Genomic DNA, 69,651 nt, shown 5'->3' on the forward strand with positions numbered 1-69,651 from the left:
CCGCGGGTAAGGTGGTCTCCAGGATCCTTGATGTTCGTGACAGGAACAACAGAACTGTCCTGCTGGGTGCCGGATCTGTCCAAGCTGGAATCCTTCACCATCACCCACACCGACACCGAGTAGATGCAAATGATAAGAGGTGGACTGCTCTTGCAAGTCCAGCTCGTCTCTGTAGACTCTGCCAATCTGCCGTGTGGCTGGTTGACGCGACTCAGTTAAGAGTAGGCATAGCAGGATATTGTCTAGCCTTCTTCTCATCCTGTTACAATTCAGTGACTCGATCTTAATTAGGTCATCAGCTGTGAACGACGAACAACAGGCTATAGCGGAGCTTCTGAATGAATGAGTTGTGATAATTGACTCAGTTAAGAGTAAGCAGTAATAATTTTGTCTTGTGTGGTGAGAAGTATGTTGCACATTAGCATATTTATTACTATTGTCATGTTCGCTTGGCTGATAAACCATGGCTGAAAGTACGGTTGGCTGATTTATTGTGAGAGAAAAATACTATTCGTTGGCTGAAAAAGTATGACTTATAAGCCAAGCGAACAGGGCGTATAAAAAGAGTTTCCTTAAGTTTTGAATTATGATACATTGATACTCTATCTAGGCGCAAGAAAATATCTTTTTTTACTGCCAAACAAAAAAAAATCTAGTTTGGATTGGATGAGGTATCCAGTTCATGTGTTAAGAAGCCTTCGATCTTGCTGGGCTAGGCCGGCAACTTTACGGACAAATAGTTTTCCTGGTCTAGCGGCTGCAAAAGCAAAAGGCCCAGGCAGGTGAAAGTGAAACACTTTCTCCCTCTGTTAATCTCTAGTATCATCTATATGTTTTAGGCTTGTTATCGATATTGTCGGTCCTCCCTATACCAAAATTCTGGCTCTGCCTCCGGGCGAGGCCAAACTTGATGAGCGGCGTGTGGAGCTGGCGCAGGTGTGCCATGGAGGCACGTCGCGTGTGGAGGAGCGTGAGGGCAGGGTCGGAGGCAATGAAGGCGGATATGGAGGTGGAGGAGGGGTGGTCGAGGTGAGCGGGGGGCAACCGTTCAGTGGCACCATTGCCATCCTCGTTCTTGCTTGGCTCTGGTTTTGGAGTTCCCCGACCCTGACCTTCACGATGGTGTGCTCTCTGTCTCTGATGGTGCTGCCGTATCTCCTCGGTGGCCTCCTAGATGGCGTGCTTCCCAACATCCCCGAGGCCCTTACCTCCCCAACGGAAGTTAACGTGGAGTTGACAGAAGTGCTAAGCAGCTAAAAAATTACATCTTTTGATGGTAAATATCTTAAGCTGGTTCTTTTGATGCTATATATCTAAAGATGGGTTCTTTCGATCGTACGGAACCAATTTTCCCATCTTTACAAAGCTTTTTACCTATGTGCCAATATAAAAGATCAAAATTACTTGTGTACCATTGGAAAAAAGAAAAGTTCTTCCGTACCCTTGCACAAAACTTCTTTTTCCTACGTGCCACTTCCGTCTATTTTGTCGGTAACAGCAGCTAATGACCAGCAAAAATGACGTTTTTGGCCTTAGTTGTAGAATGCATCAAAATTTTCATCCGTCTGTGTTGCAAAAAAAACTTCGCTTTTCCCTCCGTACCACTATGACAGCTTGCGTGTGTGCATATGAAAAATTCCAATAAATATAATAAATTTACATTGCATCCAAAAATTTGACAATTGCGACAACCGAAATATATAAGTGTTTAAATTAAATAAAATACATTCAGACATAAATCCAAATTTATCATCCACATGCACAGTCAGCTTGATTACAAAGTCAAGTTTGTTTCTTGGCTGATCGACATCAGAGGCAACTCCAACTCCGTATCTCCCTCGCGAAGGATCAACAGAGGCACAAAGTACCAGAAGACAGGAACCGAATAACGAATCACTTCAGAGGCCATTGATCGTTCACGCGGCGGCATCACCCAATGAAACTACCCCGCATGCATGCTGTCGCTGCCGTTCACGCGGCTGTGGGCGTGGCCATGATGCTCTTGCGGGCCACACTCGCCTCTCTTGGAGAGGTTCCGGAGCACCCCGGCATAGGCCACACGCGCCCATGGTCACGGCCGCGTTCGCGACACCGTCGTCAGTGGGAGCAGCACCGCGCACACGTACTCAGTCGGGGGCCGCGCCATCGGACTCGAGCCCGTGGCACAGGTGGGGGCACTCGACTCCTGTGTCAAGGACGGCCGCGCGACGTCGTAGGATGCAAGGGTGGCCAGCGCGCGCCACGGCCTGTTCGCGGAGGTTCCCACGCGCACAGCCTCCGGTTCCGACGCCCAGCGCCTGCTCCCAACCCGCCTCCTGCTACGCGCCCAACGCCCGGCTAACCGCTCCTCCACCACTGGCCACCGGGAGTTCGGGGGATTTATAAACAATGATGGGCAAAAGAGTAATTTCAGATCCAGCTGGCAGCCACCTTTATTAAAATCAAACGGTAAGGTAAGGGGAGTGCCACGTAGGGAAAAGAAGATTCGTATAAGTGTGTAGGATAACATTTTTTTTGCCAATGGTATACAGTTAATTTTGAGCTTTTATAATCGCCACGCAGATTAAAGGCTTATCTTTAGAGCATCTCCAAGAGTATCCTATTTTTCTTCCTAAAAACATATTGTTTTTCAACTCCTCAAAAAGTATTGGGAGGAATAAACGAAGCCATCTCCAAGTGTTTCTAATAATTCACTCCAAAAACATCAAAATTCTAGTCCCACACACCATTTTGTTGCCAGCAGTTTTTTTTTTCCAGCGCGAGATCGTACAGCCAAACAGGCGTCGCTTCTCCGTCGCCGGCGTGTGGCGCTGCTGGTTCTGCCAATCGTCAGCCCTGCAAGCAGTCCCTTGCAAGCAGAGCAGCCGGCCAAGAGCATTACTTTAATACACATATATACACGGGATCAAATCTAATTTAATTTGATAATGCCAATCTACTCTGCTCGGCCATGCGCCCATGCCCCAGGAGGCGGCTGCCAAACCCCTGCGCCCCGTCGCCGGACGTGAAGGAGAAGAGGTGGTATTTAATTCTGTTCTCCTTGGTGCACATATTGTCCGACCTGGCAACGGCGAGTATCCGCACGACAAGGTCGTCATTGCTTCCGCTGCCAGAGAGATCGTAGCCAGCAAGTAGGATGTACGTGCACAATTTCCCAGTGGTCGCTCTCGATTGTGGTGTTGGGGAAACACCCATGCGCGTGACTACGATGCACGTATTTTTACGCGCGGAGGTGGTCGGTTTGCCAAGTGATAAAAGATTGGGGAAGAAATATAAGGTACTTTTGGATATGAGTTTTTCTTTTTTTTCTCTGAAAACATAGATGGGGAAGAAATACAAGGTACTCTTCAAGATGAGTTTTTCTTTTTTTTCCTGAAAACATAAATGGGGAAGGGATACAGGGCACTCTTAGAGATGCTCTTATTCCCTAATTTTTTCTCCTAAAAACTTATAGTTTGACAACTCCTAAAAAGATATTAGAAGGGGAAAAGATAGTCACCTCTAAGAGTTTTTAATAAATGGCATCTAAAAAATCAAATTTGAGGCCCACATCATCTCCACGCTGGTTCATGGCCGCTATCGGCTCAGAGGTGGGCACGAAGCGGGTCTCCATGCCGGTGTTGGCGAGGAAGCCCGGCATCGGGGGCGGCGAACCCTGCAATCGGTAACGATGACATGAGATGCTCGCTCTGCTCTTCGTCAGTGGCGACGGCAGCCGCTGGGGTCTCATCGTACTCGGCAATCGGGGTGTCGGTGTCCGTGGCGTCGGCGCGGGGGACCATGGGCTTGTTGCTAGCCACATCCCCGCGAGCACCCGCGACGACAGGCTCCACACGACGTTGGCCCGCCGCTACACTCTCGCCCTCGCCTGCGTCGTCGGCGTCGTCGCCCTCTTGCCGGCGCGGGCCGGCCCTTGCGCGAGCATCCACTGCATTGTCGTCAGCTTCTGCCTCTCCGCGCCCTAGCTCGCGCTCCCACCGCCTCCGGACGGTGGACACCTCATCTGCACACCCCCCACGTGCAGGCTCAACACCTTGAACCTCCCGACGCTGTAGCCCACCGTGCCCAACAGCCTCGCCGATTGCACCACAGCGACCATCAGCGCGCCCACCGCCTCGTACCGCCGCCACGGGTCACGCACCTAGATGGCCGCCACCAGCGTGATGCGCTCGTCCGAGCCACCTGCAGCAGACTTGGACCACTCGTCCGACGGCACCAGTGAGTCGAACACGCTCGTCGTGTCCCCCGCGGCCGCCGACACTTCGAACTGTGCGTCCTCGTCGGCCATCTCGGCCTGGACCGCCAGCGCGTCCATGGCCATGGGCTCCAGCTTCTGCAGGGAGAAAGCGAGAACTTCGTCGAGCGTCTCCGGGTCGTCACCCGCGGTCCAGATGCCCGTGGAGATGCGCTCGCTCCGGCCCTCGGATAAGGCCGTGGCGAGCTTCCGAACCGCGCGACGCTCGAGCTCGCGCGGGGGATGGATACACGCGACGGGAGCAGCGCGTAACTTTACGCCGGTTGGGTGATTTTTCCTGAGTCCTAAAAATCTGGAAGGATATATTAGGAGTTGTTGGAGAGAGATTTTGTCTTATCTTACTTAAAAACCAAGGATTATAAGGAGATTTAGGAACTCTTGTAGCCCAGACCCATTCCCATGAGCTATCCAAATGGCACCTTCGCATTATCTCTCGCGCGTGCCTCGCAAGGTAAGCCATGGCGGCTAGACCTCGAGCTCCTCGTCCACCTTGTATGTCCTTCCCCGTCGAGGCACTCGTCGATTTATTTCCCCGTCTCGCTTGCTTTCTTCTCGCCCGTCAGGCGTTCACTCCTTCGGTAGAAGGAATCCATGGCGGCTAGGGTTTGATCTGTCGTTTGCTGCTCCCTGCATCACCAGGTCGCTTTAGATCCGTTCGAAGAAGCGCGAGCCCTCCAAGAAGAGGGAGATCTACAGGGAGAAGTCGATCTACAGCGGCCGCCCCCGTTCTATCTCGCCAAGAACGCCTAGGTACCATCGTCCTAGAGCACGTCGTCACTCTCCAGGGCCGTGTCTTCGCCAATTGTCCTGCCGTCCGTCGTCGTGGTGAGTCTCCATGTCCCTTTCCCCTCTGTCTTTCCCAATCTTGGCTCCGTTGTTTCTTGTTAGATCTGTCGTGGGAGAAGTGGATCTGCAATTGTAAAATATTATTTCTTGTTAGATATGTTGGTCTTCATTTCTCTACACTCCCGTCGAAGAATTGGAGGAGCAGTTGGGGACGACCGACAAGGCGCAGCAGGAGCAACGAGGGAGAAGGGGAAAGGAGAGGTGAGTGCCCGGCTCTGTTCTTGTTCTCGTTCTTGCTTCTTGGACTTGCCTGCTCCTACAGTACTTTGGATTGCACGCTATTCTCTTCTAGACTATTCTGGAATTTCTGATTTCATCGTGGATTACATGCAGTGTAGTATAGGGTGTGCATATTATTTGGTTGAGTTCTGAATCTTATGTTCAGAGTTGTATTTTTGTACTGATAGTGTAACCAAAGTCTGAATGTCACCAGTCACCAGTAGCATCAATGTCTTTGTCGAGTGCCAATAATCACTTGATACATAAGGCTTAGCTAACCCACAAGTGGTCAGGTGTTAATTTCGTGTGCACTTTTACAGAATAAATGTATCAACATATGTCCAATACAAGTGGGATTGCAGGAGAGCGCACTGCTGTTCTTTTTAAAAAAAACACCTTGGTTAGGTGTTAGTAAGCTTTTTCTAGGAGACATTTCCTGAGATAGTGCTATGTGTTCATTAGTAGTAGTGTAGTTCAGTTCTGATTGATGTGTTGTGTTCATTACTAGTAGTGGCTGCTGATTTCTTCCAAAATTAAGTTGTCAAAGCCTAACCCAGCCGAATGATTTCCTAGTGCATGCAATAATTTTGTGTTTGCCGTGCTTGGAACCCTGTGGGCTGCTGGCAATAGACTGTCTCCTCCAGATGTCCATGGAGAAAAGTGTTCTAGACATCTAGCTGATGGATAGGCCAGGCGCGTGAGGCAGCAATGCCGAGAATAGCCCAGATGGTTGCTGGTTTGACCACCGGGCTGAATGTCTCGTTGTAGTTGATGCCGTGGCACTGGGAGAAGCCACGAACCACCCAGCGAGCCTTGTGGCGGGCAAGGGTACCATCGGAGTGGTACTTGTGCTTGAATATCCACTTGCCTATGACCACATTGGCGCCGGGTGGCCATGGCACGAGGCGCCATGTCCCGTTGTCGATGAGCGCCTTGCACTCCTCAGCCATGGCCGCACACTAGTTTGGATCAGCCAAACCGCTACGATAGTTGGCGGGAAGCGGAGACGGAGTGGTTGTCGCAGAGAGACCCACATACCGCATAACCGGTATGGCCCCAGACTGGGTCTGCGTGATGCGTCGTTCCTACTGTACAGGAGGTGCTGGTGGAGCTGCGGGCATCTATGGCTGCTGGACAGGAGAAGGGGCCTGCTGTACAGGGGCAGAAGGCTGCTGGACAGGTATAGGAGCCTGCTGGACAGGTGCAGGAGCCGTTCCCGATGCTGTAGAGGACCCGTCATGCGCCCGAGGACGCCGGCTGTAGACAAGCCGGATGTCCCAAGCTAGTGGAGCGGCGTGAACAGCAGCTGGAGCTGGGGCAGCAGGTGGTGGATCGGGTGTTGGTGGAGCAGCAGGTGGTACGGGGCTATGAAACAAGATCACGGGGTCGTCGATCAGCTCCTCAATGAATCCTTGGTGTGGCTGCCCAACAGCAGTGGGCAAAGATGTAGGACGCATCGATACTGTACTACCTATAAGCAAAAAATCAAGGTCGCTTGGCGAGGACCGAGAGGGGTAAAGCCCGAAGGGAAAACAAGTCTCATCGAAGACCACATGGTGAGAGATGATGACGCGTTGAGTGGCCATGTCGAGGCAGCGGTACCCCTTGTGGGAAGAGGGATAGCCGAGAAAAACACAAGCTGTGGAGCGAGGGGAGAGTTTGTGGCGAGCCGTGGCATTTTAGTTCGGATAACAGAGACACCCAAAGACACGTAAGTGGGAGTACTCGGGAGGTTTGTTGTGGAGGAGGGTATATGGAATGGTGTGGCGAACAGCAGAGCATGGACGCATGCTCAGAAGATATGTGGCTATGGCGAGCGCCTCAGCCCAGTACCGAGCAGGCATGTGTGCATGGAGGAGCATCGTGCGGCTGATGTTGTTCAATGTGCGAAGAAGGCGTTCAGCCTTGCTATTTTGTGGGAGGTATATGGACACGAGAGGCGTAAATGAATACCACGGGAAGCAAAGAGAGTATGGAGGGTATTGTTTACGAACTCAGTGACGTTGTCGGCTTGGACAGCTTTGATGGCAAGGCTGAATTGAGTGTGGACATAATTGCAAAAATTTGTAATGTGTGGGGACTTTAGATTTGCGAGTGAGGGGAAAGGTCCAACAGAAATGAGTGAAATCATCAAGTAAAATGAGATAATATTAATACCCGGATACACTGGCAACCGGGGATGTCCATACATCACAGTGAATAAGTTCAAAAGGCATGGAGCTAAATGAACTAGAATCTAAAAAAGGAAGGCACACGTGTTTGCTAAGCTGACAAGAATGACATAGTTGGTGCTCTACTTTATTACAGCTGATGGACGCATTACGACGAAGAATGTCAATAGTGGCAGAGCTGGGATGACCAAGACGGTGATGCCAGAGGTCGGTAGAGATGGCGATGCTGGCATGTGGAGCGTAAGACGCAGTAGGGAAGGTGTAAAGGTCACCAACACTATTGCAGCGAAGCATCACGCGTCGGGTTGGGATATCCTTGACAGAAAAACCAAGAGCGTCAAATTCTATAGAGCAATTGTTGTCCCTAGTAAATTGATGGACAGATAGCAGATTGTAGACTAGGGATGGGACAACTAAGACATTATTAAGATGAAAATTTGACTGGTGTATGAAGGACAGACTCAACATGACATGAAATAGGAAGAGTTTGACCATTGCCAACGGTAATGGAAGAGTAAGGAGGAGGATGGCGAGAAAGGAGTATACCATCCGAGGAGCTCATGTGGGAGGAGGCGCCGGAGTCCAGGACCCAGGGATGCTGGCCTTGGAGATGCATCTGATTGAGTGCAGCAACAAGACCATCCTGGTTCCACATGGGAGCCTGTTGGGAGACATGGAGCGGCGCAAATGTCGTCGGGGGCTGCGTAGGCGCGAAGGCCGTGTGAGCCTGAGGAGGAGGGGCGCCAAGCACGCCTAGGCACCAGCTGCTCTGCTGAGCCGAAGGAGGGCCCTGTGGCGCCCATGGATTGTAGCAAATCTAGGGCCCCATGGGTCGGTATTGGCCATTCTGGCCAGCCGGCTGGGACGCGCTTGCAACGCCACCGCGCTGTTGTGCAGGGCCGTTGTTCTAGCCACGCCGACCCTTGCCCTTGCTCTTGCCGCCGCTGTTGTTGCCACCGCCGCCGCCCTTGTTGCTGCTGCCGTAGCTGGTCACGTGTGGGTTGTGTGCACCTCTAGAGGTGGCTGTGGCAGCGAGAGCACAACACCCGCCCGGGCCAGTGTAGCTAGACCCGGCGGTGGCGAGGAGGGCGGTGCTGGCGACCGTCTTTTCATCGTTGGCGAGACGGAGCTCCTTTAGTGCCAGCATGTCATGGGCTCTGGCGAATGTGGGAAGTACAACAGAGTTGGCGATGTCGTCGGTGGTGCTGGAGAAGCGAGGATTGAGGCCACGCAGAAGGGCGAGGACGAGCTACGAGTCCTCGACAGGATGGCCAACATCGCGAAGAGCGGCATCCTTGGTCTTCAGCCGCTGGCAGTACGCCGAGATGGTGCTGTCACCTTGCACCATGGAGTGAAATTCGTTGAGGAGGAAGATGGCGCGTGGCTCCCGGTTGGCGCGGAAGATCCCCTCAATGGCCACCCACAGATCACGGGCGGTTGGATCGGCACCGTCCATGGCGAGGTCGAGGACGGAGTCGTCGACGAAGCCGGAGATCCAGCCCCAGACGCAGCACTCCGTGGCATCCCACTGAGGATCATCAGGTCAAGGGGGAGCAGAGCCGTCGATGTGTGAGCGAAGGCCAAACTTGCCTCACAGCGACTTGAAGAAGAACGCCCACTTGGAGTAGTTGGATTGAAGGTCCAGCGTAATCGGGATGTGAGACTTGACATTGACTGTGGCGTAGTGGTGAGCCACGATCGGTGCAGCAGCGCCAGCGCTCATGGCAGGCATGGTGAGAGTGCCTATCGCGGGCAGGGTGCCGGCACAGGTGGCCGGGGAGGAGGCGGAGGCGAGGGAGGCCGACGTGTCCATCGGAGAGGAGAGAGGGAGCAGTCGGTGAGGGTGGACGGGCGCGAGGGAGTCACGCGCGTTGGGGCTGCGGCGCGATCAGGAAGGGGTCGCACGGGGGAAGGGCAGAAAAATAGGATATGATAGTCTGATACCATGTAGAGACACACCTCACACCCAATATGGGAGGGTGACCTTCATATATATAGCCAATATGGCTGGGTATACAAGGAATACAATCAAGTATACATTAAAGGGCGTACCCAGTGCAGAGAGCTCCCGCTCTGTGCGGGGTCTGGGGAAGGGTATTAGTGGCAAGCCTTACCCTCGCCTATGCAATGCGAGGAGACCGCGACTCGAACCCGGGACCTTCCGGTCACAGGCGGTAAGAGTCTACCGCTTGCACCAAGCCCACCCTTCACAATCAAGTATACATTGCAGGTGCTAATTATAGCTAATCACACATAGACCTGCCTAATACCCACGAAGCGAACCCTTACAAGATCATTGACAGGTGACTTATGCTAACACAATTACAATCAGGACTAAGAAACATTTGCTAGCATCAAAACCTTCACACTACCACTAGACCACATGGTTCTTCTGAATGTACAACTACTACCCAATACGATATCTAGACATTTTAGTTAATACAACAAACAAGTTATAGATTTATAGTTATTTTGAAATGAACAGGGGCATAGGGTTCAATTGAAACCCTATTTTTCTTATCTAGAACTTAAACCGCACCCACACCCAAAGCCCTACGGCACCGAGATGGACCTAGCATGTGGTGAAGGGGTTAATCGAGGCCAACAGAACCGCGGATGGATTGACTGCCAGATCAGTACTCCACCAAGCAACACACCCCGAGGTACCGATGGGGAGAAACAAATGTTTGGATTTAATTGCTCGCAGCAACGAATAATCTCGCGGGAGAAAACGGAACTCTGAGAAAAATCGAACTCTGCAAAGTTATGATTTCCTACCACCGAACGCACCTAGTCCCTGAGTGTGGACGAGTTCTCTTCCGCTGCATGCTGGGAGAGGTGGATGGAGACGACGGCGACGATTGCAATGGGCGAATCCCTCCGTTGCGGCTCAGCGGATGGTGTCCAGGAGGGTCGTTCGCTGGGATGAGAAGGGGGCAGCAGTGAGGCGGGGACGTGCCGCTGCATCCTCGCGTACAGGAAACAAAAAGGCTCAATTTGAGGCCCAATCCCGTCCTTGCCATCCGCCTGCCGGTCGCCTCAAGGAAACTTTCTTTTTTTGATTGATGAAAAAATGGGCCTTGGGCCCGGGGAACTTTCTCTGCCGAAGGGAGCCAAAATTAGCTGAAAATAGGTGGCGCAATCTGAAAACTGCAATCCAATTTTGCGTGGGCTGGTCCAACTGCGGCTTGGGCCTCAAATTGTGCCTTTTTGTTTCCTGTGCGTGAGGATGCGTCGGCCCGTCCCCGCCCCATTGCTGCCCCTTGCTCATCTCAACGAACGACCCTCCTGCACGCCATCCATTGAGCTGCCACGGAGGGACTCGCCCATTGCAGTCGTCGTCATCGTCTCCCTCCACCTCCTTTCCCGGCGTGCAGCGGAAGAGAACCTGTCCACTCTTCAGGGACTGGTTGCATTTGGTGGTAGGAAATCCTAACTTTGCAGAGTTCGATTTTTCTCAGAGTTTTGTTTTCTCCCGCGAGATTATTCGCTCCTGTGAGCAATTAAATCTAAATGTTTGTTTCTCTCCATCGGTACCTTGGGGTTTGTTTGTTGCTTGGTGGAGTACTGATTTGGCTGTCAATCCATCCGCGGTTCTGTTGACCTCGATTAACCTCTTTAGCACGCGTTAGGTCCATCTCAGTTGGTGCCGTAGGCTTTGGGTGCCGGTGCGGTTTAAGTTCCAGGCTTTGGGTGCCGGTGCGGTTTAAGTTCCAGATAAGAAAAAATGGGGGTTCAACTGAACCCTATGCCCCTCTGTTCATTTCGAATTACTAGGGATGAAAACGGATCGGATACGGACGGATATCACCGATATTACATTTGTTTTCATATTTTTGTCTGGATTCGGATTCGAATACGGATAGTGTCAACTATGTCGGATAGAATACGATTGGATATCGACATCATAAATATGCGATTTGAGTATTCGGATACGGATACGGTATCGGATGTTGGATATCCGGACTCGGATACGGACAGATCTCAACCCCTCTAAACGGATTCGGTTTCGAATACGGTCGGAAAATATCCGTACCGTTTTCATCCCTATGAATTACTATGAATCTATGGCTTGTTTGTTGCATTGATTGAAATGGTCTAGATATCGTATTGGGTAGTAGCTTTACACATTCAGGAGAATCATGTGACGTCTAGTGGTAGTGTGAAGGTTTTGGTGCTAGCAATTGTTTCTTAGTCTTGGTTGTAATTGTGTTACCATAAGTCTCCTGTCAATGATCCTGGAATGGTGCGCTTCATGGGCCCGCGTTGTATTCCATATTGGAACTTTATCCTTATTAAATATAACCTTTTGGTTTTGGATGCTCGTTGCCGCTAGAAAATGATCTTGATTTTGCTAAAGAATAAGATTGTACTATGGAAAAATAAGTCTTTTTTTTTCCAAAGATTTTTATGAATACGCTTTTTTGACATCGAAGTACGTTTTTTTGGAACTGCCATTCAAAAAGGGAATTACTTTTTTCTAGTTGTATGTGAAAGACATCTATTGCCGCAAATCAATCCTTCTTTCTGTTTTTTCTATCAATCCTTCTTTCTGTTTTTTCTTAGTATTTATACTTAGATACTGAAAGATACTTAAATGATACTGAAAGATACTTAAATTCGAAATTCTTCTTTAGTTCATTTTGTCTAATGGTGCATATTCTAAAAAAAAATGTCCGTGGTCATCGCTTTTAAGTCCCCAATCTCCTTAGAATCGAAGACAACAGAGGTGCATTTGTTTAATGGATGATCTCTAATGACCATAGAGAAATACACCATAGATATGCATTTTTTTTCTTCCAAGTGGTTTTGTCCATTTTCCTTTCTTGTTTACCCGTTCTTGATATAGTATTGTTTTGCTTCGTAGGGAGCACAACTCGAGTCTAAAATATTCAGATATTGCTAAAGATGTTGGGTCATGGTCTAGCTACTGATCCCTCAAGAACCTTACGATACCCAGTTACTTCAATGGTATCAAGTGCACCCTTGGGGCTTGTTTCTTCATTGAGTTTCAACTGGGGATGCAAGGAAAAGAACAAAATCTTCATCGATGTGGATAGGTATGGTTTCTTACACTTCTTGCGTCTCAGCCTCCAAGCTTTCATCTAGTGTCTGCTGTGATTGAGAAATACAATTTCTCATCCAAATCCTTCAATGCAGATACACGAAGTACAGTACTTTTTTCTGTTATGCGCCAAGAAATGCCAGAATCACACCACTGGCAACTGCATCATTTGGGGATATGGCTGATTCTTCAACTTGTGAGTATTTGCTACCCATGTCTATGACAGGAGAATCTTACATAATTAGTTTATATACACTTGAGATTGTTTGGCACTTTTTTCATATTGAATTTCAATAAACCTGATGTATGGTTTTCTAAGGAACATCAAAGTAGTAACTTGTTCTCCAGAGTAATTGACCTTGCATAAACATTGAATGTTTTCATTGCCAAGTGCACCGCATTTGACATTCATGTATGTAGGGAACGAGTAATTTCGGTAATCAGTATCACCTGTTTCTGTCCCAACCTTTTTATAGATTACATGTACCTGTGATTGACCTTTTGCTTTTGTTGTTTGTAACAGTTCTTCTGTATAATAATCCTTGAGCATCCTTTTTGACTGCTTGATTTTATTTCAGCCATCTTTCCCCGAATCCATGTAAAGGATCCATATCAGCATCTTGGAATCAGCAGGGAAGCATCAGAAGAAGAAATTCGAGCTGCTAGGAACTATCTGATAAGCAAGTATGCAGGCCACAAGCCAAGTGTTGATGCAATTGAGTCTGCCCATGACAGGATTATCATGCAGAGTTTCTTTGATAGGAAAAAACCAAAAATGAATCTCAAGAAAAAATTTAGGGAACTTAATCAGTCACGTGCAGTGAAGGCTATTCAAGGCAGATTTCAAACACCACGTAGCAAAGTCATTTGGCAGACAGCTATTGCTTTTGTCTTGCTTGGAGTGCTTACCCTCACTTTCCCTACTGAAGAAGGGCCAACCCTTCAGGTGGCCATCTCTTGTGCAGCAAATATCTATTTCATTTATCAGAGGGTCAAAAGTGGATGGCGAGCATTCTTTTATGGGTATGCTTTCTTCTTATTGTAGGATTTTAGTTTATTAATTATACATCTGCATTGGCCTATGATTAGCTCTTAGTACAATTGCATTTGTTTTGGATTCATTTACTCTGTATATTAGATATGGTGCCACCATTTTTAGTCTCTAGCATTTTCTTCCCATTGAGAAAGGTTTTTTTTTCATCAATAAATCCTATTATGGTACTTGAGCCTGACAACCTACAATTCTAGCACAGTAGACATCCCACCAGAAGAATATTTTTCTAGCTCCTGGCAGCTAAGTACGCCTGTTGTGGTGACAATGGTTTGTCCACCACTGTCTTCAGGCTGTACAAGCCAGATATGTGGTGGGGCATATTTTCTCACCGCATGTGTATGGTACATAAAACTATAAAAGAACCTTTGCATTCTCATATCCTGCAAGCAAGCAAATGCAAAATAGATGATCTCCTTATCTGGTAGTCATGAACTTCTTCCACTGATAGGTCCGTTATTTGAAAATATGCTGGGACATGTATTTATGTTCCTGTGACTGTATTGCAGTGGTCAATGGCAGATCTTGGACTTAACAACTTAGCATTTTAGTTTGGTAGTAAAGATTATTGTAGACATACATTTTAGGCTTCTAGCATTGTAGGTTGGCCTGCAGATATATTGTTGTTATGATATTTAGAAGTTAAGATTTTAGCTGTGCAATAGAAGTTAAGAGGCTACTGAATGGAGTAGAAAATATAATAAAATGCACCCCAGGTCCAACTTTTCATGGATTCTCAGTTGGGTGCTTGAGCTAAAAAAAGTGACTATCTGGGTCCGCAATGTACTGCGAATTCTCAGTTGGGGTCCTCGAACTAAAAAAGTGACCATCTGGGTCCTCAATCTACAGTGGCGCTCAACTAAAGGTCCATCCACCACCAGCTGCCTACGTGGCCGTGTCGATTAAAGTTGCAAAAAAACCCTCCCTCTCCATCTCCCCCCTTGCAATCACCCTCTCCTGCAGTTCACCTCTCTTTGTATGTTACATGGCCACTGAGTGTGCCTCTAGAGTGCAGACGTAGCTGTAAGGTCGGCGGGCGGTGTTGGCGAGTCACACAGGCGCAGCCACGAGGCAGGTGTGGGACCAACGGGAGACAGAGGAGGGAGTGGACATGGAGATGGGGGAGGGAGGGGGTCTGCAAGTTTCACCTGGCCTCATCCACGCTGGTGCATCCACGTAGGCATATAGAGGTGACGTGATGGGATTTGGACCTCTGCTCAGGCGCGACATTAGTTGAAGGATCTAAGTGGTGACTTTTTTAGTTGGAGGACCCAGGTGAGAATCCCTCACCCCTTTAGTTCGAGGACCCAAGTGAGAATCCATTAAAAGTTTAAGGACCCATGATGTATTTTATACTCGTATATAAATTACAGTGGCAGTAGTTGCAAATCCTAAATGGTCACTCCATGGAGTGGGAAATTGGTCTTTTCCCCTAATACAGTACTACAATTTTGCCATGCTAGGAGCAAAGCATAGACTTGACAACTTTTCCGTGTAATCATATTCTTTTATGAAAGTTTTCTTAACCAGAATATTGAAGAGGACCTGTTCTTATCAGCTCCATGTTTCCAAACAATCTCTTTGCTGGTATAACTTATGGTGTCACGAGGGCGGAGCGAGGGCCAATGCTGTGTGTGCTGTAGCATGGGTCCAGCCAAGTTTATCTTTGGTAAACATTTCTTGTTTTAGACCCAAAACGCTAGAGTTTGGTCCAAATTATGGTAATGCAGCACCTGTCCACTAGCACAGGCCTGGTTCGAAGCCATTTCTAGCACCGTTCCTTGGTGTTCACGGATAGATCAACCTCATGCCTAGTTGCTCAAGAATTGTGCGGAGGCCTGTCCACTTGTTGATGCCAATCATGCCAGTCCATATTTGAATTAATAAGTCAGTTTTCGGATGCATAAGCATACGAAAGTTGTGTGCAAATGCTTGTAGATGTAGGTCGTGTGTTCTGGGCCAGACACACCAGATTGGCCCAGAGGGTAGATATTTGTGATTGAGCACTGCAGTAGCTGGCATTTTTTAGAATTTATTTAGTTTGGTTTGGGCCATTAGAGCTTATTATAATCTTTTGTCTTTGATAATAATAAGCAGAGTATAACGGTTTTGGCTGAATAGCGTCGTCTTAGTGGGCCCACCAACATTTCCTGTCAATTCACCGTAACTGCTATTGCTGAGATTAACACACTATTCTCAGTGCTTGCTTTAGTTTTTTTTTTAAAGTAAGCAGTCTTTGGCATCTTAATTTGTGAATATTAACATTTGTGTACATTGCTTTAGGTGATCGTTTGAAAGAAAATTTAGTTGATTTTTTAATATATTGTTTTATGCTTTAGGTGGTTCCTGACACGCTGAGATTTATTTGATTTTTCAGGTTTGGTTCTTTCTTTGCTTCCTGGTTCCTTGGCACCTTCTTGATGGTATCTGTAATTCCTCCTGTACTCCCCGGTCCAAGAAACTTGGAAGTGAGCACCGCGTGTGTTACTTATGTGCTCCTTTTCATATCGTCGACCTTCTTGAAGTAAGAAATCTAGGTGTTTCCATGTTAGCCCAAAGTCTTGCAGAAGTTATAAACATGGTGTCCCGCTCCAAATAACTTGTACAATCCATCGACTTTTTCTTTCTTTGTTTCACGTTCACGGAGTTGGAAGTGCTAGTTCTTTGGTGAGTTGATAGTAGTTTTCTGGTGGCGATGTGAGATGTACAACTTTTTTTGCCTTGGCCCGTGAGATCTTATGCAGAGTCTAACAACACCTCTTGTGGGCATTTTCGGTTGATGTATTAAATACAGTTTGTTTTAGAATGAATAGATCATATAAGATAATATCCATGCGATTGAACTGGTGAAGTAATCGGTCGTCTTTTGGATGGACATCATGTCACCTCGGAACATTACAATCCGTTGTCCCTGAATGCTGCGGCTCAACTGTTCTGATCGCGTTTGCAAGATAGGAACTGGAGAATAATATCTTAAGTTGCTAACGCCTGATCTGATCTTGGTATGGCTCGAGTTGTTGCGCCGGCATTGTCGTCTCATAATGTGGCAGCCTATCAGTGCATTTGTGATTGGTGAATCGTCGTCGTGTGTTTCAGCTATGTAAACCCTAAAATTTGCTCCTTTTGAAATAGAGTTAAATGATTTAATTTTGTATTTTCGTGCTCATGAAACATAGGGTTTAGCAACATTGTTTGAGCATACATGCCTTTGCATTTGGGTTAATGACATGTGTGATTTTGACCAAAATTGAAAATGAATTCAAATTGTTTTTGAAAAGGATTTGAAAATGCCTTTGAAAAAAGATATCAAAAGTTTGAAAAGTTCAGTTTTGAAAGCCTACCAAAAGTGCTCATTTTGATTTGAATTGAAAAGTGTATTTGAAACCATATTCAAACTTGAGTTGGTTCATATTTGAAATTGAATTTGAACAAAAGATTTAGAAAGAAAAAAAAAGAACACCCTCCTCCCTTTCCTTCTGACCCGAGTGGCCCAACTTCCCCTTTCCCCTGGCCTGATCTGCCCTCCTCTCTCGCGGCCCACATCACCAGGCCGGCCTAGTTCCACCCCGTTGGCCACGGCAGCGCGCCCGTGCCCCTTTCTCTCTCTCTCTCTCTCTGCGACTGATAGCCCGGGCCCGCTTGTCATGGGTCGTCCCCTACCTCGCGTCGTCCCCGCCCGGGATTCTAACCCGATGCCAACTCCGCCTCCGCTACGAACCCACCGCTTTGGCGTGCGCCCTACGCAACTTGGCCCCATAAAAGGCAGCCCTGAGCCACAGCGCACCCCTGTCCCAAACCCTAGCACGCCCAGCCGAGAAGAAAGTCGATGTCGTCGTGCTCGTTCCGTCGCTTCGCCGTCATCTAGCGCTGTTTTCAGGCCTTCGGGATCTGGTAAGGAGGCCTCAGGTGCCTGCGTTCGCCCTCTCTTGCTCTCTGTGGGCTTTACGCCGTCGCCAGTGCTTCGTCGGACCTCCTGAGCCGCCAATTTGAGCACCGCGCCGTATCAGTGCCCGCGTGGCTCTCACCGAACCCTAGATAGAGTTCGCTTGCGCCTCTGCTCCCTTCCCGTGTCCTCCTTTTGGTCAATGATGGACGGAATCGCCGTTCCGGTGAGATTCCGGTGAGGCCGAGCTCACCCCGGCCATGGCCACGCCGTTCCTAGCCCCGCTTCGACGACCAACCCGGCGTCAGCTCACCCCAGTCGTCCACTTCAAAACCAACGGCCGAGATTAGATCCCATTAAATCGGTACCCCTTCGGTCCATGCTGTGCTGTGGACTTGGTGCACCAGCCGACCACATTCCACCTCAGCCGATCCACGGTAGGCCACCCCAACCACAAGCCGCCACATGGCGCTACCTCAGCATTGGCACGGTCAGCCTAGCGGATTTTCAAAAGAGCCCCTCTACTTATTTGAAATCAACTCGCCATCCACCTGTGTTCAAAAGTATTTAAAAGAAGGTCCTTTTCTTCTGTTTTCACCCCTGTCCTTTTCAAAAATAGTACCCGCAGTCCCCGACTCAGATTTAAAATCCCGTTTTGTTTATTTTAATTCAAAATTTAAATCCATGTATTTACAACAATGCCACTGCCTTGTTTTAGCTATAAAATCTCTGTTTTAACTTAGATTCGATCCATTCGAGTTGCGCTAGATTTGTAACGAAGTAATCTACATGTTAATGCTACTATTAATCATGTTTTCAACTTTTAAATTTCGTGGTTTAATATCTAGATTTAAACTATTAATTTTCTACATAAAATCTTGTTTAATTCATAACTTTCACGTTTTAGATCTGATTTTTGTGATTCTTGTGTCTGTGTGTTCGTAGCAAGACGTAAATTTGTTTTACAAACTTTTCATCTTGATTTTATGTTTGGTGTACTGTTCTAATTTAGATCTATTGTTTGCTTCGTGTATGATTGCATGGATGCTTTATGATCATGTCCAGTCGGTGAGCTTTGCGTTGATGATATAAAACAAGTTGGTGATTCAGAAAAAGTCCTTTGGAGGTTACAATTTAATAGAAGAAGGATTTGAGTTTAAGGCAAGTATAGCATGGAATCTTTCTTGTTGTCCTATACACCTTTAATCATTTAATTCATGATTGCATGTGTCTACCTTGACTACCACTAAGGATATCCTAGTCTTTTGTACTTGTACCTTGATATCTATGGGGTATTACATTGGGTAGTATGATGCTAGTGCTCAACCAAAGCCATGATCTTCTAACTTGACTAATGGTATATGCAATAAACACTAAAAGATGCTTTTTAGCAACATGGAATCAAGGGGGCTAGAGCATTGAGCTATTTTTATGGTGCTCTAGATTTCTCTTCCTAAGGACTTATCTGTAAGTGATCATCCGGGACTTACAGTACAGCTGTGAGGGCTACATGGCTCTGGCTTTAGCTCAGTATGAGGATCTTTTCTAGCTTGTTAGAGGTTACCTTTATTGACGTAAAAATGGCTTGACGAATCGGGTATAGTGTGGCCTTTGTCCCCTTATGTATAGGCTGCACGTCATTGTGCCATCAGGAAGGGGGCTCTACATCTGTTTGCCGAGTGAATCTAATGGTCCTAACTTGTTAGACAAACCTTTGAAAGGCTTTATAGTGAACCCTACCGACCTTCCTTGAAAGTGGGTCAAGAGATTAGCTACCTCGGGCAAAAGGGTAAATCACGACTCACAGTGAAAGTGTACAACCTCTGCAGAGTGTAAAACTGGTATATCAGCCGTGCTCACGGTCACGAGTGGCCTTGGAACATTTATGGAATAGATGATGAACATTGACGATACTGATGACGAAGATGCTCACTAATGATTATTGTTTATGCTATTCATTATTCATGTTTACCTGATCATGTGTTTATGGGCTTATGATAACTTTGTTGCCACCCTATTGCTAAAATCATGACTCATTAAAAGTTAATTCCAGTTAAACCAGTGTCAACCTTTTGAGCCTCATGAACCTAATGTTATATTTGTTGAGTACGACATGTACTTACTCTTGTTTTACTTTTTAAATCTTTGGAAAAATCCCGGATGGGTACCGGATTGCTAGAGTTTGGAGGAATTAGGCTTGTGATCAACCAGTCAGTTGTCCCTGTGGAAGTGGAGTTTTCACCTGAAGATCAGAGTTGTCTTTCCGCTGTCTATACTCTGAGGTTGTATTCTTTATAAAAATACGCTATGTAATAAGCATTGTCTTACGATATTACCCTTATTTGTAGCTACATGTGAGATTTGACTTTCTAGGCTCACATATGGTGTGTGTCTGGTTTTGTTCTTAAAACTAGGTGCTATAGGCTATCCATTATCTACGGAGAAATTGGCCATTGTGATCGAATGTGTTGTTTGGGCTTCAGTGTTCAACTCTTCTAACTTGTGATGTCCATAGGGGCCTTTTGAGACCTTCTCTGTCGGTACCGATGATTCAGAACCCCATGTTATGAAGTTCAGCAGTGATGGCAGGTGGATTCTGTTGACCACTAGAGCTTGGCGTGTTCATGTGCTAGATTTCATTTGAAGTCAATAGGGTAAGCATGCAACCTACTAGTTTATATCATGCATACTAAGTTCTAGTAAAATGTGGTTCTTATGTCTTTCTTTCTTTCAGATTGCAACGTTTCATGCGAAGCCAATATTAACAAATTCAACACTGGAGGCATCATTCTGTCCTGAGGGAAACCATATCATATATGGTTAGAAACCATTCTTTATCGCCCTCTGCAGTCATTGCCATCTTTTTGGTCTACATAGCAATGCATAATTGCATAATCGTCTTCTCCTGCAGGCTCTGGTGATGGTAGTGTTTATGCTTGGAATGTTGAGAGCGGAAAGGTGCAGGAGAACATGTCTTGGTATTGAAACTACCTATATGTTATATATCTGTTTGATGACTGATGTACGTTCATTCTTTGACATCTGGTTGCATGCTGGGAAAGCATAGATACCAGACTGCCACGGGTAAGGTGGTCTCTAAGGATCCTTAATATTCGTGATAGGAACAACAGAACTGTCCTGTTGGGTACCTGATCTGTCCAAGTTGTAATCCTTTACCCTTACCGACACCGACACTGAGTAGATGCAAATGATAAGAGCTGGACTGAGCTCGTGTCTGTAGACTGCTACCTTGTGTAAACACAGCAAGGGAAGGCGGCGCCAAAAAGGCCCCCTGCTATGATATTATAGCCGCTGCAGGTGTAGGCACCGCACGGCTCACCTACAGCACTGTAGCCACATGTAGAGGCCGGCGCAGAGTTAGCCCTGCTGTGTTATCTAGTTACTGTTACAGCATGTGCGTTGTACTAGGACTAGATGGATAGAGTTGTATAAATAGACTACCACGGCAACTCAGTAAAGAGAGTTCAGATTTGCCATCTCCTAGACAGGGCTTCGACCAACGCTGGTGTCTTGTACTGTGTGTGTATACTCTATTCTCCCTCTTCTTCTAGCTCTAGCCATAGTGCGTGGGACGGACAACGCTTGTTCATGGTCGGTACGGCTAGTGAGTGCTCGGCAACACTAGCGGGTGCTCAGCAAGACTGGTGAGTGGTTCACTCACCTGAGCCGGTGATCCTGTGGGCCAACAAGTGATATCGGAGCCATACAAGCGCCATCGCCAGACTAACCGCTAGCGATGACGGGCGGTTCGGAAATGGGCGACAACAGTGGCACTGCTGTGGCTACCCAGCCACGATCGGAGGTCGTTGTTCGCACGGTGCGGGAGGTCAGCTGCACCAATTGGCCGACGCTTACTCGCACCAACTATGGAGAGTGGTCAGTGACCATGAAGGTCAAGCTCAGAGCCTGACGGCTCTGGAATGTTGTTGACAAGGGCACCGACAATGAAGAAGATGATATGTCAATGTTGGAGGCTATCCTCGCTGCTGTACCGATGGAGTACAGGGAGCCGTTGGGGGCGAAGAGCTTGGCTAAGGAGGCGTGGGAGGCTATTGCGACGATGCGCGTCGGTTCCGACCGTGCAAAGAAGGCGACGGCCTAGCTTCTGAAGCAGGATTATGCCAACCTCAAGTTCAAGGATGGTGAAATGGTGGAGGACTTCTCCCTCCGCCTGCAGACACTCATCAGCAAGCTAAAGAGCCACGGCGTCACCATCGACGAAGAAGAGGCGGTCTCTAAGTACCTCCACTCAGTGCCGACAAAGTATATCCAGATTGCTCTGTCCATAGAGATGATGCTGAACTTATCCACCCTCACCGTTGAGGATGTGACAGGCCATCTGCGGGCAGTGGAAGAGCGCCTGGAGCAGGCGACAGCAACGAAGGACAGCGAGAAACTCTTGCTGATGGAAGAGGAGTGGGCTACTCAGAGGAACTCTGGGAAGACAGCCTCCTCCAGCCGCAGTGGCGATGGCAAGCGCCGCGGCAAGGCTCCTTTAGAGAAGAAGCAGGTCGACCCTAATGCCTGCTGGCATCATGGGAAGATGGGCCATTGGGCACGGGAGTGTCCAAATCGCAAGCAGGAGAAGAAGGTTAAGGCTCATCTGGCGCAAGCTGATGATGAGGATGAGGCCACTATCTAGATGGTGATGTTCTGTGTACTGCACGACATCGAGGCCGAGGAGAGGGAAGAGGCGATGATGGTGGAAGGACCTGGGAAGGCCCTGAATACCGTCAACCTCGATGAACCACGTGCCCAAGTCCACCTCGGACGTGTGGGCGCCGACCAGGAGCAATGGTGGTATCTAGACTTTGGTGCCAGCAACCACATGATGGGCTCCAAGGCATCCTTCTCCGAGCTCGACGACAATGTTACCGGTACGGTGAAGTTTGGTGATGGTTCAAGGGTGGCAATCCAAGGGCACGACACCATCATCTTTAGGTGCCAGAACGGGGAGCATCGCGCGCTAACGGATGTATATTACATCCCACAGCTGCGTTCCAGCATCATCAGCATTGGTCAGCTAGATGAGCACGGTAGCGAGGTACTGATCAAGGACGGAGTCCTTAGGATGAGGGATCGGGAGCAGCGACTTCTCGCCAAGGTGAAGAGGTCCTTGAACCGGTTGTACCTGCTCGACCTGAAGGTAGAGCAGTCAGTGTGCCTGGCGACAAGGCACTCTGAGGAACCGTGGATGTGGCATTCTAGGTTCAGACATCTTAGTTTCGATATGCTTGGTTGGCTAGAAAAGATGGTCTAAGGGCTACCCCACATCAAGCACGGAGGCGAGCTGTGTGACAGCTGCCTAGACGGGAAGTAGAGGAGTCTACCATTCCCAAAGGCGGCCAAGTATCACGCGAAGGACTCTCTCGAGCTCATCCACAATGACCTTTGTGGGCCGATCATGCCTGCTACAAACGGTGGTCGGTGGTACTTTGTCCTGCTCATGGATGATTGCAGTCGCTACATGTGGCTGCAACTCCTGACGAGCAAGGACAAAGTGGCGGCGGCGATCAAGAAGTTCAAGATGCGCGTGAAGGCCGAGAGTGGCAAGAAGCTCCACGTGCTGAGGACTGATCATGGTGGCGAATTCACTTCGGTGGAGTTCACTGCGTACTACGTGGATCAGGGTGTGGGGCGACAACACACCGCGCCATACTCACCACAACAGAATGGCATGGTGGAGAGGCAGAACCAGACGGTGGTCGGCATGGCTCGATCCATGATGAAGGCCAAAGGCATGCCAGCAAGGTTCTAGGGAGAGGCGGTGACCACGGTGGTGTTTATCCTCAACCGCTCTCCAACCAAGGCCCTGATGGGCAAGACGTCGTTCGAAGCTTGGTATGGGTGCAAGCCGAGCATGTCCTTCCTTCAAACATTCGGTTGCATTGGCCATGTCAGGAAGACAAAGTCGAACCTCACTAAGCTGGAGGACAGGAGCACACCGATGGTGTTCCTGGGCTACGCGGAGGGTACCAAGGCATACTGGCTCTACGACCCACGTGGAGACAAGGTGCTTGTCTCGCGCGACGTCGTGTTCGATGAGAAGGTGGCTTGGGACTGGACCAGTCCGAGCACGGGGGAAGCTGGCAGCTTCACCATCACTTTCGTCATCGAGCACCTAGTCATCCATGGTGGTGGAGACGCTAGGGAAGAGGTGCCGAGCACTCCTAGGGTAGTGCCGAGCACTTTAGGAGGGATGTCGAGCACTTAGGGAAGAGTGCCGAGCACTCCTAGAGGGATGCCGAGCACACCAGGAGTGGCACCAGGAGGTTCTGCAGTGGTGGCGACCACTCTAGGACGGGTGCCGAGCACTCCCATGGTGGAGCCAAGACGTCTTGCAGTGGTGCCAACCACTCCAAGACTGAGGTTGAGCACTCCTACAGTCGTGCCGAACACTGTAGGAGTTATGACGAGCTGTCCAGAAGTAGTGCCGAGCACTGCAACCAGGGTGCCGAGCACTCAAGGTGCTATGCCGAGTACTCCGACGAAACAGGGAACTCCATCGACACCGATCGAGTTCGCCTCACCTCCAAGTGACATCACTAAGTTTGTGGATGCCTTCCACGAAGGTGAGGAGGTGTGGTTCTGTAGGCTGGATGACATCGTCGGCGGCACAGGGCCCTCAGGCCTGGCTGGTCGGCTGCTCAATGACGCAGAGCTGCTACTCATCAGTGCTGAGGAACCACCCACATTCACGCTAGCTAAGCACGATGGAAACTAGCGATGTGCGATGCTAGAGGAGATGAAGGCGATTGAGGAAAACGAGACTTGGCAGCTCATCGATCTACCTCCAGGATGCCGTCCGATCAGCCTAAAGTGGTGTGTACAAGGTCAAACGGGATGAGCTCGGCGCCATTGTCAAGCACAAGGCGCGTCTCATCGCCCGAGGCTTTGTTCAGCCCAAGGGCATAGACTTCGAGGAGGTCTTTGTGCCAGTAGCGTGCATGGAGTCGGTCCATTTGCTACTAGCCTTGGCAGGAGCAAAGGACTGGCGTGTCCATCACTTGGACGTTAAATCGGCCTTCCTCAATGGTGAGCTGGCGGAGACGGTCTTCGTTAGACAACCTCCAGGTTTCGCCATCAAGGGAGAGGAGCATAGGGTGCTCCGACTGGATAAGGCACTCTACGGGCTACAGCAGGCCCCATGAGCATGGAACACCAAGCTTCACGCCACGCTGGGCGAGCTTGGGTTTCAACGGTGCGCAACCGAGCACATGCTCTACACTCGGCGATAGGGGAAGGAGGAGCTCGTTGTTGGTGTGTATGTGGATGACTTAATCGCCACCGACGCGAGCATGGAGGATATCAACAGCTTCAAGCACGAGATGGTGGCTTGTTTTCGAATGAGCGATCTCGGTGCACTCTCCTACTACCTCGACATCGAGGTGAGATATGGGAAGGAGGAACTCACGCTCGGTCAGAGCGTGTATGCCTCCAAGCTATTGGAGCGGAGTGGCATGGCTGAGTGCAAGCCATGCGTGACTCCGATGGAGGAGCGGCTGAAGCTGATGAAGGCTAGCACCGTGGTGAAGGTGGATGCAACACTCTACCGGAGCATCGTCGGTGGTCTGCGCTACCTAGTCCACACGAGGCCGGACATTGTGTTCACCGTGGGCTACGTCAGTCGCTTCATGGAGGATCCCAGAGAGGATCACTGGGCTGTGGTGAAGCGGCTATTGCGCTACGTCAAGGGGACGGTGGATCATGGGATCATCTTCCCAAAGACCAGCGGGAGTAGGCTGCAGCTCACTATGTTCAGCGATGCAGACATGGCGGGGGACATCGATGGACGACGGAGCACCTCTAGCGTGCTCGTCTTCCTCGGGTCGGCTCCAATTTTATGGCTGTCGCTGAAACAAAAGGTGGTGGCGCTATCTATGTACAAGGCAGAGTACGTAGCGGCATGCCAAGTTGTGTGGCTACGCCTGCTACTGAGCGAGCTGACTGGCGTGGAAGCTCACCCACCAGCACTGATGGTGGACAACCAGCCCGCCATCGCCCTCGCGAAGAATCCGATTCTGCATGACCAGAGCAAAGACATCGACGTGAAGTTCTACTTCCTCAGGGACTGTGTCGATGGAGGATAGATCGTCATCGAGTTCGTCGAAACTGGTCGGCAACTCGCCGATGTCCTCACCCAGCTGCTCGGACATTTTTGACTCACGGAGCTAAAGAAGATGATCGGCATGGAGGGGTACAAGGGTTAGCAGTAGGATTAGAGAAAGATTATTAGATAATTTACTGCTACCTTGTGTGAACACAGCAAGGGAAGGCGGCGCCGAAAAGGCTCCCTGCTGTGATACTGTAGCCGCTGCAGGTGCAGGCGTCGTACGGCTCATCTGCAGCACTGTAGCCACATGCAGAGGCCGCGCGCAGAGTCAGCCCTGCTGTGTTATCTTGTTACTGTTGCAGCATGTGCGTTGTACTAGGACTAGATGGATAGAGTTATATAAATAGACTACCACGGCAACTCGGTAAAGAGAGTTCAGATTTGTCATCTCCCAGACAGGGCTTTGGCCAACGCTGGTGTCTTATACTGTGTGTGTATACTTTGTTCTCCCTCTTCTTCTAGCTCTAGCCATAGTGCGTGGGGACGGACAACGCTTGTTCATGGTCGGCACGGCTAGTGGGTGCTTGGCAACACTAGCGGATGCTCGGCAAGACTGGTGAGTAGTTCACTGTGGACCAACATACTCTGCCAATCTGCCGTGTGGCTGGTTGACGTGACTCGGTTAAGAGTAGGCATAGCAGGAGATTTGTCTAACCTTCTTCTCATCCTGTTACACTTCTGTGACTCGATCTTAATTAGGTCATCAGCTGTGAACGAGGAACAACAAACTGCAGCGGAGCAGCTGTATGAATGGGTTGTGATAATTGGGTTTTGTTGTTGATGGCAGTAACTTTGCTTTGTGTGGTGAGAAGTATGAATTGTGATACTCAATCTAGGCGTTCTTTTTACAGCCAAAGAAAAAAGGTGCCCTTTGTGATGTAGGCATGTTTAGTTTGGATTAGATTAGATACCCGGTTCCTGTGTTAAAAAGTGTTCCAGTGCGCTGGGCTAGGCCCGCAGCTTCCAAATAAATAGTCATCCTGGGCCTCTTAGTGAGCCGCAAAAGAAAAAGCCCATCTTGTTTTTGTCGGCAGGTCACTCTCTTTTGTCCTAACATGAACATGAACATGAACTACAGCTCGTTCTTTTTATTTGCGTAAGTTGTATTTTCTACTCACGACAAACTAGTAGGGCTTTTTTTTCGAAGGACGAACTAGTAATTAGGAAAGCTAGCTTTTGCAGTTGGCACGCCTTGTCGTAATCAAATTTCTGCGTTCCTAAACATAACCAAAACCAACAGACACATCGACAGCTTAACAAAACATACGTCCACATCAACATCTAAAAGACTACCACCTAGCAGGACTAAAGATGGCAACGGGCAAAATGCCCGCGGATACCAGTGTCGTGTGCCCGCGCCCGCGACGAAAATTTCGTGCCCGCGCCCGCGCCCGTCACCCGCCACGGGTGTCATCCTGTGCCCACGCCCGCTATCCGCGGGCATGCCTTGCCCGCGGGCATGCCCGTGTGCCCGCCAGATCTCGTCGCCGGCCACCGGGTCCCCTTCCACGTGCTGGTTCTGGCTCCCTGGCTCCTTGCGCGTGTGTGTGTGAGACTGTGAAGACTGAAAATTGGGAATTTGGGATAAGGCCGAATGGGCGAGTGGGCAGCCGGTGTGAGGATTGCTCCTGACGGCTCCTGGCTCCCTACGCGTGTGTGTGGCTCCCTAGCTCTTTGTTTTATTTTATTTAAAAAAGCTTGCGCTCTCTCTGCAGCCAAACGCCACCTCAAAGGGATAAGGTTGTGGAGCGGGTGTGGCGGGTATGCGGGTGCGGGTAGAACATTTTCTTGCCCATCAGCTAATATCCGTCGGGTTTAGGGACGTACCCGTATCCGTGCCCGCGGGCAGACTCACGCACCCGTATCCTTGCCCAACGGGTCGATTGCCCGCGGGCATGCGGGTATTTTGTACCCGTTGCCATCTTTAAGCAGGACCCAATAAACAAATTCATGAGGTATTGGTAGTTAGTTGCCACAATATATATTTTTTAATACAACTGCTTACTAAGTCGTCTTAACAAAAAAGTAACTTAGTATGTATTATACACCCGAACAGTTCACATAGTTCATTTACACTTGTAAAATTGAACCGACTAATGATATTTTACAACTCCTGTGCATGGCAGCACGGCTGGAGGAGGCAGAATCAAAAGAAAATGTGGCAACGTGATGCTCAATCTGAATAGCCAGAGGGGAGGTAAAATCACTTAAATTTTATTGGAACGACGGCCTGTTTGGAATGCGGGATTTTTTTTTCTCATTCCTGTGTTTTTTCTGTGAAATTGAACTGATTCCTGTGAAATTACTGTATAATTCCTATAAAATTCCTGCATTCCAGAGAGGCCGAAGTGAATCGTTGGAGTAGCGACAAGATGGTGCTGGAACCGTACGTGGCGGGTGTCGGTGCACATCAGCACGTGGTGTGCTGACGAGGCAGCAAAGCAAAGGGTCATCGCTCGTCAGTGGAGTAGTAGGAGTGAGGCAAAGCGCAGCTGCTCAACTGTAAACAAAGCAGCAGCAGGTATACAATAAGTGACTGTCGTTTTGTAAGTTTGACTAGATCCGTAAAAAACACGTGTAATATTTATATCTCTAACTAAATTTATTATAAAAATAGATTCAACAATGTATCTAATGATATTAATTTATATCATAAATATTAATATTTTATATGTATATTTAGTCAAAGCTATTTATCGAGAAGTAAAAATAACAGTTATTTAGAGGCGGGAGAGTACGGACAAAAAAAATTGCAGGAGGCACATGGCTGCCATTGCATACATGTTGACTGGATGCATCTGCTGGACTGTCCATGGATGCATCTCAGCTCATCAATGCCCTTGTCATGAGGCTAATAAAATGAAATAATAAACCAAACAAAGCGGAGAGAGTAGAGTAGTTTTTACTCAACAAGTAAATAAATAAATAAGAACAGTGTGTAGCAGTCTAATTTATGGTCTACTACTAGTAGATAATAAATAAATAGAGCTCTTCATTCACACTTGACATTATACTAATCTTGTCTGGAAACTGCATCAACAAACTGGACTGCAGAAGCAAGAAAAAGGAGACAGAGGGAGAGAAAGTAAAATGGAAGCAAGAACCAACCAATAATCACGCAATCAATTCAAGATCAAGAAGCAGGAAAAAACTACTACTAGTAGTAGAGATCATCGATCTCAAGGAAAAATAAAAAAAAACTAATAAAGAAGAAGAAAACTGTAGTGTAGGTGTAGCACCACAACTCATCAGCACAGAAGATCCGGAGCCTAAACCGACTGATGGGACTACTCAGATCAGATCAGAGCATCCTGTTGAGGAGAAGAGCGGCGGCGGCGGCGGTGGCAATGGGCGTGGCGGCGAGGAGCGACGGCGGCGGCGCGTCGCTGGACTTGGCCTTGGACTTCTTGGCGGGCGGCGAGGGCGAGTCACCGGAGGAGGAGTCATCAGAGGAGGAGGAATCGTCACCGGAGGAGGAAGAGCCGGACGACTTGGCTGTGACGTGGACTTTCATGCCGTTGTAGCAGTAGCCGTAGCTGCAGATGAAGTAGTAGTCCTTGGCCTCCTTGAGCTGGAAGGCGTAGGTGTGGCCCTTGCTGTAGCTGCTCAGCGCGTTCGCCTTGTCGCAGTTGTCGTACCCGACCTCGTCCACCTGCACCACGTCCGACCGCCCGTTCTGGTACTCGAAGACTGCAACCAGACGATGCATCATGGTGGTCAGCAATGCTTGCTGGATATACGTGACCATGGATGCAAGCATCCATGGACACAACAGCGACCAAGAAGAAGAAGCAGCAGCAGCTTACTGAGCCAGTCTCCCTTGTAGAAGGGCTTGTGCTTCTTCACCCAGGCCGTGTAGTCCACGTCCGGGTTCCACCCCTTCTCGTCGCCCACCGTGTAGTTGGCCGCCACCGCCGCCGACGGCAGCTGCGACGCCGCCGCCGCCACCAGCAGCATGGCTAGCGCCAGCCGCATCGCCATTCCTCTGATCTTACTGGCTTTGGTTGGTTGGTTGGGACTTGGGGAGTTGGGACGGATGGGAGGGAGCGAGGTGGCCCGGCCGGATGAGCTTGCAGCTAGCTGGAGGAAGAAGAGAGGAGCTGAGCTATCTATCAGTGAACCGACGGACAGTAGTGAAGGGTGCAGCAGAGTGACGACGAGCTGAGTCGGTGACCTCTGAGTGCTGATCTGAATTTGGAGGGCAGTCCAGCCAGGCAGCCGCTTTATTCATCTGGCGTTGCTTTCAAAATCTGTCCCACAAGAAGTGTGGTTTTAGCCTATATAGGTGGTCCCCACGCACACCAGGCCTACACCTTTCTCTTCTCTCTCCCACCTTTCCTTCCGTTCCCTCTCTCTCTCTCTCTCTCACCGCCATGGTCGCAAGGGAGCCGCATCCACCGTCGCCACCCACCGCATCCGGCCCCGCCGGCGTCGAGGCAGGAGCAGAGCGGGTCGCCGCCGGCGAGGCTCGTGGCCGCGGCCTTCCTCCTCTTCTGCCGGCAGCCCCCCTCTTCTCTTCTCGTCGCGCGCGTGGGTGAGGCAGGCAGGAGGTGGAGCGACACCCAAGGCGAGGCTGCCGGCGAGGTCAAGGACAGACGAGGATCCCGCGGCTGCCGGCGAGGTCAAGGACGGGCGAGGATCCCGCGCAGCAGCACGCCGTCGCCGATCCGCACGCCGCGGGGAGCCGTCCCCTTGATCCTCTGCTCCACCTCCGGCGAAGGGCAGGCGGGCCCCTCGGCGGAGGTGTGCTGCTGCTCGCCTGGATGTGGGGGTCGGCCTGGCCTGGACGCGGCGAGGTGGAGGCCGCCAACTCCGGATCTGGACGTGGACGACGAGAAACACAGGAGAGATAAATCGAGATGGGGACGGAGCGAGTAGGGGTATACGGGTCTTTTGCCATCGATGTTGGATTGCGTGCTGACTGCCTACCCAATAGCAAGTTGGGTTGGGTGATTCGTATGGTTGTTGGTTTGTTTATGTGAGAGAAGTATTGTTGGCTGATTTATATGAATAGTATCTATATGAGGGGGCTGGTTAGCCCGTCCAGCCAGCTAGCCCTAGCTGATCGGGCTGTGAGTCCCCGGCACTGACTGATTTTTTTTTTTTGACGGAGGGAGTAGCATGGACGGCAGTAGGTCAACGCTTTCGCCTCAACTTATCAGCCCAACTTAGCTTTCACTTAACTTATCAGGTACCGTGTTTTTTTCAAACAACAAAACATCATCGACCGATTTATCAGCTGCAGAAACCATCAGCCGGACATGACCTAAATCGACTGAGATTCACATGGTATCAAAACTTACATAGTATGTCTATAAGTAGACTATTGTAAAAATAAATTACATCATTAATTTTACAGTACCTAAATGTTAGTCTTTTTTAGATTTAATTATAATTAGTTTTTTTAACTCATTCGAAAAAAGAGAACTACACTTTTTTTTGAGACAGAGATAACCTAAAGGCTAAAGGTGGGCGTGTCGCGTGTGCAGTAACTATTCAAACACCTGGTGATCGATGGAGTAACCATCTGGTACCGTTCGCACTTACTTGATCGAGTAAGATGTTTTCTTGCAAGAACTATACATGTCATATTGTCATGGACTCATGTAGTCATGATCATGGATGCATCATTTCGCGCAGTCAGTAGATTGAGCATCACCTGGAACAATGCTAGCTTGATTGACACTCGATCAGCACTAGTACAGAAACAAGCTTTAGTCCCGGTTCTCAATCCCCTTATTCAAACCTACGACTTCCCACTTCAGCTCTTGCACTATCTCACCTACCACCACATATCTAACTTAGATAAGATATACTTTTCTTTTAAATTTAGTTTGGAGACACCTTTAGTCCGGGTTTGAGACATAAGCCAGGACTAAAGGTACCTTTAGTCCAGGTTCGTGTCTCAAATCGGGACTAAAAGTCACACTTTTAGTCCGGGTTCATGTCTCAAACAGGGACTAAAGATTCTCGCACTGACATGCCTCTGACACGCCTCGGTAGCCGTTGGGCAGAGACCTTTAGTCCCGGTTGGAGCTACCAACCGGGACTAAAGGTTTCTCTAGTCCCGGGCACGAAAAATACCGAGAGTAAAACCAAATTTCGAAGTGGATTAAAAGTCATTTCTCTACTGGTGCAGACGATCATCATCATTGCAACGTGTGTAGGACAGCGGCCGGCGCTAACGTTAAAGCGATTTCGTGTGACCACTGCACGATCAATGCAACGCAAGGCCTTTTCTTGAGCATTTTTTATAAAAAAATACACGAACATCTATCTATATAAAATGAAATTAGTTCGATTAAATCCACCATCAACTATGTTTCAGTAGTGCACGTCTTTGTTATTGTGGATACTTTCCTATATGCTTAGTCAATGCTAATGCTAATAAAGAAATTATAACTTATAATAAAATTAAAATTACTTGCATTAAAATTTAAACCACCAATGCAACCAAAGAAAGACGGACAACTTCAGCAACAAACCATCGTTACTCATTAACTATAATAGTTGTAGATAAAATAACACCTGCCCTGTGTGAGATCCACCACTAGCTACTCCTCCCATTTTTTACATGTTGTATTAGTTTTGTCCTATGTCAAACATTAATAATTTTGAGCACCAGATTTAAAAAAAAAGCCATGTGGTTTAACAACATGCGAACTATATATTATGAAAGTATTTCTCATAGTGAGTATCTAAAAAATATAAATCTTATGTAGTTAATTTTTTTTTAAATGATGATTATTAAAGATATAAATATTTAATTTAGAACAAAACTAATACCGATATGTAAAAAGCATAGGGGTAGTAGATAGTGAACCAGTGCTAATGATATATAGGCAGAAAAGCTAGGTAGTAGCTTCTCAATGATATAGACCAACTATAAACATCCAAGAGAGGAGAGAGAGAGAGAGAGAGAGAGACTCTGCATGATATATTGATAGAGAGAGAGAGAGAGAGAGAGAGAGAGAGAGAGAGAGAGAGAGAGAGACTCTGCATGATATATTGATAGGAGGAAAAAGGGGGCAGTTATCGGTTAGGCCCGGCCATGTGAGGTGAGCGAGGAGATGCCGGGCCATATGCTCCTTTGTTTCCGACAATGCCACTGAAGTTTAGCAGCAACGTGTGGCCGGCGCTCATCAGTGTGCCTTTGCGTTCAACTGATCCCACTAGTAGAGAACAGACCTTTGATCCTCGGCTAAAATGGGCTCTAGTCCCGGAATTTTTTGCCCCCGGGACTAGAAATACCTTTAGTCCCGGTTGGTGGCTCCAACCGGGACTAAAGGTTCCTGCCCAACGGCTACTGCGCCAGACAGAGGTGGTAGGGACCTTTAGTCCCGGTTGGAGCCACCAACCGGGACTAAAGGTATACTTTTACTCCCGGTTGGTGGCTCCAACCGGGAGTAAAGGTCTACTCCCGGGCCGTGGCTGCGCCCGGGGTTGGAAAGTTACCTTTAGTCCCGATTGGATCTATCAACCGGGACTAAATGTTCTCCCTTTATAAATCGGCCGTCTCCTCCTTCCTCCCCGAGCCCGAGCTCAGCACATTTTGAAGCTCACTGCAGTAGTGTTCTTGCTTCCTCCCTCCCTCCATTGTTCCTCCATCCATTCTTCGATTCCTCCGTCGATTCTTCAGTTGTAAAGGTTACCAATCTCATACTCTCATTTTTTACCATTTTCTTATACCATTTTATTCACTATATATATTTATGGTTCTTTATTGTGGTTTTTTTTCATTTGTAAGCAATTTGAGCTCAAAATCACTTTAAGCTTGCATATTTACATGAAAGAAGGTTAAAGTATATATAAATATAAAGTTAGAAAATAGTTAGAAAATTATAGCAAATCCTTACTAGTTGAACTTGCGGACCGTGTTCAGGTCGGCGAGGATGTTCTCTGCCGAGCGGTAACGGACGTCAAGGAGGAGCTTTGATTCTACGAGGGAGAGCGATAACGGTCGTGGAAGACCGTGTTCCCTTCCTCGTAGAATCGGAGCTCTTCCTTGACCAAGTACGGTGCCGTCCGGTGGAGAAATCCTCGCCGAGCTGATCACGTAAGCAAGGTCAACTAGTACGGATGGTTATTTATTCACATGTCCCGATATCGTCGTAGTAGTCTGTCAATCACCGTACCTAAACGTAGTATATATAAATAAAAACTTAGAAAATAGTTAGAAAATTATAGAAAATCCGTACTAGTTGAACTTGCGGACCGTGTTCAGCTCGGCAAGCATGTTCTCTGTCGAGCGGTAACGGACATCAAGGAGGAGCTTTGATTCTACGAGGGAGAGCGACAACGGTCGTGGGAGACCGTGTTCCCTTCCTCATAGAATCGGAGCTCTTCCTTGACCAAGTACGGTGCTGTCCGGTGGAGAAATGCTCGCCGAGATGATCACGTAAGCAAGGTCAACTAGTACGGATGGTTATTTATTCACACGTCCCGATATCGTCGTAGTAGTCTGTTATGTGTGTACATTCCCATTCTTCTGTTAATTTGCGGAAATATCATATGAATTACTTACCTGCCGCAGTAAAAGACGAGAACACAATGACCATTAAAAATATCATTGTTTAGAGATCTAGATAATTTTATAGTTTGTTAATTTTATTTGTTTATAAAAGAAGAAATTTATAGTGTATTAAAAAATGAGTATAGAGAGTAGATGGCAACTGCTTCCGGGTCCTCGGCCTCTCATGGGTTTCCAAAGCGACTTAGGCCGGGCCTTCCTCTCATTCCATGCGGCAAGTGTCGTGATGAGATGAAGATTGTGATGGAGTACCGAGTGAAGAAGGAGGGTCCCAACAAGGATCGTATCTTCTACAAGTGTCCGGATCGCAATGTGAGTTATTTTATCGTATTTAATGATTATGGTTAGTTTATACCTATTTTCATGATGGTTGTGATTAAAGTTCTAGTTTTTTGTTTTAATTTCAGTGGGATGGCAGTGGACGATGTTCAGGCTTCTACTGGGAGGAAGAGTATGTTGAACTCGTGCAAAAATATCTTGCACAACAGGCAGATACGGCGGCTAATGAGGCAGTGATCCAGTCGAAGAAGCCCAAAGATGTTGCACAATCGGGGGATCTGTCTGTTTTAGTTGAGATTGGTCGCGAAATCCTTGTGCTCCTGAAATGTATTTTAGCTTTAGTTCTTTTAGTGGTAGTTGGGATTGTCTACATTGTAGCGATGCTTTCATAAATTTGTATCTTTTGTGGTGGCACGCATGTTGTATAAATAATTAATTATGATCTAGGTTTTAATATGATATTTATGTCATGTAATGCAGATGAGCCGTCATTGGATGTATAATGCTGATCGCCGCTCACAAGAGTTCATTGACGGCGTGCATTCTTTATTACGTGCGGCCGAGACAAACAAACGCGACGGTTTCATGTGCTGCCCATGTGCCATATGTAAGAATACGGTGGAATATCCTTGCTCAAGGACTCTTCATTCACACTTGTTCAAGTCGGGTTTCATGCCAAACTATATTTGTTGGACAAAGCACGGAGAAACTGGTGTTGTAATGGAAGAAGATGAAGAAGAACAATGGGACGACAATGATATTATTCCTGATGGTGCGTGCTTCAATGATACTGCAATGGGAGAAGCTGAAGAAGAGGTAGCCGCAGAAGATGAGCCGGCTGATGATCTTTGTCAGGTCATTCGTGATGCACAAAGAGAATGTGAAAGTGAAAAGGAGAAGATCAAGTTCGAGCGGATGCTAGAAGATCACAAGAAATTGTTGTACCCAACTTGTGATGCAGGGCAGAAAAAGTTGGGAACCACACTAGAATTGCTGCAATGGAAGGCAAAGAATGGTGTATCTGACAAGGGATTTGGAGAGTTACTAAAAATCCAAAAGAAGATGCTTCCGAAGTACAATGAATTGCCCGCCACTACCTACGAAGCAAAACAAGTTGTCTGTCCTATGGGGCTAGAAATAGAGAAGATACATGCATGTCCTAATGACTGCATCCTATACCGTGGCAAAGAGTACGAGAAATTGGATGCATGCCCGGTATGCCATGCGTCGCGGTATAAGATCAGGCGAGATGACCCTGGTGATGTTGAGGGCGAACGTCCACGTAAGAAAATCCCTGCCAAGGTTATGTGGTATGCTCCTATAATACCACGCTTGAAACGTCTGTTCAGAAACAAAGAATATGCAAAATTGTTACGATGGCACAAAGAAGACCGTAAGGTAGACAATATGTTGAGACACCCTGCTGATGGGTCCCAGTGGAGAGCAATCGATAGAGAATTCCCGGAGTTTGCAAATGACGCAAGAAACTTAAGGTTTGCTTTAAGTACAGATGGTATCAATCCTTTTGGAGAGCAGAACAGTAGTCATAGCACTTGGCCTGTTACTCTAAGTATCTACAACATTCCTCCTTGGTTATGCATGAAGCGGAAGTTCATTATGATGCCTGTGCTCATCCAAGGCCCGAAGCAACCTGGCAATGACATCGATGTGTACCTGAGACCACTTATTGATGAACTTCTCATTTTGTGGAATAAAGAAGGTGTACGTGTGTGGGATGAGTACAAACAGGAACACTTTGATCTGCGAGCATTGTTGTTCGTAACAATCAATGATTGGCCTGCTCTAAGTAATCTTTCAGGACAGTCAAACAAGGGATATAATGCATGCACACACTGCTTCGGTGATATTAGAGGTGTATTCTTGAAAAAATGTCGAAAGGTCGTGTACCTTGGCCATCGTCGATTTCTTCCTGCAAATCACCCCGTAAGAAAGAAAGGTAAGCATTTTAAAGGGAAAGCAGACCACCTGACCAAGCCTCGCAACCGAACCGGTGAGGATGTACTCGATATGGTCAATGATGTGAAAGTCGTCTTTGGAAAAGGACATGGAAGCCAACCTATTCCGAAAGACGCTAACGGTCACGCACCCATGTGGAAGAAAAAGTCCATATTTTGGGACCTACCCTATTGGCAAGTCCTGGAGGTCCGTAGCTCGATCGACGTGATGCACCTGACGAAGAATCTTTGTGTGAACCTGCTAGGCTTTATGGGTGTGTATGGAAAGCCTAAGGACACATTTGAAGCACGACAGGACCTGCGTTGTTTGAGAGAAAGAGACAACCTGCATCCAGAGAAGACAGATGATGGACGCCATTACTTACGTCCTGCTAGCTACACTCTAAGCAAAGAGGAGAAGGAAATCATGTTTGAATGCTTAAATAACATCAAGGTACCATCTGGATTCTCCTCGAATATAAAGGGTATTATAAATGTGACAGAGAAGAAATTCTGTAACTTAAAGTCCCATGACTGTCACGTTCTCATGACGCAATTACTTCCAGTTGCATTAAGAGGAATTCTACCTCCAAATGTACGTCTAGCCACCGTAAAGCTATGTGCATTCCTCAATGCAATTTCTCAGAAGGCAATTGATCCAACTGATCTAGCTAAACTACAGAATGATGTGGTTCAATGTCTCGTCAGCTTTGAGTTAGTGTTCCCTCCTTCCTTCTTTGATATTATGACACACCTCCTAGTTCACCTAGTCAAGGAGATTTTCACTCTCGGTCCTGTGTTCCTACACAACATGTTCCCCTTAGAGAGATTCATGGGAGTCCTAAAGAAATATGTTCACAACCGTGCTCGCCCAGAAGGAAGCATCGCCAAGGGCTATGGAACAGAAGAGGTCATTGAGTTCTGTGTTGACTTTATTCCCGACCTTGACTCGATTGGTGTTCCTGAATCGAGACATGAGGGGAGACTAAGCGGAAAGGGGACACTAGGGAGGAAAACATATATTGGTACGGATGATGATTATTTCAATAAAGCGCACTACACAGTTCTACAGAACTCCTCTTTGGTAGATCCGTATATTGAGACACACAAGGATCTCTTACGATCCGAGTTTCCAGGCAAGACTGAAGCTTGGATTACGCATAAGCACATGGAAACTTTCGGCGGTTGGTTGCGAAAAAAATGTCAAGGTGATGAGAGCATCCATGAGCAACTGTATTTATTGGCTATGCAACCATCATGGCATATCGTCACATACAAAGGGTACGAGATAAATGGGAACATATTCTACACAGTAGCCCAAGATAAAAGGAGTACCAACCAAAACAGTGGTGTCCGCATAGATGCCACAGACCCGAATGGGAATAAGCAGACATATTATGGACGCATAGATGAAATATGGGAACTAGAATATGCACCTACTTTGAAGATCCCATTGTTCAAGTGCCAATGGGTCAAGGTGACCGGAGGCGGAGTAACAGTAGACAACGAGTATGGAATGACAACAGTAGACCTTAGTAATATTGGGTACAAAGACGAACCATTCGTCCTTGCCAAGGATGTGAATCAGGTGTTCTATGTCAATGATATGTCTACCAAACCAAAAAGAGGGAAAAACGATAATGACTCAACCAAAGAGCCAAAGCGCCACATAGTTCTTTCAGGGAAAAGAGTCATCGTGGGAATTGAGGACAAGTCGGACATGTCAGAAGAATATGAAAAGGATGACCGAATTCCGCCCTTCAAAGTGAACAAAGACCCTAGCATCTTGGTAAATGATGAGGACACTCCATGGTTACGAAGCGATCATAACCAAGGGACATACGTAAAGAAGAAGTTCACTGCTGTGCCCACTTGATGATATAGTGATTTAATATAGTGTGTGTTTGAGATATTATGTAATAATTGTGAATTCAGATGTTTATTATGTCATATTTCAAATTAAATCAATGTTTGATTTGGTGGGATTTCTCTCTCAAAAAGGTAAATTAGGATACTGAGTGATGAAAAATTAAAATATTAACGTTAAAATGATGTGAAAACAAATTTCCTGTCCAAAACCAATAATTTTAATAATTTTAATTAAACACTACATTTTTGCATTAACGAAATAATAAATATTAGTTACATTATGTTTTATAATTCTAACAAAAAATAAAAAAAGTTAGGTTATCGATTTTTCCTATGTGCAATAAACAAAAATAAAATTCATATTTTTAACAAAATAATTTTATGCCTTTTATTTAATTTACTATGTATTTAATAAAAACTATTGCATTTCTATTGTATTTAACAAGACTATTGCTTAAAACAGGCGGGAAACGAAACTGCAGGCCACCTTTACTCCCGGGTGGGAAGCCCACCCGGGAGTAAAGGTGGGCTGCAGTTTCGTGGCCCGCCAAAAAAAAGCCTTTACTCCCGGTGCGTGTTACCAACCGGGAGTAAAGGTATACCTTTACTCCCGGTTGGTAACACGCACCGGGAGTAAAGGAACCTTTACTCCCGGTTGGTAATACGCACCGGGAGTAAAGGGTTTTTACTCCCGGTTGGTGGCTGGCACCGGGAGTAATTCTCCTCTGCTATATAACCTCCAGCGCCTGGCAGATCGATCTGCTCGTCTTCTTCCTCGTCGAACACCGCCGCCCGGCCTCTTCTTCGACCTCGCGCCGCGTCCGTTCGCCTTCCGTGACACCGGCGCCGCCGTCTTCTTCCTCGTGCGGCCTCCACCGCGCGCGCCCGTGCCCCTCCTCCGCGCTTGCCCGTGGCCCTCCACCGCGCCCTCCTCCGCGCCCGAGGCCCTCCACCGCGCGTTGCCCCACCGCGCCGGCCCGAGGCCCTCCAGTACGTACACTGCCGAGCTTCGAGGTGATATATTCGTCGATCTCTTTGTACATTCGTCCGAGCCCTCCACTGCCGAGTTATAGATCACGTCGAAAACTACAACTTTGGTGTAAGCCATGTCAACGGTCGAGGTCGATTGAAAATTCCAAATTTTGAATCACAAAATCTATAGAAACTAAAAATGAATATTTGGAACTCTAAATGATTTTAAATAAAAATATATCTTAAGGCAAGTTTTGAATATTTGGAACTCTAAATGACAAGTATAATTAAGGATCACCAATGAAATTACTTTAGAAATTAATTAGATCGATGTAAATCCATGGCTTGTATAATAAACACGCTATATATCCCAGCCCATCAACCGCCATATATTCATCACTATATGATATGCCATTATTTCAAGATGCAGTTTCAATAGAAGAATTTTTTCTATCTTCATAGATCAATGTTTGTTAACGAAATTTTATCCAAATATATTCATGTAGGGTCTTTTTTTTGAAGGATTTGTTGTAGGATATATAATGGTCAAATAGGAACTCAATTTTGATACCCAGTTTATAAACTAAGCGTTTTTTAGTTTATCAAAAATATCACATGTTTCTTCATTTGTGAACTTTGAATATACAGATATAATATATTAATGTTGCTAAAGTAATATGAGCATTACATATTTTTTTCCGGGAAGACTATCTTCAAACTTTATATCATAGCATCAGAGATCGCCTGTAGAAGAAGAAAATAAATTCTTATCATTTCGGAAATAGTAATGGTTATATGAGCAATAAGACACGTATACTTACATTTCATAATGGCTTATACTTATATTATTAACATAGAATTTTCTCATATGATGAATGACTACATGGTTGATCACATGGTACATAGGATCACAACATCAGGCACCGACACCGCCCCGGCCCGCCTCACGTCGTCGTCGTCGTCAGCACGCCGGCCCGCCTCACGTCATCGTCGTCAGCACACCGGCCACCGCGCCGACACGTATATATACGTCATTTGTATTCATATGCATTTCGTCCATGCGTTTCTATGTATACGGCGGAGCACCGCCGCCCTCGTTCACCCATGTGTACAGACATATATACGGCGGAGTGGAGCACCACCACTCTTGTCACACCGCCCTTTCTCGTGCCCTAATTCGCCCTAGTACCGACGTAGTTTGTCCTAGTGTGGCGAATTGCGTCCGTGATCGAGGGGCAAGATTTAATAATGCATATTGTTTGTAGATTTTACGCATGTAATAAGCAAAGATTTGACGTACTATATATTGGTTTTGTTTTTTGAAGCTAGATGGCCGACCCGAGAAATATGGATGAGGAGGAGTTGATGATGAATTTGATCAACACTGGCACTCAAGTTGCCGGCGATGATGGTGCTAAAAATAACGTGCAAGAGGATGTAGATGACGGGAGTCAGTACTTAGCTCTTGAACAAAATGAGCAACAACATATTGGCCAAGTATATATTTTTTATTATTAGCTATATATATTATCATATGTCTTATGTGTGCTCATGACATTAAAAATAATGTTTATGTTTTGTAGCCCTCTGGATCGACATCAACAACTACAACGAAGAGTAAAAATGTTCGAGGTCCCAAAAAGCCATTGGAGGGTCGCTTCATCATCTCGGAGTTCAATGTGGATACAGGAGAACCGGGGGGGCCGAATAAAATGAAATTTGTGCACCACTGTGGTTACCTTGTACGGGACCGGCTCCCGATTAGTACCCGTGAATGGAAGAAGAAGACCAATGCTCCTCATATCAGTTTTGTCTCCGATCGTGACAAGGCGTTAATTTGGAATGATGTCTTGGTACATTTCACGCTCCAAACAGATGATTATGATGATATAATAGATGGTGATGAATTGAAGGAGCGAGTTAGGGATTGGGCAATGAAGAAGATGGCCACCCAGTTTCAGACTTGGAAGAAACACCTATACACGACGTATGTCAAGAAGAACATAGCACCAGATTTTACTGTCCCAGGCCCGATCTCAAAGCAGAGGCCCTATTGGGATGAGTTTGTACAGTACAAGACTTCAGAAGAGGGTGTGAGTCGGGTGATAAAGAACCAACGTAATGCCCAACAGAAGACATACCACCATACCTTGGGATCAGGTGGCTACCCGACTGCCATTAAGAAGTGGAACAAAATGGAAGCAGACCTTCTTGCCAAGGGTATCAGACCAGAATCACTCGAGTGGGGAGAACGTGCAAAGAATTGGTTTTTCGCTCATGGGGGAACACTAGACCAGGAGACAGGGAAGTGCGTTTATGGCGCAAGACTGCAAGAAGCAGCAGAAAGATTGTTTTATGCTCAGAGAGCTGCTGCTAGTGGTGAGTTCAGGCCCAACAGAGAGAAGGATGAGCTGACATACGCCATCGGGACTATTGAACATGGTGGCCGAACTAGAGGCAAAGGAAGTGTCTCGTGGGAGCATGGATTCCCTCAGGACAGACCTTCCTACAGAAGTCGCCAGAGAAAGAAGGAAGAAGAGGCACACCGGCTCCAGAGGTTGGAGGAAGCGGTGCGTGAAGCACAGGAGCGGGAAAAAAACCTTGAAGCGAGAATGCAGGAGGAAATCAAAAGGCAAGTGCAAATAGCAGTGAGTGCAAGCAAGCAGGCATCAGAGCCAGGAATCAACATTAGCCAATCTGTTCAGTTGAAAAGCAGCTGCGCTTCCACGGAGATACCAAATCAAGGGGACACAGGACTGCGCTTCCCTGTGGATGACGTCACTGAACCTTGTACAACGTGTGAGCTACACATTCCGAAGGAGAATTCCACAATCAAGGTGGCTATCGGTCTTGTTAATCCTATCGACCGAACCAAGACACCAAGGATTCATGGGAATATAATCCAAGAAGGATATGCCACCATCTCGGTAGATAAAGCTGAAAAAGGTTTTAGTGATTTGCCTCTTGACATTCCTGGAGGTGATGGCGAGAAGACTCTAGGAGAAGCGGAGAAGACATTCATTCTATGGCGCAAGCGCTACATCATCATTCCAGGGATGTCGGCTCCACCTCCTTCTGAACTACCTCACCATAGGTACGTGCGGATGAAAACACTACATCATTAATTTGTATTGGCTTAAATAATTAACAATCTGCTCATAATAATATGTCATTCCTTTTTTTGTAGCAGATCCTCCCCCAACCTAAATCCAATTGTTCAATCGTCAGATCATCATAGTGCTCTGTACGATGACATTGTGTTGGAAGACGAGGCTGCATCCACACCCTCTCCAAGGAGGTCTCCAACGCCACAGCCGCCACCTCCAAGGAGGTCTCCAACGCCGCTGCCAACACCTCCAAGGAGGTCTCCAACGCCGCTGCCAACACCTCCAAGGAGGTCTCCAACGCCTCCCCCGCCCCCGCCTACCAAGAAGCCTAGCAAGAGGCCAGCCCCTCAAACGAAGAATCAGTCCCCGCCTACAAAGAAAGCCACCGTGAAACCAAGGGCTATTCCCAAAATAATATCTGAAGAGAAGGAAGAAGGAACTGATGCATATAAAAAAGACATGTCTAGATTCTATGACAAACTTAAAATGAATCAAGAAGCAAGGAGAAACCCAGAGAAACCGTACTTCTTCGTAGCTCCGGATATTTTAAGAAAAAAGGTGACTTCTTACCAGCATCAACAGCGGGAATCTCGTAAGCCGTCCAAATCAACGTTATCAGACTATGACCGCACTCTCACCAAGTCAATTGAGGCGGCACAGAAAAAGAAGCGGGCAGGGAAAGGAGTTGCCCAACTCGGACAACAAGCGCACCAATCAATCCCCCCGCTAGTTGTTGGTAATGAATATGGTTCGAATTTAGGATTAATGCATCAGGCAAACATACCTCCGGATGTCGATTTGGATCACCTTGGTGAATTTCTTGATGAGACTGGTCTCGACCTTTACCAGATGTTTGGTGATGGAAAAATTGAGAGTGCGGCGGAGGTTGATATTTGGAAGAAAAAATTTGTACTAGGCCAGAGTCTATACAACCCTCAAGCCTTATCTGATCTGGGGACGCAAATGTACCTGCTAAACAAGTGGTACATGCAGGCGTCTACCAGTGGAGACTTCTGCGTTGGTGTCAGAATTAGAGACGAACATTGGTTCCGTGGCGATGATGTTATGTATGTTGACTTTGCAGAATTTCATCAACTATGCCACCTTACCTCTCTGGACAAAGTTATCATTAGCTGCTATTGCCTGTAAGTAATAATTCTTTCGATCTATTATTAAACTCATCATATGTGTGCATATGCATATAAATTATCCTAACAAGTACTATATATATGCAGATTTACAATGACAGAGCTCAGAAAGGAAGGCTGCAATGAAATTGGTTTTGTTGATCCCCATATAGTATTCAAAGACCCAATTACTCCAATGACTAATTGGAAGTCTGAGTCAGAGAGTAACATCATGAACTTCTTAGTGAACCAACGCCACAAGAAGGATATACTCTTTCCCTATAACTTCAAGTGAGTGTTAATCATGTCGATCATAGCCTTAATGGCTCATATGTTGATTCTAGTTAATTAATGAGTGTTATGCGTTATATCCTATAAACACATGCAGCAATCACTGGATATTGATGGACATCGATCTGGTGAAAAGTCACTTGATAATCTATGACTCGATGAGAAAACCACAACAAGACTACCAAGATATGATAGATATTATCCAGAGGTAATTTCGGGATCTCTAGCAACTATATATACACACAAACATGATGATTAACTATATCTGATGACGTGGCAAATTTTTTATTGGGCAGTGTTTGGAAAACCTTTATTGAGAAGCAACACATGGAAAAATGCAAAGCGCCACTGAATGTAATCCCATTGAAAGTAAGTCCCCTGAATCGCATCATCTTTATTAATTAAACATATAGCTTTCACCGGATCACCAGATTGGATGACAAATCTTTTTCTCGTAAAGTGGTGTCTGAGGCAGGAACAGGGGAACAACTACTGTGGTTACTATGTTTGCAAGTTTATCAAGGTGCTCTCCCAAAGAACTCCTACAGAGAGACTCAAAGTACGTTAAAAATACACTATATATTCATTTAATTATTATTATTGATTGTGTTACTATGTCTTTATATATATATATATGTACATATATTAATTTATTTTCCTTTAATTCAAACCTGTAGACTCGATGGTTGGAGGAAAAGGTCATACGGCAAGACCAAATCAAAGCAATTCAAGAGTCTATAGCCGGATTTTTTAATGAGCAGGTCATCGATTCCAAGGGCGAGTTCTACTTCGACCCAACACTGCCATTGAAGCCAAGCTAGAGGATGAGAAAAAACTTGTTATGTCACAACAACTATAATGCAATCTTTTGTAATATATGCACATGAAATAATATAATGTAAAATACACATATGCATGCATGCATGTAAATATATATATGATGCATGCATATATATATATATATATATATATATATATATTTCTATGCTTGAATTGTGTGATTTAATACGTTCATTGTGCTTGAACCGAAACATACTATATGCGCATATAAATATATAATTAGCAGCGTACAATACGACTTCGAAAACCTATTTTGAAAAGAAAACAAAAAAATGAAAAGAAAAGAAAAAAGAAAAAAACCTTTAGTCCCGGTTCGTATTACCAACCGGGACTAAAGGTGCCGGCCATCGTGGCATGTCAGGAGGCACCTTTAGTCCCGGTTGGTGTTACCCACCGGGACTAAAGGTCCTCCTTTAGTCCCGGTTCCTGACCCGGGACTAAAGGACCCCCCCTTTAGTCCCGGATGCTTGCTCCCGGGTGGGGAACCGGGACTAGAGGGGGTTCCCCACCGGGAGTAAAGCTCGGTTCTCTACCAGTGTCCACCGCTACTTTCTTGGCTGGCTCCACACACATATCTATCTTATATCTCATGAAAGCATGCACGATGGCACCATGGCCATGTGATGAGCTTCTTTTGCTTGTTCATGGTAATGGGCAGCAACTTTTGCTGGACCGCCCCTCTCTTCTCTCCAAGTCTTCACCCTCTGATTTACAGCAAAAGCTAGCAAAGGAAACATTCCTTGCCATTGCATTTGCTTTTGCATCGTCTCTCTGAGCACGCAAATGCAGGGCTCACGTGAAGAAGTCGGATCCAGATCTCCAATGCAAAGTGCTCACCCTATCAAAGGTTGGTGACTGAAGCACCAATACATGCTTTGGCTCAAGTCAAGCCGTAGCTAGGATTTGTAGCTATGGTGGTCTATTGTCTAAATTTTTTTTAGCTGCTATAAATTTAATATGTCGGTGCACAAGTATATGAATTACAAAACACAATTAAAAAAAAGGGCATACAGAGTTCGAGTAAAGAAGAAAGGATATCATGATCAACGTACAGGTCGTGCGTTGCTAGCCTTGCCTCTGACTCCGACGTCTGGCCGGCCGGCGGCCGGCCGGCCGACGGGCTACGCGGCTGCTGCAAATACAGATCGTCAAGATCCCGAGTACGAGTTTGGACGGTTGGAGTCAGAACTCAGAAGACCAAGGTGCGGGTCGTGGAGACGCGGACGTCGCTTGAACTTCGCTTTCAGGCTCGATCGGGATTTGACAGCAGAAGTACATAGGCCAGTCCAGCAGAGTCCACAGCCAAATACTGAGGGAGTGAGGGGTACTACACTTTGGGCCAAATCTACAAGGTGGTCCGTGGCCCACCCTGTCCAGATCTCCAATGCAAAGTGCTCACCCTATCAAAGGTTGGTGATTGAAGCACCAATACATGCTTTGGTTCAAGCCTCAGGGGTTGCATTGGAGCAAAGGGTACTTTCTATCAACTAATATCCGCCTCGCTTCGTCTGGCCTCATCTCGCCACACCATGCCACCCAACTATTGCCTCCCTATTGCACCCTCTACTAATCAACCTCACTACCTTTTCCAAGATGGTTGTGGCTAGCACGCCCCACGACATTGACGGAGCCAGGAATTAGGCATAGGAGGGGGGGGGGGGGGCTAAACAAAAAAATGGTGGTCTATATCACCTTATTAATAATCAACAAGTTTATGATGAATAGACTATATGTATCATCGGTATTTTCATTTGCTCAGTATATGCGATATCAATAGCTTGCAGATTCATATTTCCATGATACACCAGATAAATAAAGAAGAAGGAGAAAATATCTAGAGAATATATTTTTTACAAGATTGAGAATATATATACGCTTACTACGTACTCCGACCGTATGGAAAGTAGTTGAGTTGTGCTTTACACAAGACCATCATCAGTAGTGGAAAAACGGTGAAGGAAAGGAAGCTCATCCGGGTCCCCCATCGAGGTGCCGTAATGGACATCACCGGCGTGGACCTCGACCGATTGGTAATTAAGCGGCGGCCGACATACCTTTTCCTTCCTTTATTTATTCTTTTGCACCGGTTGTAGTTCATATATCTGTAATGCCAGCCGACGCAATATACATTCATAATAGTGGGGTTAGGGAGGGGGGGGGGGGGCACAACCCCTACTCCCCCTGCCTCCACCATCGGTTGATGACTCCTCGCCATCTTACCACCTCCTCCAAAACTGGTTAAGGATACGTGTGAAGAATCTTATATACCACATATGCTTGAGCCCTGCTCTACCTCTAGCAACATCCCTATTCAAGGGATGACCCTTCCTAGAGCCAGCTTTGATTTCGTTCCAACTTGGGACACATGCTCCATTTCCCTATATATTATGCTATTTCTAGCCACTTGTGATTTTAGCAAAATATAAAAGTTGTCATTTTCAACCGACTTCATGGCAATTTTCGATTGTCACTTTCAAAAAAACTCTTGACCGAACAAATTTCTATTTCATATCACAATATGGTACCGTTTCATCATATACCGCTTTCATCTCTAGGTTAGAAATCCATTTCGCGTGGAATGATAGAATAGAAGATAGCAACCGGTAGCAAAGATCGTCAAGGTTCCATGAAAAAAAAAGACGAAGGTCCACCACACGACCTCAATGGGCCTTTAACGCGTTCCTCAGATGCCCGTCCAAATCGACATGGGCTGGCCCATCCCGAGAGACAGCCCAATACCCGTCCCAATCCACATCCCGTCGGCCGTCGGCCGTCGCCCTCAGATAAAAATCTGGCAGAACCCGAGTTCTAGAACCCTAGCCTTGCGGTCGCGGATCCGTCCTGCAAATCTCCTCTCCCACTTCTCCGCCGGTGAGCAGCGACCAGCGTGTTCCTCGATTCAGATCTCTTGAAATTTATCAGCTTTCTGCCTTTTATCTGACATTTTCTGTGCTCTTCTTCTTCTTGCTGCCGCTGTTCCTCTGTTACTGCTGCTATAGGATCCCTGTAAGATTCCCGGAGATGTCGGACTCCGAGGAGCACCACTTTGAGTCCAAGGCCGACGCCGGCGCCTCCAAGACCTATCCGCAGCAGGCCGGCACCATCCGCAAGAACGGCTACATCGTCATCAAGGGCCGTCCCTGCAAGGTGAGATTCACCATCTCCCACTCTGTCGCTTGTTAAGGCATGCAATTGATCTCATGGCTTGTTCTATTGTTGGGGAAAAAATACTTTCCTGTTGGTAGCCTTTTGTTTTAATTCCCGTAGCTTAGAGATGCATCAAGTGCTACATCTGTTACATCAACCGATGTGGATAGATATCTATACCATTGACTTAGAGTATTGCTCTGTAGCATAAAGATTTGATCTTTAGTTTGCTGCCTTTAGTAAGGTTTCAATTTTTCAACAATTTCCATCTGGCTTATGTGCTCCATGGGGCTATTTTCCATGTAGTGGTTCTGTAATATGTATGCCATGTCCTCTGAATCTGTCTAAACATTTTCTGTACTTAATGATGATTATTACTGAACAACTAGACAGCCTTGTGGATTAGCAAGCTATCCATCCTGAGTTATATCACATACCTGTCTCAAAAAGGTGTTTCAGTTGATTTATGAGACAACAAGGTCCTGCAAGATTATTTGGAGAAAGCAGACTTAAACTAGAACTTGCCATTTGGTGGTTCTGAATGATATGTTCAGTTCAACAATGCGGGTTAAACTAGAACTATTTCCATGTAGTTTTTTTTTTCTGGCTTCTACTTGGCAAAGGAGTTCTTTTTTGCTCCTGGCACCTTTCCTTCCACATAGTTGCTATTTGTAGCAGTGTTCATCATTGATGAATTGTTGTTTGGAGTCATTATCCACTTGTGGTGGTACGAGTTGATAGGCAACATTCAACTATTCTGTCATTTGTGTCTAGCTTGGTTATACATGTTTTCATACTGGACTCCAATATTTTTCTTGCTACCCTATTTGCTTACCTGGAGTTGAGGATGGTAACTAGAATGGCATTTTTATTACTTTGTTATATTCCTTTCTGGTTTGCACATCTGCTATGGTAGCTATATTCTCTCATTAGATCTATCAATTCTCTTAGCGTGATGCTCATGTCAAGCAACCCTTGATCTGACAATAATTTTGGTATACGCTTTGTTTTAGGTTGTTGAGGTCTCCACTTCCAAGACTGGGAAGCATGGCCATGCCAAGTGCCACTTTGTTGCCATTGACATTTTCACTGGAAGGAAGCTTGAGGATATTGTTCCTTCTTCTCACAACTGTGATGTAAGCTATCAGTATTACTCCTTGTGTTGCCTTTTTCAGTTAAGTGCACAGAATTTGTTAACCTTTTGTCTTATGCCTGCATTGTACAGGTTCCACATGTTAATCGTGTTGAGTATCAGCTGATTGACATTTCTGAAGATGGATTTGTGCGTTTGCTTATTCCAACCTGGCCTCTGTCTGTCCATCCAACTTTGTCTTTTTGGCAAGTACATTCCGGTTTGTAACATTGATGATGGCATTTTACAGGTCAGCCTTTTGACTGAGACTGGCAGCACTAAGGATGACACCAGGCTTCCCACTGATGAAGCTCTGCAAGCCCAGGTCAGTTAGCCAAATAAGCCTATTGCCTCTTTCGCTTCTGTTCCAAATCTCTTAGACACTTTACTTGACATCTGCAGATCAAGAGTGGATATGATGAAGGAAAGGACATCCTCCTGACCGTGATGTCTGCCATGGGTGAGGAACAGATCTGTGCTGTCAAGGAGATTGGGGGCAAGAACTAAAGCTGCTTCTTCGCACCCGCTATTTGAGGGTAATACCTGTTGTCTTGTGCTTAGAGTTGAGAAACTGAGTTGAGATACATACATAGGTGTTTAAGTTATCTGTGGTTTTGGGTACCTGGAATTTGTTGAGATGGTGTTATTACTTTGTGGTACTTGGTTATCGATCTCTGTTATCTTTTTTGAACTGAAGTAACTCCGGTTATCAATGGGAATGAATTGCTTATATATATTCAGTTGATTATGGTGTGCCCTGGTTGTGAATGCTGCAACAAATGAAGCAAGCACTTTTGTGGGTGGAAGCAATTCAGTTGGTTGCTTTCTGTTATTTCTCAAATGATGATGAATGTGTCTGCCACTTCTATCCTCTGTTATGTAAATCTGTATTTCAAACTGGACATTACCTAGTTAGCTGTGAAAAATATCCATAAACTAAGTATTTTCTCACTATATTTTAAAACAAATTTTATTTTATTTGGGATTAAGTCTATTTCTGGCCCCTCAATTATTGTGTCGGTCTAATTTTAACTCTCAACTACAAAACCGTCTAGTACCGGTATTTCAACTGTCAAAACCGTTACCTGGGGCAAAGGCAAGGCTGTTTTAACCTACGTTGAACGGTTTTTATGTTAGACTTTTGGTCCACCCGAAATGGCAATTGGACCCGGTAACAAAAGGCTCCATACATGTAAAAAACGAAGGGAGCATTTTTTATGTTGACTCCATGCACATTTGGCCAGCTCAAACATGGCTCTCAAACAACATGTTGCTCCCGTCGCCCTCCTGCTCACTGTCCTCGTCGCTGCGCCGCTCGTCGTTGTCGCCGGTGGCAAAAAGAAACCCGCTAGTGCTGCTGCTCCCACGTCACGCCACGATGGTCGGAGGCTGCCACCGTCGCCGCGGGGTATCCCGCTGCCGGGCCACCTCCACCTGCTGGGCGCGCTGCCGCACCGCTCGCTGGCGTCCTTGGCGCGCACGCACGGCCCGGTGCTGCTGCTCCGCCTAGGCCGCGTGCCCACCGTCGTGGTGTCCTCCGCGGCCGCCGCCGAGGAGGTGATGCGGGCGCCATGGCCGAGCGCCTCCTCTACGGCTGCGACGTCGCGTTCGCGCCCTACGGCGAGTACTGGCGCCACCTTAGCGCGCGTCGAGTCCTTCCGCCGCGTCCGGGAGCAGGAGGCCGCCCGCATCGCCGCCTGGGCCAGCGCCGCCGCCGGAGGCGCGGCCGTCGACCTCAGCGAGCTCCTCACCGAGTACGCCAACGCCGTTGTGTCGCGTGCCGCGTTCGGCGACGAGAGCGCGCTCGATTGAGACGCGTGCTGCTGTCGGGCAAGCGCGAGCAAGCTACCGCGTCCATGGCGGACAAGCCTTGGGACGGGACGGGGAGGCCCACCTGACGGCGAGGTTGGTGATGTAGACGACGGAGGGCGTGTTCTCCTGGAAGAGGCGCATGGTGGCGAGCTCGTCCGCCTGCAGCTTCTGGGGCGTCGCCGACGACCAGTGATGCGGAGGTGAGCGCCACGATGAGGGAGCCCGCGGCCAACGACAGCAGCCGCCCCGCGGCCTTGGCAGGGACTAGCTCGCGGAGCCGCCGTAGCGGCGCCCACGGCCACGGCAAGGGGAGGGCGAGCGAGGAGGCGGAGGCGGGCGCGGGCTTGGTGGCCGCGGCGCGCGCGAGGTTCCTGAGGAAATGACGTGGACGGCGTGGCGGCGGGAGCGGGGGCGGAGGACGCGGCTGCGGCGGCGGCGGCCATCGGGGCTGCCGTTGCTTGTGTTGTGCGCGCGTGGGGCAGGACAGTGGTGCGAGCGCAGCCGCCCACGCCCGGAGGTGTTTGGACGATGAGTGGACCCGCTGCGTTGCTGCTGCCTGGTGCAGTGGCACTACTTGCCTGGGCTGGCTCGTCAAAACTGCTCAATATCGATCAAAACAGTTTTGCACCTGTAAAAGTGAATGGTTTTTAATAGTTGAGGTACCGGTCCTAGATGGTTTTATAGTTCAGGGTTAAAATTAGATCAACACAATTAATCCTTTTATTTAAGTTCCAAACAAGACCCCGTCCTCTGTTAACCGAGCATTTGGCGCCTTTTACGGATACTATCGCTTACGGCTGCCGCGCTCAGTGAAGATAAGCTACGGGGCCACTTAGCTTCTCCCATCCCATGTCCACCACCGCCGTGCTCCCCTCCCCGGCATCGACCAGGCACACGTCCGGCGGCAGTGTCCAACATGGCGCCCTCACGGCGGACCGCGCGGCTGCGCTGCTGATGGGCTGCGCGTCCGCGCGCCGCGCATCGGAGCTCCAAGCCGCGGCGGTGCGCGCCGGCGTGGACCAGGACAAAGCCGTGGACTTCCGTCTCCAGCGCGCGTACGCTGCGTCCGGCAGGCTGGACCTCGCCGTGGCGCTGCTCCGCCGCACGGCCGACCCGACCGCCGTCTTCTACACCTCCGCCATCCACGCGCACTCCTCCCGGGGCCTCCACCAAGCGGCGCTGGCGCTCCTCTCGGAGATGCTGCTGTCGCACGGCCTCCTCCCCACCGCGCACACCCTCTCGGCGTCCCTCCCCGCGTGCGGCGGCCTCGCGGTCGGCCGCGCGCTGCACGGGTACGCCGTGAAGCTGGCGCTCTCCGGCGAACCGTACGTGGCCACCGCGCTGCTGGGCATGTACGCGCGCGCCGGGGAGGCAGCGGCGGCGCGGGCGCTGTTCGACGGGATGCGGCCGGACCCGCACGTGGTGTCGGTGACGGCGATGCTGACCTGCTACGCCAAGATGGGCCTGCTAGACGACGCGCGCAGCCTGTTCGACGGGTTGCCCAGCAAGGACCTCATCTGCTGGAACGCCATGATGGACGGGTACACGCAGCACGGGCGGCCCAGCGAGGCGCTGCGTCTGTTCCGGCGGATGCTGAGGTCGGGCGTGGAGCCCGACGAGGTGTCGGTGGTGCTGGCGCTCTCGGCGGTGGCGCAGCTGGGCATGGCGGAGTCTGGGAGGTGGCTCCACTCGTTCGTGAACAACAGCAGCCGCCGGGTCCGGCTCAACGCCAGGGTCGGCACGGCACTCATCGACATGTACTACAAGTGCGGGAGCCTGGAGGACGCCGTCGCCGTATTCCGCGACCTCGGCGGCGACGTCAGGGACATTGTCGCGTGGAACGCCATGATCAACGGGTATGCGATGCACGGGCACAGCCGGGAGGCGCTGGCGGCGTTCGACCAGCTGCGGGCGCAGGGACTCTGGCCTACCGACATCACCTTCATCGGCGTGCTCAACGCGTGCAGCCACTCTGGGCTGGTCGACGAAGGCCGCGAGCTGTTGGCGTCGATGGAGGAAGAGTACGGCATCCAGCCCAAGGTCGAGCACTACGGCTGCATGGTGGACCTCCTCGGCCGCGCCGGGCGCGTCGAGGAAGCGTTCGACCTCGTGCAGAGCATGAAGACGACGACGACGGCGAAGCCCGACGCGGCGATGTGGGCGTCGCTGCTCGCGGCCTGTCGGCTCCACAAGAACATGGCACTGGGCGAGCGGATCGCCGACCACCTCCTGGCCAACGGGCTGGCCAACTCCGGCACGTACGTCCTGCTGTCGAACATCTACGCGGCGGCGGGGAAGTGGCGGGAGGTGGGGCGGGTGCGGTCGATGATGAGGGCGAGCGGCATCCAGAAGGAGCCCGGGTGCAGCGCCGTGGAGGTGGGGCGGCGTGTGGTGGAGTTCGTGGCCGGGGATCGGAGCCACCCGCGCGCGGCGGAGATCTACGCCAAGCTGGATGAGGTGAAGGGCATGGCGCGGGCGCGCGGGCACGTGCCGCGGACCGAGCTGGTGCTGCACGACCTCGACGACGACGACGCGGCCAAGGAGCAGGCGCTGGCGGTGCACAGCGAGAAGCTGGCCCTGGCGTTTGGGCTCATCAGCACGCCGCCTGGGACGGCGATCAAGATCGTCAAGAACCTCCGGGCGTGCGCCGACTGCCACGCCGTGCTGAAGCTGGTGTCGGAGGTGACGGGGAGGAAGATTGTGTTCAGGGATAGGAGCAGGTTCCACCATTTCGTCGACGGGTCATGCACTTGTGGAGATTACTGGTGAATGGTGATGCGATGCATGCAGGATGGCAGCTGAACAATGTGTAATCAGTGCATAACATAGTCTGATTAAGCATAAAAGTAAATGGCATTGACATCTGAAGTGTTAATGTAAACAGTCAACTAATTTTGGTACAATGAGGCAACAACGTGTAACTGTCTTTTCCTTTTCAAATATGAAAGGATAACAAATGAACTCGTCTTTGATTGTTGTCAATGTAATCTGACAGGAACATACAATTTATATTTATATACTATTGTTTGTTGCATAAGACGTTGATTCTGAAGATAAGGGACAAAAGTGTCTGATCAAACATTAGAGTGAAGGTACAAATTTCTGAAGCACATGATGGAAGCTAGACACGGAACAAAAAAGCTTCGAATTAACCATGGATGCATTTTTTCCCCAGTTTTTGAGGAGGTGAAACAACATAATGCATGGAAGTACAGAGTACAGTTAATTTTTTCCATTCTTACAAATCGTAAGAGTTTCAGAGCTTTAGACAACATGATCAGAGTTTCAAAGCCCTTACGAGCCTGGTGCTCTGACCATAGATGCTGGCGTTCGTGGACGTTAGTTACCTTGTCGAAGGCATCGATACAAGCACATCTGCTCCCGTCCGCGCCCTCCCTAGTTGCTCCTTGCCTGCTCCCGTCCACCCTTGGCATGCCCTTGTGCTCTCCTACCCCATCTGGTCGTTGGTATGGCTACCCTCCTACCCCGTAAACACTACTTGCTGTCAGGTGCTCGTCACCAATGGCTTGCTCTCTCGTTCTCTAGATCACTTGAGTGCTTCGTCTCATCATATTATGGGTTGCGTGGACCTTGATCTTCTCTCTGGATCTCCTCGTTCTCCTTGTGGCAACCCTCCCCCCTTTGAGGCTTCCTTCCCCAAATGGCGTTGGTGGGCGTTGGTTGGAGCTCAGATGCGCTCATAGGCGATGCTACTCACAGCTGCCGTCTGATGGCTTCGACTCAATGCCTTGCAGCCTCCTGGTTGCCGTCTGTCGGATCCCACTCAATTCCTTACAGCTGTATGTGGTGTGGAGCTCTTCGGAGTATGTCTTTGGTGGTGGCACATGTTAGGAAGTTGTGCTTGCAGTCGCTTCGGTTAGTAGGCGGGCTTGATAGCTGAATCCTGTTGTGTTTGTTGTTGCTCTGTTAAGTGTTGTAATCTCTCCCTCTCCTACTTCATGTACTTTCTCTAAACTTTGTATTGGGATTGGCACCAAGCCCTTCCACCCTTAGCTTGCCCCGCATATGTGGAATGAAAATTCAGGTGGGAAGATCTTATCGCCCCCGGTGTTGACCTTAAAAAAAAGCCTGAGAGCAACATCCAACCGAGGGTACAGAGCAAATGGAAAATTGTACTAGCTTTCAAGAAATAGCAATACATGTTAATATAAATCTAGAGCAAAGTCTTCTGTTCAAAAAATCTAGAGCAAAGTCACCACATGTTCAATTTGAGAGTGATTAAATGAAACTTACTGTTGAATTGTGATGAGATGCATGCAGGATGGCAGCTGGGTGACTGCACATACAGTTGTAGTTTGAATGTATACAGGCAGGCAGGCAGGGAGGCAGCGAGGTGACGCAGCGGAATTTGCAGATATTAGTGGGAAACACAAAGTCATGTTATAAGAGAGACAAAGTTTCATGTTCAGTGGGAATACAAAATTTCAGTGGGTGTATGTGTATCAAAATAAAATCTATAGAAATAGTCAGGGACTGCACAAAAACAAGCAAAAAGAAAAAATTACATGACTTGCCGGTTTTTCATGACTGCTTTCTTTTCAGATGCCACTACCACTGTCCACTGTCCACTGAGCTAGCTTTCACCATGCATAGCCTGAAAAAATTATCACAAAGACCGCAGAAAACAAGGTCACTCTGTATATTCATAGTTTCATACCACACCAGAGTCATCAACTACGTAGCAAACATAAAACCTATCCAACTTACTGTTTTTCATTGTCAGATACCGTTTGCACATTGCCGAGGTATCAGCTTCTCCCCTGAAGATGAACCCGTTCCTTGTTTTTCCAAAGTTGGCAGCAGCAAAAGAGCCACAAGATCGAGTCTCAAGGCATTACACGCAGTGTAGTGTAGCTCGGCGATGACAAAGTGGAACATGGATGTTGAGTTTTTTCACAGAACTGAACTGCAAAGGCACACCTGACCTGACCCTGCAATTATGGGATGTGCTGTTTCATGCCTCTGATTGCAGATCTCACACTGCGGCTGCGGACTAGTATTAACGATCCTTTTTCGGTTTGTGCCCTGTGTAAAAATATAGGATCACTGTGAGCAGATCTAGCGGGTGGGAACTTCACTAATCATGACATAAACAAGTAGATTATTCTAGTACATGAACTAGAGAGATAAAAGAGAGGTAGAAGGGGCTGACCGTCCTGCTTGGAGGCGGATGAAGCCATGGAGTCGGTGGCGAGGTCGACCCCGGGGTGAGTGACTCCGGTGAAGGTGCTGTGGTGCTCGTCCCGGCGGCGTAGCAGTGGCGCTTCCTGTTGCTGTCCTCACCGGCCTGAAAAACTGTTTTTCTTCACAAATTAGATCACAAGATTCTATAGTGGCGTAGCAGTGGCATAAATTAGATTCTATAGTGTGCAAAAGCAAAAACTGTTTTTCAGGGCCTTTTTCTTCACAATGGACGTCGCCGGCCTCAGGGGGCTCTAGCCCCCCTATCCTGGTCGCGCCTGTAGAGCCCCACTCAACGTGAATGCGTCGTCACCGGTCTTTTATGCACTTTCAATTGTTTATCTAAGTTATTGTGTAAAAGGCTTAAAATCAGGATGCCATAGATGCCACAATAGTTGGTATGCTTGGCGATCCGAACGAGGTATATGTCAGCTCCGTCCAGTTTATGATGTACAGCCTTCTTTTCGTTTATAAAAGTTTGACTAAAATACACCGGAGGTCCATTAACTTTCGGTGAAGTGTCATCTAGGTCCATCAACTTTGAAACTGTATTTTTTTGTCCATTAACTTTCGTTTTGTGTCATCTAGGTCCATTAGCTTTGAAACTGCATTTTTGGTCCATGAACTTTTAAAATTGTTCACTGCAGGTCCACGCATGCATGCACGTCGGCTTCGGCTGCAGTACATGAGCGGCTGCAGTACAGTAGTATGCCCTATAGACGGGTCCTGTTGCGTACGTGTGCCTGCGTGTACCTGTATCCTCTGGCCGGTGTGATGGCATCAAGTCAGCCCACGATTCGGGACACAGAGAGAGAGAGGTCAACCTCACTCACAGCAGTCAGCCACAGTACCAAATACACTGCAGGGGTCACATTCTGTCGCTGTGTTCTCACACGCTTACAATAGGGACCCAACCGGTCTTGGCAGCCGCGCTCGTGTACCGGTCAGCATGGACGCCGCCGCGAGCTAGCGCAGAGTGGTCTAGAATGGCGGGTGACCGTGCCGGAGGGCGCGTCGGTGACCATGGAGCACGAGGCCGGCGGCCCTGCCGCGAGGGCGTGGGCGTGGCTGCTGGCCTGCTTGGCCAAGGCGTGGAGCAGGGTCGCCGGGTTCACGAGGAAGGTGTGGTGGATCGCGGCAGATGATCCTCGGAAGGCGGTGCACGGGCTCAAGGTCGGCCTGGCGCTCGCGCTCGTCTCCGTGTTCTACTACACCAGTTGGTGGGGCTGCCATGTGGGCCATCATGACGATCGTCGTTGTCTTCGAGTACACTGTCGGTGAGTCGACCGGCTTTGCTTGGCAGAGTCAGTGCACGCAGATGAGCTACCATACATATGCGTGCATGCATGCGTGGATATTGTCTTGACCAGCTGGTCTTTGCATGGGCAGGTGGCAGCGTGTACAAGTGTTTCAACCGGGTCGTTGCGACGGCGAGCGCCGGCGTTCTCGCGCTCGGCGTGCACTGGGTGGCGGACAGATCCGGCGAGCTCGAGCCAGTCATCGTCACTGGCTCCCTCTTTCTGCTGGGTACGTATTTTGCATTTGTCATTGCTTTGTGTGATAGTAATCACTTAACCGACAACGATCGACAAGCCCCGTTCCCTCGATCAGTATAAAATCACAGCATGCAGCACTGACACCAAAAGTGAATGTGCATGCAGCTGCGGCAGCCACCTTCTCGCGGTTCATCCCGACGGTGAAAGCGCGGTTCGACTACGGCGTGACCATCTTCATCCTGACGTACAGCCTGGTGGCCGTGTCGGGGTACCGTGTGGTCCGGCACGGAGCTGCACCTCCTCACCACGCGGAACATGGACAAGCTCGCGGACGCCGTGGAGGCCTGCGTCGAGGACTACTTCGCGGAGGCCCTGAGCAGCTGCGCGGGCGCCGAGGTCCAGGGGCCCCCGCACGTGAAGCGCCTCCTCCGCGACGTGTGCACCCGGGTGGGCGCGGGTGCTCAGGGAGGCGCCGTCGCGCTCCGTCGCCACCATGACCACGTCCTCCAACGGGGCCCTGGACTTCGCGGTGACGGACGTGAACACGGCCATGCAGGAGCTGCAGGGCGACATGCGGACGCCGTCGACGAGCTGGCGACACTTGCGAGCTTCAAGCAGGTCTCGACGACGACGATGATGATGACGACAAGCAGGCCTTGATTATTATTTTCCGTGGATCGGAGGAGCTGCTAATAAACATGAAGTGTACGTCGTCCCGCATCCTAAACGTAGACGTCGCCCTAAACGCACCCGCCACCCTGGCGGGTGCGGGGCACGGCCGCCGGCTTCTTGGCTGGCAGATGGGCGAGGCCGAGGAGGTGACCAGCGGCGGCCGCGGGCTTCTGTCCGTCGATGACAAGCTGGGCGAGATCGCGGACGTGGCGAGCGCAAACCGGAAGCTCCTGTCGGACACACTGGACGAGATTGCCGGCATGTCCCACGGCGCAAACGGCCGGCGCCTGCTTAGCACCTTGTGGTCTCAGATAACCAGCGCCCAGGGAGAGGACGCCCTCGCCCGCCAGAAAAAAGCTGGGCGTGTCGCCCGACGACGAGACCGATCACGCTGCCCGGCGCAACCTTCTGTCGACCGAGCTCGAGAGCATCGCCAGCACGTCCACCGAGGCGAACCGCCAGCTTCTCGCGGCGGAGGAGCTCCCCGACGAGCTAGCCGGCAAGCGCGAGCTGCTGTCCCGGACGCTCATGGGGATCGACGAGGCGGCCACCGAGGCCAAGCGCCAGCTTGATGAGGCAACGATGGAGGACACCATGTCCGGCGGCCATCCTGAGCACAGGGTACTGACCACGGGCCTCATCGGCACGTTCGACGAGATCCAAGACGGGCGCAGCCAGGTGCCGCCCGGCGACTTCCCCAAGTGGATGCCGGCCACCCAGCGGAGGCTCCTGCAGCTGCCCAGCCTGCAGAAGCCCAACAAAGTGGTGGCCCCGAACGGGAGCGGCGACTTCAATTCAAGACCATCACCGAGGCCATTGCCGCCGTGCCCAAGACCTTCGAGGGCCGCTTCGTCATCTACGTGAAGGCCGGCGTGTACAAGGAGTACGTCACCGTGCCCAAGGACATGGCCACACAGCCTCGGCGACGGAGCACGGGAGCGGCGTCGGCGTGTGGCGGTGTGTGGCCACCCGCCTGCTTGATGCCATCACACCGGCCATCGAGCGACCGGCCAGAGGATACAGGTACACGCAGACACACGTACGCAACAGGACCCGTCTATAGGGCATACTACTGTACTGCAGCCGCTCATGTACTGCAGCCGAAGCCGACGTGCATGCATGCATGCGTGGACCTGCAGTGAACCATTTTAAAAGTTCATGGACCAAAAATGCAGTTTCAAAGTTGATAGACCTAGATGACACAAAACGAAAGTTAATGGACCCAAAAATGCAGTTTCAAAGTTGATGGACCTAGATGACACCTCACCGAAAGTTAATGGACCTCCGGTGTATTTTACTCTAAAAGTTTCTTACTTCTTTGACAAAAAGGCTCGTGCTGGTATTCAAGAGATTCTTCTTCTGCCATTTAACCCAACTGACAAAAGAACTGCTCAGCCCCTCAAACCCATACCGGAGCGGTGGAACCCTGAGCCCCCATGAATTTTTAGGCAAAATTCTATAGTGTAGGTGGAGCTGAAACTTAAGATCTAGCAGCAGTCGGAGGTATGTGTTGTTCAACCCCTCTAAAATTTTTCCTGGATCCGCCGCTGGCCACACACACCTATCAATCAATTGTGTAAACAAATTAAACAGATCCTTCATCGATCTTGCGCACAATAAGTCGGATATTGAAGGAAGGGTCAGAGCTTTGATTGACAAATTTGCTGATCGTGGCTTTAGATCCCTTTGCTATTGCATACCAGGTTTTGAGCTCCCTTGCGGCCTTGACCTTCCAGTATTACTGAACTTATTTTTCGCGCCTGACTATCAACATTTATGTGCAGGAAGTGCCTGATGGTAAGAAAGAGAACCCTGGAGGCCCGTGGCATTTCACTGGGGCTCTTGCCACAACCCTCCTCGACATGATAGTGCAGAAACTATAAGAAGGGCAATCGATCTTGGTGTCAAAGTCAAGATGATTACAGGTTTCACATTTTCATTCCTTTGTAGCCTGTTAATAGTAATAATATTTGTTTGCACATTAGGCTAGTGCTAATGAAGTCCTGCATTATAGTACTGATGATTCAGTTTTCTAGTCTCTAGTTTTTTTTTTCTGTTCTTTTTGGGTTCAATCGGGTTAGTAATTCTGTAGCACAATATTTGAAGCAAACATGTGGTCGATGCATGTAGCAAACTGGAATGGGGTATAGCTACATCAGCTGAGCAATTTTAAATTAATCTTCCCCCTCAGGTGATCAGCTTGCTATTGCGAAGGAAACTGCACGTCGTTTGCGAAGGAAACTGCAGCCTTGTTCACTTCGAATCTTCGTTTTATTAGCTCCGTTTTTTGAACGATTCTTCCGCTCTGAAGTTCGCAGCGACAGATATATAATTCATATATGCATATTCACGATGGTTGGTGTCCTGTTTTTTGGTTGTTTATTACTTGCTTCCATGTTTACACGTGTGCTCAATGCTCTTGACCATTGAACCAAAGGTGTCGAATAGCTTACCATTACCTTTCTTACATGTAAATTTAAAAGCACATTCATTCCATTCCATATTTTTATTCGTGTAAAGAATTTATTTATAATTTTGTGCCACTAATATGCTTTTTCCGAGAATTTAAATGCGTTTATGCCTACTGGGATAACTTACCATTTGAGCTTCACGTGTTGTAAAAATAAAAATGATCCTTAAATAAATTCTAAATAAGCATATATGTTAGTACGTTTGTACTTTTTAACACCACGTGCAAACTTACAAGGAAATATTCAATATCTTGTATACTATATGCATCAATTTTCGTAGTCTCTTTTAAGTTTCTAAAAATTAATAATGCTCAAATATCATCAAAAAAAAGTTATAGAATTTTGGTGGCGACCAAATTGCATCAGTTTGTTCCTACTTTTCTCTGTCCTCACTATGAATGAAGATGCATGGTGGTAAAATAGCTAACATTACCTTTTTCACATGTAAATTTAGAATCACCTTGCCCTTTTATTCACGTGGGTCCAATATGCCATCTTTATATGTTTCCAATATATGTAAGTAGAATTGTGGTACTCATCAACTGCATATCTGCATCCTATCATCATAGTTATCTGGTTTGTATGATTATTCATAGCAACTTTATCAGCTCCCAGTGTATGTATCTACTTGAGTTACCAGCTAAGTACTCTGAATTTTGGAGTTGCTCCTTTTTATTTCAGAATTTCTATTTATAGATGGCCGGTGCGCATAGTAAGGAATTGTATGATATTATGGAACTTTTCCTTTCAATTGACTCTAATTTCACATGAAAGTTTTTTGTAGTTGAAATGATTGTCTGATTTTATTTTTGCCTTTCGTCTATCTCATATGCTAAGCATGTTCCCACAAATAGAGCCAAGATGTTTGTGATGAACACTATTTCCCTTTTATGAAACTTGTCACAAAATTATCACTAAATGTTTAGCCATTTTGAATTTCAGGCAGTTTGTGAGGTGCTAGGTAGCACGCTTGATGGTTGGTAATTTGCTATATTGGAGAAATCAGAGAGCTGTTTTGGTGCCTGGGCCGGAAGCTTTTTATGGCTACTATCTCGGTTTCCTATGATCATATGGAGTGACCAGAATATAGATGCAAATATTTGTGATTGTATACGGAAAGGATTTTGCGGTTGTATATATGATTTCGTTGGAAATTTTACATATATGTATGTAGACGATGTTACACTAGAAATAGTGTTTTGTGAAACAATAGTAAATTAGTAATTTCTGTGATTATAACAGCAATGATTGATTCGAGAGGCATGTGAGCAAAAAGGTTTATTAGTGGCTGCTAAGAGATTATTGTGCTGCCGAACAAATATTCTAATTGTCTTGTGGATTTATCTTTGTTGTCACAACATTGCATCCAGGATTACCACAACCATCAATTAATTATAGTATTACACATGCACAAAACACTTTGGAAAAAAGGCAAAAACTGCTTCACGTGGCTACAGCCACACAAAAAAAAAGACCATTAATGTCCACCAATCTTGGAAAAGAAAAAAAATACGTGTGTTTTATAAGAAAAACGATCGTGACCATGTGGTATGGCCCATGGGCGACAGGACGATCGAGGTCATGCCCTCGTGGGGTGCGTGCGGGCGTATGAACGCTGGGCAGCGGGAGGCTAGGTCCTGGGTACCAGTCTCAATGGAAGTTTTATGGTAGTTTCATATGTATTAAATAAACTGACGTGTTATAATTTAAACGAAGAGAGATGGAGATAATTTCGTAGGGATAAAACTTGTTTACACTGAACAGAGCCATGAAACTCTCACTAAGGCCATGTTTGGATTGCAGAGCTGCTAAATTTAGTCCCTCCTAAATGGTTTAGTCCCATTTAGTCACTCCAGAGTTGTCAGAGAGAACTAAAGCCGTTCTATTTAATCATAGTGTTTGGGTAAAAAGTGACTAAATAAGACTAGATTTAGTCACTCCTAGCTAAACCAAACACCCTCTAAGGGCCTATTTGGTTGAAAGCTGCTAATTTCTAGCTAGCTAAAGCAGTTGCTAATTTTTAGCAACCCTTGTTTGACTTGGGCTGCTAAACAGGACTAAACCTAACAACTGCCACCGTAGAATGACAAAAAAACGCACCTAATTAATGCTAACCCCTGCCCCTGTGTTTTTGGCGCTAAAAACCATGTGCTGTCCTATGATACAAACATGTAGAACGGGTAGTACATGATGTAAAAATATATGAACTCTGGAGAAAAAATAGCGTATGTAGCTTGCCGATCAGTTGGAGCGAAGATGTATTTAATATAAACCACCCGAACAATTAGTGTGTAGCTGAGTCTCTAGCTCTAGCTAACCCGTTAACTATAACGCAGAGCGCGGAGTCCGTGCACATGTAGGAGGAATAGGCGTGACCAAGGAGCCGCTGCCGATCACCCATAACGCAGAGCGCGGAGCCCGTAGCACGTGTAGGGAGAAGCCGGAGACAAGGCCGTCTCTGGAGGCGTTCGAGCATCAACAGGATTATTCGGGGGTTTGGAAAATCGTTTGGAGAGCAAATATGAAGAAAATAGTTTGGAGAAACATTGCGGCAATAGATGGAGACTGGAGAATATTTAGAAAAATATTAAAGCGTGACTTAGCTTTAGACAGAAAGTCTGGTCGGCGGCGTATGGTGCTATCTGGTCGACGAGAGGATGGACGTCTTCAACCTAGTCGGCGAATCTACCCCTCAAGGCATGTTGGTAAGCGGCGACGGCGTTGGTGAACCCGAAGGGTAGGGCCATAACCCCTGGAGTTTCCGAGCAGCCTTCGATAGATGAAGGCGACCTCGGAAGTAGTTCCAAGATCGGATTTGTAGTTGCAGGCGCGGGGGTGGTCGGTGCAGAAATGATCTACACCGGCTTGAGGAGCTCTCCGACTCCGTCAGCGTTGATGACCCACGAGATGGATCCGACCGTGAAGATCTGGCCGGGTTGCGGAAGGGACGAAGAGCCTGCGGAAAAAGCTATCTTGTTCGACAAGGAAATAGCACGCACAACCCCTACTTGGCGCGCCAACTATCGACAGAATATCGTCGGCAGTCCTCCGAAGGGTATCCCACGAAGGTAGATTGATCGGCAGAGGAGCGTGAGATCAAGAACAAGAAGGCAACAGAGACACGAGTTAGACAGGTTCAAGCCGTCAGTATGACGTAATACCCTACTCTTGTGGTCTGTTGGTTTGTATTAGCTATCGTATGATATTGCGTGAGTTTGGAGGGGGTCCCTGCCTGCCTTATATAGTCTGGGGAGCAGGGTTACAAGTCGGTTAGATCTGAGAGATAACCGAAAAGTAATAACTGATTATAGAAATCTTGGGATCATATATATCCTAATAGATCTCATAGTATCTTTGGGATATCTTTCAGATGTCTTATAAAAGGCATCGACCAGAGTCATGCCCCGCAAGGCTTCGTCTTGTGGGCTGGGCCGCCCCTGAGGGCGCAGCCCATGTGGTCTGCTGTGGATACCAGGGGCCATACCCCCACATTGGAGCAGCTCATCTCGCTCCCTATGCAGCCGGGCAATCACCTCAGCATCCTGATCCACCCTCCGCTGCAGCGTCGTGGACCAGTCCTCGGCTTTCAACTTGAGATCCCGCTCCGTCTCTAGCTCCGCCAGGAGCTCGACAGCCCACTGGCTGGCATCGACATCCTTCTAGAGCAGCTCATCCCTCTCCTTTTGGACCCTAGCGGCCGCCTCTTCGTCCTGCTTCACCCTCACCGACAGATCCTCAAACATCCCATGGATCTCCTCTGTGTCCCAACACGCCTCGGCTTCCCACTGCTGGGCGGCAGCAAGCTTCGTGCCCACATCTCCTCGTAGCCGGGCCTCCTCGGTGAGGCGGTCCCATTCCACCTTTTGCTGGCATAGGAACCAGGATTTGTCCCGGCTATGAGCAATGAGGGACTAAAAAGAAGACTGGTATCAAAAATACAAAAATACAAAAACACGTGGAGAAAGAAGAAAGTGAGGGAGAAGATCAAGCGGATACTCGGCCATTGGGAACGATGACATCACGCAGGACGCCCTTGGCTGGCTCAAGGCATCCATCATAGCTGAGAATCCAATGTCGAGGCTCTCTCGCTCCATGCTCTCGACAGCATCGTCGAGCGAGAAGAGAGTCGTCGTTGGGTCTTGAGGAGCCATCCACTAGAGCGGCGGCTCACCCCACGTGGGCGAGCAGCTGCCCCTCGACATCAGGGCTGAGGGCGACCCCCTGCTGGTCCTCTCCATGACCGCCACGGTGCCCGAGGACCCTCCGGCCGTGTCCCCCTCTGTCTGACCCGTCTCGGGCTCCGTCGCCTAGGCCGCCGGAGGCGCAGATTGCGCCGCCCCCTCGGACACCACCGTGACCGTGTTTGGCTGCTCCTAACTTGGTGCGGTCATGGCCACCTCTGCTTGTGACACTGGGGCCTCGGCTTGTGGCACCGCGCCCACCATAGAGGGAGCCACAAGCGCGGGCAATAGCCCCGTCCGCTCCAATGTAGGCAGTGGTGTCACCTCCGCCATCGTCTGCTAGGCAACCCCCGAGGGCGCCTCTTCAGCCCCAGCGCCTGCTTGACCCACCGAGGGCGCGGACACCACCATAGGTGGCACCTAACGGGCCAACGAGGCCGCAACATCGGTTTCGCTCCTGCCTGAAATAGGGGCGACGTCGGGCGACATCGTCCCTCCCGCCTGAAAAGCAACGCTCTTCTTGGGTGCCAACGCCAAAGAATGGCCCGTCGCAAGAATCTACAAGAGGTAAAAGGCATAAGGTCAAAATAGAAAAACAAAAAAAAGAAGGGGGAAAATAGGGGAATCGGTTTCCTACTCTGGCGCTTTTGGGCGACGAGAACGTTTTGGGGACGAACCCCTAGATCTCTGCTCCAACTCATCTGGGTGGGACCGTTTCGAGCCTGCCCCCTGCTCCCGAGTAGGGGGGCTCATCTCCCTTATCACCAAGGGTGCAACAATGGAGCCGTCCCTCTCTGTCGATACCTCAGGTGTGGCGGCAAATCCACCCGCCCCCATTAGCTCATGGGGCGCGACAGCAGAGCTACCCCTCTCCATCAGCACCTCGAGGGCAGCAGCAGATATGCCTCCCCCTGTCCACCGATCCTCCGCCGGCACCCTGGGTGTAGCAGCGGATCCACCGGCTCCCACCAACCTCGAGGACAGGCTGATGCTTTAGCCCACCTCTACCGGCCTCACGAACTCACTTCCCCCATGTGGAACGGGAAGGGTCCCTTCGTGGATAATTGGGTGCCTGTCAGCGAATCTTTGCCCTCTAGGACATCCCAATCCACGTCGGCAACTACCTCGTCAAACTTGTCATCGTCGTCGTCGTCATCGTCACTTCCTGTATCCTCTCATCGATCCCATGCTTGCTGCTTTCATAGCATCTCCTTCTTCTTGAGCTCCCTCGTCCTCTTATCCCACACGACCACAGTGCGATTTGCTGCCGCCAGGATCTGATCCTTCGGTAGTGGAGCCAGGCTATCCCCAAGGACGAGTCTCTTTGGCTAGTCCCGCTATCCTGAGGTCAGCGTCAAGGGGTCGGAAATTCAAGTAAAGAAAAGGCACGGGAAAGGGAAACTTACGAAATCAATGAACCCTGGTTCCGGCCGGCAGTGTCCTTTGAAGGCTCCATCGCCTCCTTGATCCACTGCACCACTTTGGTGGGGGGAGTGCTTCATCAGCGAGTGCCGTCCCTTCAGGCGACATACCAAGCGCCATTAGGTATAGGGGGAGCATGCGGCTCATCAGCGGCGCCACCCTCCATGTGTGGTAGACGCCGATGATCCCTGATCCCTTAATACCCCTCTCCTTTAGAATTTGGAGGGCGATGAGATGGTCCTTGATCCTTTTCTTGTCCTTGTCCGGGACACCCCACTTCCACAACCTCGGGGTCTCTTTGATGAGGCACCCAGAGTACGCCAGCAAGGGGGTGGCCACGTCATCCTTGACGTAAAACCACTGCGAATGCCACCCCTTGTTGGAGGTCGACAGACGCATCAACGGGTAATTGTTCGCCCGGTTGTTGCGTAGGTGAATGCTGGCACATCCCATCGGCACGCTCAGCTCCTGCTTCTCGATCCGTTTCTTTGATAGGTTGATGGCAAAGAAATACCGCCACAGATCAAAGTGGGAACTAATCCCTAGGAATCCCTCGCACAGGGCAATGAATGCCACAATATGCTGGATCCCATTGGGATTAAGGTGTTGTAGCACCACCTGGTAGTACTCCAGCAGCCCCCAAAGGAACTTATGAGCAGGTACGGTGAATCCCCGATCGTGGAAGAGAGCAAAGGACATGACATACCCTTCGGGTGGCGACGGCTTGTCATCACCAGGCAGCCGCCACTCCTCAACGGTGGACAACGGGCGAAGGAGGCCACGACGGACGAGGCCCTCCAGGCGCTGAGGGGTAATGTTGGATCTGCACCACGGCTCCATTGAAATGATGAGAAAGAGGGTGGACACGAGCTCGACGGCGGCTATGATGCAGAAGCGAGCTGGACAACGATAGCAATACAGGTGCGGAAGGCTCAGGCGATTGGCGGTGGAAACTATAGATGCGAAGGCAAGGAGGTGAAGTACGAAACCCTAGGGGCGAACCCCATGGTTTTATAGGGGCGACAGATGTGAGAAGGGCAACCGTCCACCTCGATCTCCGAACCTACCATGACACACCACCGCATCATGTCGTGAGATACGCACCCACGATCCATATCCTTTCCCACCAGAATTGCACCGAACGGTTCGCCTTCCTGAGCGGACTGGACTCTTTTCCCATAGAGGGAATACAAGTCAAAAAGCTTCTTCTTTGGCCTGCCTGGGCCTAGGAGTCCAAGGGTCAGCCCAACAGTCTCGACGGCCGCCCCAATGAGAAATGGGCCCACAAGCGACTAGGACTTAGGTACACAACCATCAGGGGAGTCTCGATCAACAATCGAGTCCTAGCCAGGCTGACCCTAGATGAGATCCCCACAAACGGGATACCAGGGTTCCCTTAAAACTATCTAGTTAACAAAAACCGAATCTCACAGCCTTATCCGTGAAGGGTCCAAAATTACCCCCCGGGCGATTCTATCCGAATCACCCGGGGGCTCGAGGGCTACACCCATCGGGTGCACTCGTGCGCACCCTTTGGCAAGTCAAAATACCCCGGGGTGATTCTATCTAAATCACCCAAGGGCTCAGGGGCTACTGTCGAGGACCTAATACCAGGGTACCCAATGAGGTGGAACTAATAACCATTGAGCGTTGACACTTCTGGTCAGACAAGAACGCTACTATGCTTCTTGCCCGAATGATGGAAGATTGGTTCCGCCTCGCCCAACCCTCGAGGGCTAGACTCCGCCTCGCTCAACATCCAAGGGCGGGCTCCGCCTCGCCTGACCTCTGAGGACAGGCTCCACCCTACCCAATGGCTAAGGGCTAGCTCTGTCCTGCCCGATGGTTGAGGGCTAGCTCTGCCCCGCCCAACGTCTAAGGGCTAGTTCCAACCCACCCGACGTCCGAGGATGGGCTCCGCCTCGCCTAACGATTAAGGGTTGGCTCCGCCTCGCTCGATGGTTACACCCTGCTTCTTCATGCTGACAAACACAGGGTATGACAAGATATTCGAGTCAACCACAGTACCGAGGACCGTGCCCTGCACGCTTGTAGGAAGGTACTATCATGATATGATGGGACGGACACTTTAAGCCCTTTTCGACCTAACAGTGCTCAAATAGTGTTGTAGGCGCCGACTTTTGTCCCACAGTGTTGTAGGCACCGCCATCAGCCCTTGGGCGTGGATACTAACACAGGCATACAGCAACCGCTACAATCCAAGGAAGAACTCACATCATCTACAATGATAGGTGTATAGTCATTTCCCTGTCTACTCCCCACAGAGTCATGGCTCGGCGCCCTGACGCACCGCACCGCACCATCCGTCGGGGGAGGATGGGACATGACCACTCGTAGAAATAAAGTCAGAGCCCGACCCTATCAGGATCAGCGGAACATGCTATCCCTAGTGTGGTCTGCCATGTCAGTAGGGCAGGCTCAAGGGAAAAGGAAGACCCAACGCCCTCGAAGGACTTTCTCTGCCTTTGGTTTTTTCCTCTTTCTATCATCTGTAACCCCTGCTCCCCCCTTGGTCTATAAAAGGGGGGGGCAAGACACCCCCACAAAAGGGAGATCAGTTCAACACATCACACACACAGCCAAGCAGCGACCGAGCTCTTGGCGTCCTTTTGACCATTCCATCAGAGACTTGGGACCTTCCCCTCTCTCGACCATTTGTACTCCCTACTGCGAACCTTTTTTGGTACTGATAACATAAGCAACAGTAGACTGGACGTAGAGACATTTAGCCCGAACTAGTATAAACCTTATGTCCTTTAGTGCACCATCCGAGCCTAACGTGCAACAATTATAAATTTACTAGCCAGTGTTTGTTCAAAACACCGACAATGACGTTGGTGTAGTCGATGTTGTTGAGGGCATCGACATGTCAACAGCGGCTTGCTCGATTGGTGATGTTGTAGGGCGGCGAGGGTGGCACTCCTGGTGACGCCCGCACCATTGGTGGTGGAGGTGGTAGGGCAAGGACCGTCGTTGGAGCATGTCGAGGTCGAGTGGTGGTGAAGTTGATGGGATGACCATTGTGGAAATATTGGAACTCCATGTTGTTGAAGTCCCAATTCAAGCGTCCGAGGCCAGCCAACCATGGTGTGCCCAAGATGACGTCGATGTCATTTCCTATGTCGAGGAGGAAGGCATCGATGTAGAAGATTTTCGTGTCGATGCGTATCAGAACGTTGAAGGATGCTGCTCGGCAAGGAGTCTCATTGCCGATGCCCATGAGTATGATAGAGTTGATGTGTTGTTCTTGGAGACCGAAGAGGCGAGCGACATTAACATCGATGATGTTGTGTGTTGCTCCCGTGTTGACCAGGATGTGGACGTCTGTGCCTGATATTACTCCTAAAAGGTACATAGGAGATAGTCGCATACCGTGGATTGGTTGATACCTATCATCATCATGAGGCTATTGTTGATGTCATTGGTGTCGTAGTCGTTGATGGTTGTGATGTCGAACAAGTGCTTCCATTGTGGCCACGAGTGAAGGGCTCATCACCGTTG

At 48.7% G+C, this 69,651-nt stretch overlaps 7 protein-coding genes and 2 pseudogenes across 8 annotated transcripts in view; 7 read left to right on the forward strand and 2 right to left on the reverse strand.

Annotated features, from left to right (window-relative positions):
* LOC136550749 (protein ANTHESIS POMOTING FACTOR 1-like) overlaps positions 1-392 on the forward strand; it is a 1,575-nt gene extending 1,183 nt beyond the window's left edge. The window contains exon 5 of the mRNA XM_066542345.1: positions 1-392. This exon is cut by the window's left edge and continues 33 nt beyond it. Within this exon, the coding sequence (XP_066398442.1) occupies positions 1-123 (123 nt within the window). The 3' untranslated portion in view covers positions 124-392.
* Positions 393-4,966: 4,574 nt separating this feature from the next.
* On the forward strand, positions 4,967-16,483 carry LOC136550750 (protein CHAPERONE-LIKE PROTEIN OF POR1, chloroplastic-like). Of its 2 annotated transcripts, XM_066542348.1 has the most exons (6): positions 4,967-4,984; positions 5,227-5,302; positions 12,359-12,551; positions 12,652-12,752; positions 13,135-13,579; positions 15,985-16,483. In XM_066542348.1, the coding sequence occupies exons 3-6, from the start codon at positions 12,400-12,402 to the stop codon at positions 16,133-16,135; spliced, it is 849 nt and encodes a 282-aa protein (XP_066398445.1). In that variant the 5' UTR covers positions 4,967-4,984; positions 5,227-5,302; positions 12,359-12,399; the 3' UTR covers positions 16,136-16,483. The 2 variants fall into 2 exon arrangements, with proteins under 2 accessions (XP_066398445.1, XP_066398444.1); XM_066542347.1 differs by lacking the exons at positions 4,967-4,984; positions 5,227-5,302 and adding an exon at positions 10,774-10,913.
* Positions 16,484-25,001: 8,518 nt separating this feature from the next.
* On the forward strand, positions 25,002-25,601 carry LOC136550687 (uncharacterized mitochondrial protein AtMg00810-like). Its single transcript, XM_066542295.1, has 2 exons — positions 25,002-25,248; positions 25,483-25,601. The coding sequence occupies exons 1-2, from the start codon at positions 25,002-25,004 to the stop codon at positions 25,599-25,601; spliced, it is 366 nt and encodes a 121-aa protein (XP_066398392.1).
* A 2,985-nt stretch (positions 25,602-28,586) lies between these two features.
* On the reverse strand, positions 28,587-30,561 carry LOC136550751 (early nodulin-like protein 19). Its single transcript, XM_066542349.1, has 3 exons — positions 29,799-30,561; positions 29,431-29,704; positions 28,587-29,314 (listed from the first exon to the last, which is right to left on the reverse strand). Exons 1-3 carry the CDS (start codon positions 29,853-29,855, stop codon positions 28,926-28,928), a joined length of 720 nt encoding a protein of 239 aa, XP_066398446.1. The 5' UTR covers positions 29,856-30,561; the 3' UTR covers positions 28,587-28,925.
* Positions 30,562-47,329: 16,768 nt separating this feature from the next.
* On the forward strand, positions 47,330-49,616 carry LOC136550752 (eukaryotic translation initiation factor 5A-1/2-like). The gene is made up of 6 exons (XM_066542350.1): positions 47,330-47,465; positions 47,594-47,741; positions 48,755-48,877; positions 48,967-49,023; positions 49,124-49,198; positions 49,276-49,616. Exons 2-6 carry the CDS (start codon positions 47,616-47,618, stop codon positions 49,378-49,380), a joined length of 486 nt encoding a protein of 161 aa, XP_066398447.1. The 5' UTR covers positions 47,330-47,465; positions 47,594-47,615; the 3' UTR covers positions 49,381-49,616.
* Positions 49,617-50,124: 508 nt separating this feature from the next.
* On the forward strand, positions 50,125-50,685 carry LOC136550688 (cytochrome P450 71A1-like). Its single transcript, XM_066542296.1, has one exon. The coding sequence runs from the start codon at positions 50,125-50,127 to the stop codon at positions 50,683-50,685; it is 561 nt and encodes a 186-aa protein (XP_066398393.1).
* Positions 50,686-50,718: 33 nt separating this feature from the next.
* On the reverse strand, positions 50,719-51,531 carry LOC136550689 (uncharacterized; annotated as a pseudogene).
* Positions 51,525-53,646, forward strand: LOC136550753 (pentatricopeptide repeat-containing protein ELI1, chloroplastic-like). The gene has a single exon (XM_066542351.1). The coding sequence runs from the start codon at positions 51,535-51,537 to the stop codon at positions 53,452-53,454; it is 1,920 nt and encodes a 639-aa protein (XP_066398448.1). The 5' UTR covers positions 51,525-51,534; the 3' UTR covers positions 53,455-53,646.
* A 1,826-nt stretch (positions 53,647-55,472) lies between these two features.
* On the forward strand, positions 55,473-58,020 carry LOC136550690 (aluminum-activated malate transporter 10-like; annotated as a pseudogene).
* Positions 58,021-69,651: the final 11,631 nt, after the last annotated feature.

Source organism: Miscanthus floridulus, chromosome 4 (genome assembly GCF_019320115.1).
Source record: "Miscanthus floridulus cultivar M001 chromosome 4, ASM1932011v1, whole genome shotgun sequence".
Classification (NCBI taxonomy): Eukaryota; Viridiplantae; Streptophyta; class Magnoliopsida; order Poales; family Poaceae; genus Miscanthus; species Miscanthus floridulus.

Coding starts and splice junctions, on each gene's coding strand:
- LOC136550750 (XM_066542348.1), top strand. CDS start 12,400: ATGTTGGGTCATGGTCTAGCTACTGATCCCTCAAGAACCTTACGATAC. Junction 12,753..13,134: donor TATGGCTGATTCTTCAACTT/GTGAGTATTTGC, acceptor ATTTTATTTCAG/CCATCTTTCCCCGAATCCAT. Junction 13,580..15,984: donor TGGCGAGCATTCTTTTATGG/GTATGCTTTCTT, acceptor TTGATTTTTCAG/GTTTGGTTCTTTCTTTGCTT.
- LOC136550687 (XM_066542295.1), top strand. CDS start 25,002: ATGGAGGAGCGGCTGAAGCTGATGAAGGCTAGCACCGTGGTGAAGGTG. Junction 25,249..25,482: donor CTTCCCAAAGACCAGCGGGA/GTAGGCTGCAGC, acceptor CTCACCCACCAG/CACTGATGGTGGACAACCAG.
- LOC136550751 (XM_066542349.1), bottom strand. CDS start 29,855: ATGAATAAAGCGGCTGCCTGGCTGGACTGCCCTCCAAATTCAGATCAG. Junction 29,705..29,798: donor ATTCAGATCAGCACTCAGAG/GTCACCGACTCA, acceptor TTCTTCCTCCAG/CTAGCTGCAAGCTCATCCGG. Junction 29,315..29,430: donor CTACAAGGGAGACTGGCTCA/GTAAGCTGCTGC, acceptor GTCTGGTTGCAG/TCTTCGAGTACCAGAACGGG.
- LOC136550752 (XM_066542350.1), top strand. CDS start 47,616: ATGTCGGACTCCGAGGAGCACCACTTTGAGTCCAAGGCCGACGCCGGC. Junction 48,878..48,966: donor CTTCTTCTCACAACTGTGAT/GTAAGCTATCAG, acceptor TGCATTGTACAG/GTTCCACATGTTAATCGTGT. Junction 49,199..49,275: donor ATGAAGCTCTGCAAGCCCAG/GTCAGTTAGCCA, acceptor TGACATCTGCAG/ATCAAGAGTGGATATGATGA.
- LOC136550688 (XM_066542296.1), top strand. CDS start 50,125: ATGGCTCTCAAACAACATGTTGCTCCCGTCGCCCTCCTGCTCACTGTC.
- LOC136550753 (XM_066542351.1), top strand. CDS start 51,535: ATGTCCACCACCGCCGTGCTCCCCTCCCCGGCATCGACCAGGCACACG.